Source organism: Aedes aegypti, chromosome 2, assembly GCF_002204515.2.
Source record: "Aedes aegypti strain LVP_AGWG chromosome 2, AaegL5.0 Primary Assembly, whole genome shotgun sequence".
In the NCBI taxonomy this organism is placed as follows: domain Eukaryota; kingdom Metazoa; phylum Arthropoda; class Insecta; order Diptera; family Culicidae; genus Aedes; species Aedes aegypti.
Genome location: NC_035108.1, coordinates 366683620 through 366755708, shown reverse-complemented (window position 1 = coordinate 366755708; position 72089 = coordinate 366683620). Strand labels below are relative to the sequence as shown.

At 38.0% G+C, this 72089-nt stretch overlaps 3 protein-coding genes across 4 annotated transcripts; 1 reads left to right on the top strand and 2 right to left on the bottom strand.

Moving 5' to 3' along the window:
• Positions 1-32949: 32949 nt before the first annotated feature.
• On the top strand, positions 32950-44603 carry LOC5577614. Of its 2 annotated transcripts, none has more exons than XM_021846548.1 (3): positions 32950-33287; positions 43447-44243; positions 44393-44603. In XM_021846548.1, exons 1-3 carry the CDS (start codon positions 33270-33272, stop codon positions 44532-44534), a joined length of 957 nt encoding a protein of 318 aa, XP_021702240.1. In that variant the 5' UTR covers positions 32950-33269; the 3' UTR covers positions 44535-44603. The 2 variants fall into 2 exon arrangements, with proteins under 2 accessions (XP_021702240.1, XP_001656608.2); XM_001656558.2 differs by having other exon boundaries at positions 32952-33287; positions 43447-44167.
• On the bottom strand, positions 44540-50199 carry LOC5577613 (deoxyribose-phosphate aldolase). Its single transcript, XM_001656557.2, has 4 exons — positions 49988-50199; positions 49572-49919; positions 45110-45342; positions 44540-45053 (listed from the first exon to the last, which is right to left on the bottom strand). Exons 1-4 carry the CDS (start codon positions 50013-50015, stop codon positions 44697-44699), a joined length of 966 nt encoding a protein of 321 aa, XP_001656607.2. The 5' UTR covers positions 50016-50199; the 3' UTR covers positions 44540-44696.
• Positions 50200-50325: 126 nt separating this feature from the next.
• Positions 50326-67917, bottom strand: LOC5577612 (putative ATPase N2B). Its single transcript, XM_021846547.1, has 6 exons — positions 67279-67917; positions 58965-59150; positions 58585-58826; positions 58352-58523; positions 58132-58278; positions 50326-50772 (listed from the first exon to the last, which is right to left on the bottom strand). The coding sequence occupies exons 1-6, from the start codon at positions 67669-67671 to the stop codon at positions 50530-50532; spliced, it is 1383 nt and encodes a 460-aa protein (XP_021702239.1). The 5' UTR covers positions 67672-67917; the 3' UTR covers positions 50326-50529.
• Between the last annotated feature and the right edge of the window lie 4172 nt (positions 67918-72089).

Here is a 72089-nt window from a genome sequence, read left to right as displayed (position 1 = left end):
ACTTTTTTAGTCATGGGCGTAGTCAGGATTTCCATCCTGGGGATGGCCGAGCTACCTCAAGAGATTGTTCACGATTTTCACGCAAATATAATCAATACCCGTGTCCTCTGCACCCTTTTCGCATGAAACGTTAAACTAACTACCCTACTTTTCCTCTCAGTGAGCGAAGTTGATCAGGATGGCTGAGTAACGGATCCATTTGATCCGGCTTGAAAAATTCTGTAAATTCGATTGGTATCAGTCCCATCGATTAGTAATTTTGCCCTGGCTAGTTTGACACCTCAGAACATCTTGAGTACCTTGTTATATACAACCGTTAGATTTCAAAACTCTAACGTAAAATCAATCAACACATTATCCAGGGGCCTTCCTTAGCCTAGTGGTTAAAGTCCGTGGCTGCAAAGTAAAGCCACGCTGAAGGTGTCTGGGTTCGATTCCCGAATGGTTCAAGATATTTTCGTAATGGAAATTTCCTTGACTATCCTTGGCATAGAGTGTAATTGCACTTACCACACGAGATATGAATGCGAAATTGGCGAAGAAAGCTCTTAGTTAATAATTGTGGAAGTGCTCATTGAACACTGAGCTGAGAAGCAGGCTCTGTCCCAGTGGGCCTGTTCACAAATTTCATAACGCTGAAGGGAGTGGGTGGGTATCCACAAAATGTTACAGCTCATACAAAATTTTCAAAATATTCATACAAAAAGTATTACGAGGGGGTGGGTGGGTCAAAAATGGCCATTTTGGGCGTTATGAAATTTGTGAACAAACCCAGTGAGGACGGAATGCCAAGAAGAAGATGTTCAAAATGGCAGACATGTCACAGTTTTTTTGGCAGGTTCTTCGCAATATTCATTGCCTTCAAATAATTTCATATAATATCAATTACCGTACCTTAGTTCTATCGGTTTAAGAGCGCGAGTCAGCGGCCCAGTCTTCTGCCCCTTTCTAACTACGCCCATACCTTTAGTACTTTCTTTCAGCATCGTTGACTCAAGCAACAATGGTTGAAGATCAACCAGCCACAGCCAAATCCGTTGAAGGCTCACTCACAAATCTGCAATGCTAGGGTTAATCTCTAGCGTATTCGATGGAAGCTCCTCCATCAAATCTGCTAAGAAGTGTAACGACCGGTACACACTGGATTCATAACCATTTTTTGTTTGCTCCATGAAACAGATGTGATCCCCGAAGTCGCGTGCCATAGACCCGTGCGCCCAAAGTTGCATTGTTTGTTTTCGTACACGATTAACTCGTGTTCTCCGACCTACAGCAAGGCAATACCCATCGAACCACATCGAAACCGTTTCAAAGGGTTTCGGTTAACGAATTGTTTGGGTCTTATGTAATCTTCTTCATTGGTTTGGCAATGGCAAATGAAAAGACAGTTGTTTCAGAATGTCCTCAGCTCCGAAGGTATTTGAATCGCCCGGAAAGTCATGGTTATGAATAATGCTAGTGGTACTCTTAAAACAAACCATTTTTCGGTCGATTTCTCAATTATTTTTTCGGTTATGACTGTGCTGTGGGTTGGTTGGTGTAAGTGGTTCATGTCTCAAAGCTATACTTACCTCGTAAACCGTGACAAAATCAATTATAAAACGATGCACGCTGAGCTGAGCGCTGGGCTCCCGGCATTAGGCGTTCAGTGAGACACCAACAGCGGTTTCATTCATTTTGACCCATCAAGTTATTGGCGTGCTGTTTAATAGCATGTTAACATGGCCCATGTTAAGGCACAACACGGATCATTTGCAGTGTGGCTATTTTCGCTAATTCGGCTAGTTGTAGAATGCGGTTTGGCTAGACGTGTTGAATGATTTGGATCACTGACTCAATTTACACCTGGCATGCAATAGTAGCGCGGTGTAATTGAGTCTTGTTCAGATTGTCTTGAAAGAGAGATTATGAAAATTGATCATTCAATTTGAGATTGATTTTATATGAATTCTTCGCTATACTTTTTTTCTATCTTTATTTACCAGAGCCCTTGGCTAGTTCATCTCGAGACCAACGGCATTGCTTCCCTTCCGAAGGAAGTCGCCACTTTAAGGTGAAACAGTTTGGAATCAAATTCTAAGATTGCACTAAAACTTCAAAGGCACAAATCTCGCGAAGAAAGCATCCCACAACAGTGCACTTTTTATTTTGGCTTTGTGTACTAGCAGAAAGCTTAAAATAAGAAGATCAGGAACGTTTGCCAACTACCGTCATTGGGGGTGACAATGGGTCAAAAAGGGATATGTGCGATTTATGTTTTGAATAACTATCGCAATTTAACTCCAATAAACTTCAAATTTGGTGTGTATGTACTTTGATGGTACATTAACAACTGTTCAAAAAATTAAAGACAAATATTTATTCACAGCGGCACCACAAGTGAATGAAAAATGACCCAATCTCACCCCATAGAGGGGGTGACATTGGGTCACTGTAATTGAAATAACTTGTTTTTGAGAATATGATTTCAAAACCATTCACAACTGAAAAATCTTGGCAAAAAACGATGCAAACAAGTCAAAAAGATATCTAAAATGTTTCACAAGTATGATAAACCCACTTAAAAGAAAGATTATACTGAAAATTGAAGAGCTATGAGAAAAAATATGGAAACCCAACATTAATCGTCAAGTTTACATAAATTTTCTTGGTTTTCCCCTCAAAATGTCTTCAAAGTCTCATCCCCATTGCTATAAAGCCCATTCAGTTTCCCCAAAGGTGTACTGAAACAGTGATTATTTTAAACCTTCGCAAATAGTTTAATTTCGGTGCGACATTCCACGATCAATAAATTTCAGGCAGAAGTTGACGTCATAATCCCAGTATTTCAGCGATCCAACTCATTTGTACTTCCGTGAGATATTTCTATAATATGAAAACACTGATAAATAATCAAATTTAGAAAAAAACACCCTTTTGATAAAAATTTACGATGTTGCTGCGCACGAAACACAGTTGCTGGTTTGAGAAGTTGTCAAAATGCGTTGTATTGTTATTCAATGCACGGAATACTCAACTAGACTTGTTTGATGTTTCAGAGATGCTGTATTTAGAAAGAATAAACACATCTTAATGAAAGAAGAGAACACCCGGCACCGTAAAATGTCAAAAAAGTGGACTTGGAATTTCATTTACTATCGTTCTTGCTTGACCCAATCTCACCCCCGTTTTCAATGTTTTGGACATCGTACCGAAAAAATGATTTTTTTTGTGGGAAAATCAAACAGATTCCGGAAAATACCCGTGATGTGTAATGAAAAGACCTTCAACATTCTACTAATATAACGATAGAGGCTAGAGTACATGCGTGATACTTTGTACAGGAGAAATTTAATGTTGTAAATTTTATCTAGTTTCAACATGCAAGTTTATTGATGTAGTACACAAAAACTACTATTTCTAAAAAGGTATATTGTTATGAATTATGTGTAATAATATGTTCCCTAACATATGAATTATTAATTTTAGTAATATCAGCGTTATTAGCTGAAATATTTCACAAAACATATTTTTCCGTTTTGACCCAATCTCACCCCCTAGGCCCATTGTCACCCCCATCGACGGTATTTCTCCAGTTTTGTGCCTTCGAAAACGTGAGTAGGGGGAGAAGTCGGCCATTGTGCCGGCCATCTTTGGATTCCGAGATGTTTCACCGTAACAAAAATGTTCAGTGACTATATCTCGGGGATAGGATTCGATTCCATGTCCTCAGTGTAAGAGGCGTGTGTTGTAACCACTACACCAGAACTGAACTGAAATGTTCACCATGTGTTGAAAAAACTATTTTTGCAATTCCGTTGCAAATCAATCAACTTTTCATTGAGAAGTTGATCAACATAACGGCCTACTTTTCCTACTGTAAGAAACAGTGCTGAAAAGTGCTACTTTTCAGCACTCTTTTCGGTGCTGAAAAGTAGCACTTTTCAGTACTGTTTTGGTAGGCGTCAATCGAACAACCCAGTCTCTTATGCCAATAGTGCTTATTTGCGTGGCGTGTGAGTCGAGACGAGTCGTTCTAACCTCGGGTGATGTGAGGCGACTATTGTTAATCCAATGGGAGCGAGTCGACAATTGTCCCTCATTCGACTCGTCTCGCCTCCACGCCGCGCAGAATAAGCACAATTACATCTGATTCTAGATCCGTTGTGCGATCTGATTCCGACAGAGGCTGTCCATTAATCACGTGATCAGTTTTTTAGGATTCCAGGCCACCCCCCTCGTGGTCATTTGTCCATACAAAAATTTTGAAATTTGTGTGGACCGTTATCATTTGCCAGACCCCCCCCCCCTCTCGCCATGAATGACCACGTGATTTATGGACGACCCCACACAGGCTGGCGGTTCTGATTTGGAATCGAATGTAATCAGCTACTGTTTGTGCTGTCTTACCTGATACCGATGGGAGCGTGAAAACTTGTGACATTCATGGGTAGGTAATACTGTATCACAGCCTACGTGATTGAAAAATACTGAATTGATACTACGCATGGATGTATGCCCACGTGGGTTCTCTTGAAATGTTCGTTTGTGCTTTTAGAGTTCATCCAGCTGAAACGGCATTTATCGAAATAGCAAAAAATGTTGTAGGCAACTCGTTGCAAAACTCGATTTTTTCAGAACTCGTTGTACTTATCCAACTCGGCGAGCCTCGTTGGATAAATGTACAACTCGTGCTGAAAAAATCATCATTTTGCAACTTGTTGCCTAAATAACTATTTTGGATTTTTGATTGACAGAAAACCATTGCGAAATTAATTGATTTTTCAGTTAACAAGTTCGAGTGTGTTAGTGCAGGTTTAGTACCAGTTTTGAAGTAGTATCAGTGTGAATGTAAGAATATAACCTAAAACGAAGTATTTATACTTAATATGGGCAAATGATCCACTTATCCCACTGTACCCTAGTACTGAATTCGGGTTTTCTTTTATTTATAGGTATTCCACTAAACAACTCGAAGATGAATTATCATTCGATTCTCGCCAATTTGCGTGATAACATGCAAGATGACACATTATTATAGAAGAGGTTGAATCATAAATTTTGAATTTCAGTGTTATAAATAATTTTGTCGATTCTCTCAAGCATTATGAATTATATTGTTGGTTGCTATCCCAATCTACCTCGCACAATCGACGCAACTCCTTTCACCTCAGTCTGTGACCCCTGGACATTATGCCCGCCGTAGTCTCGTTAACATCTCAATTTGTCAGCCCGTCACCGAGCAATTGCAACACTCATTTATATCAGCCCGGTGTAATTTTTCACCATCCATACGGAGCCGTTGTTTTGCGTTAATGTCCAATTATGAGCTTCAAACGATAGCTAATTGAATCGCATTAGATAATCTATAATTTTCTTTGTGGCAGCAGCATCACAGTGCAGATCTCGACGGATTCCGGAAATCTACGCTTTGCACCAATTCCAGCAAAGGTGCTGCGAATAATTGACTAACGGCGGCTAAACCGCACCAATGAGAAAATAATTTTTCGTTTTCAACATCACACCGACTCTGGGGAAGTTGAGTTGGTTCGTGCAGTGAGCTTGGAAATCTTAGACATCTTTCTTCTTTCATGGCGGTGAAATGGTTTTGGAGTTGAAGATGCGATAGACTTCTGTAACAACAAACAGCGAAAGGTTCTTTCAGTGCACATCGTACCTTCGTGCTGTGCGTACACGAATTCTCTTTGCTCTTGGAAGTTTTTGGAACTAGGGAAAGTGTACCAGTTATGGCCATAGTGGTTCCCTATTTGGCCATATGAAAAATTTGGATAACTATTACATTTTTAATCTTTTTGAACGTTTTAACATCAAGAATTTTCCTTTATTTTACTGCTAAAACACAAAAGATTTTTCAAAATGTGAAGGCATTCAAGATATCACGTATGGCGAAATAGGAAACCACTATGGCTATAACTGGTACACCTACCCTACTTAAAGCAATAGAACAATACTTTTCAGTGCTAAAATAAAAAAAGGTACTTTTCAGTGCTATTTTTTCTACTATTGATCCCTTTACGATCCTTGTTGGGACCCGTGCCTTCGATTTTTCGATTTCGAACAAAACATTACCGCATGGATGCTAAATGCATGATTTCTCTCAAGGAGGTTCTTCTTATGCTAAGGAAGTCTGTCCTGTGGAGGATGATACCAAAAACATTGTATGTGCAAATTGCGGGGGCAACCATAAGTCTTTTTTTTTAATAAGCAAGTCGAGTCTAGTACACGACACTGAAGACGGCCTTACAGTTGAGGTCGAAATACGTGTATCTGTCAAAGGATACAAACTCTAGAGGAATTAAATGGTATAGTACTAAATTCGGTTTTTTCATCTACTTTTTTTTTGTTTTTTTACAAGGGGGAAATCTGCAAAAAGATCCCCTGAGAAGGTAACTCAGGGAATGCGGGGATGACGCACCAACGACGACCCGCTAAGACCAGCCTATGCACTGTACTTGAGCTATTCTTTAAGAATTGCTCAAGTGGTGTACAGTGCATCGGCCTTGGCCTTAAACCCTTATCTTCCCGGAACCACCTTATGGTATTTCTTCGGGGAGGGGCCTGTGCATATAGCACAACGCGTGTAGCAGAAGTAGCCTAGGCAAACTGCTTCTCCTAGCGGATCTCAACAATGTTACAAGGGAACAGCCTCGGCTGGGCTAATCCTCTGCAGCTAACTCTTGGTCGGCGCGCCATAGGCTCTGCAATTCTAACATAATGTGAGTGACAGCCGTAGTTACTGCATTCCAGCACTCGTCATCCGCACACATTCTCTCTATTATATTGTCGGGGGACGTGTCCCCTCCGCATGTAGTGAGCATGCGACCTCTCACAACAATGGAACGGGGTCAATCGAACACGACATGCTCCGCTGTTTCCTCCACACCAGCACAATTGGGGCACGCAGGAGATTCTGAGTGCCAGAACCTATGCAGGTACTGTCTATAGCAACCATGTCCTGATAGGAACTGCATCAGGTGGAAGTTCACTTCCCCATGGTTTCTACCATACCATACCAATCTGACTCATTTAGTATTAGCCGATGAGTCCATCTACCCTTAATGGAGTTATCCCATTCCTGCTGCCAGCTTCTGAGCATTTCCTCTTTACACGTGTCGCGGATCAGCCCAGATAGCCGTAGCGATAAACGCGCAGCTATTCAGCAAGACCAAGCTGAGGGTCATGGGTCGTGTTGCTCGGACTTGCAGTTGTTGACCACCACCACCTCAGTATTGTGACGGGCCAGTCCTAGTTTCCTAGACTTCATCCATTCCTCAACTTTGGAAATAGAGTGCTCTGCTGTCAACTCTACTTCCTCCATCGATTCACCATAGACCACTAGGGTGATATCGTTGGTGAAGCCAACAATCTTAACACCCGTCGCAAGTGGCAGCCGCAGTACGTCATCGTACATCGCATTTCATAACAGCAGGCCCAGGGTTGAACCTTGAGGTACTCCCGAGGTAATTCGAACGCTTTTCTGCCCCTCCTCTGTGTCATACAGTAGAGTTCCACCATCAAAATAGCTTTCTAGAAGCTTCCACAACTGCACCGGTACCTTGAGGCGGTGAAACGCGTGTGCTATTACTTCCCAGCTTGCGCTGTCTTCCCATCCAGAGTGACAACCGCGCAGTAACGGATGCTCCTTTTATGCTCGATTGCCACCTCAGCTGTCTGAACGACCGACTGGATGGCGTCCAGAGTAGATTTACCTATTCTGAATCCAGACTGGTTGTTGGACAGGCCGTCCGCACTCTCCATATACGGCACTAGCCTGTTGAGAATCAACCTCTCCAATAACTTGCACGTCGTATCTAGTAGACAGATAGGTCTATACGCCGACGGGTACCCTGGTGGTTTCCCCGCCTTAGGTAGTAACACCAATTTCTGTCGCTTCCATACATCCGGGAAGATTCCTTGATCAATGCAGCGTTGCATCGTGGTTCTGAACATGTCCGGATCCGCGTTCACTGCCGCTTTTAAGGCAACATTCGGGATACCATAGGGTCCCGGTGCCTTGTTTGACGCGAATGATTTCACGACTTCTGTCAGCTCTTCGTTCGTCACTCTCGCCACTTCTTCTCCTTCATCTGCCGCATACGGCGCTGGGAGCCATGGGCTTCGCGCTCTGGCACCTTTGGTCTTAGCCATTATCACTCTGTAGGCGTCACCCCATGGACTCGAATTAGCACTCTCGCATAGACTATCAAAGCATGGCCGTTTTCGAGTCTTAATTTCCTTTTTCAGAGCCAACTTTGCTTTCTGGTATTATACTATAGCGAATCGATTGATGATCACTATGAGTGTAACTGTCATCAACGCGCCAGTTTATGGTACCTAAAAGGTTAGGACTACAAAACGTCACGTCGATAATAGATTCTGCACCATTTCTGCGGAAGGTACTCACTGTACCCACATTTGCCAGCTCTACATTTAATGCGGCCAGGGATTCCAACAATAGCTGGCCTCTTTGGTTGGTGCAGCGGCTACCCCACTCCGCTGCCCATGCATTAAAGTCGCCAGCTATCACTACTGGTTGGGTTGCCGATTGGCTAGTTCGGCTATCATCCTGTCGACCATGTTAGAACATTTCTCAATGGTCTACCTTGGGGGCGCGTAACAACTGCAATAGAACACGCTGTTGATTTTTGCTATCGTTAAGTGCCCGTTGGCTGCTCTGTCGACACGTATTAGGCACTTAGCGATTTGCTTACAATCGCTTGCCCTATGGCCTTCGGTGCCGCATTTTCTGCGCATCTTACTTTTGTCGGGACCATTGCAATGCAATGCGGGCCCTTTCCAAACTGGATGGCCTTACTGGCTACGTCGATATCACACTGCTCTTTGAGGGCAGCCGAGACCTCCGCTGCGTCGGTGACCTCATCCAGATTGTTACACTGTTGAGTCGCTTCATGAGTAAGGGATCTTACATCAATCTCGTCGCCAAGTACTACTTGTGCCAGTTGCTTATAAACTGCACCCTTTTCCTTGGCGTCCTTCTTTAAGACTAGGATCATTTCACCAATCCACCAAGTTCGCCTAAAGCTCCGCACGTCTGCGCCCAATGGCGATAACTTCTCCGTGCTTCGCATCGCCATAAGAACCTCGGCATATTTCGCTTCCTCCGTTTTGATAACGAGGGCTTCGCCTAATTCCTATGTTTCGCTGTTTTCGGTTTAGCGCTCTCCTTGGGCTCCGTTTTCAGGTTCCTCTGTTTTTTTTTTTTTTCTTATTTCCAACTCGTATCCACGGGTTGCTGTTGCCTTGCGCCCGTGGTTCCTGTGGATGCACTGCCTGGTTTGAATTATCCCGTCGGTTATCTCCTTTTTCTTGGCTTTCGTGGCCTTAGGCTTGATATTGGTCTCTCCTTTGTTGCCATGTCCTCTTAATCGCGGGGCTTGGTTCGTGCCAGATTTTCCGCTCTGGAGGACGGCCGGTAAATAGATCACTTTTCCTTATAAACCATTCGTCATTTCGCCACGTATTCACCCTCGGAAGGTCCACTCTTTCCAATCGCGTATCGAATAATATCATCAGATATATTCCCGTTGTCTGTGAAGGAAATCACTTCGGTCTGACACGACTTAGTGTCTTTTTTGCCTTCAACCTTGCCTTGGCTCAGACTGATTGTCGCAATTTCAGTAGACTTGTTAGTCTTTGCTGATATTGCTTTTGTTTTTAACAAACTCGATGATGACATCAAGTTGCTCAGCAGTTACCTGCATTTTAGGGAGGTACTCACTATTGCGATACATGGCCTCGATTAGTCTCGGGCAGTGAATCAAATTGTCATCAAAGGAAGCGAAAAACAAGCAATAAAGCAAGTCGCTCACAACCCGTTTATCCATACTTTTGCGGATAGGGATACAATCAGAAGCAAAATTGTCATGACAATCACAGGGCACAACATTGTTGCAACCTTTTCAACTCGCGATTAATCAGTTATTTTAAACACAGAACCAAATTTGTTTTATGCATGCTGTTCGATAGTATGCCAATGTTTACCAACACAGATAAAGTTTTCGAAAATTGCAATGCGAAGCCCAGAAAATCGCTTCGCACATGGTGATCGATCTTTGTCATATTCTGTTCAAGTGGTGATAAACTGATGTTGCGGAATAACATTGTTGCAACAAGAATAGGAGATGGCAATGTCTTAGTTGCTGGGTGTTGGGTGACAATTTATTCACTGGTCTCGGGCCATCGGTCACCTCACATGATGCACTGGAGCGGCCAGTGCCTGCCGTCGTCACAGTATCTAGGCTTTTGCCCACACTGTTTTCACTTAAGTTGATGTTGCTCGCCTCCTTCCTTGGCGGGAACCTTAGCCGGTTAATAATAGGACCAGAAGCCTCTCCTTCACATTCTGCTAGTTTGTTTTGGTTGATCATCTCTTATGGGTCCCCTAAGAGCCGCTATCCAACTCCGCTGGAATAGTCGCCTTTATGATCCCATGGTTATCTATGCAAGCAGGGAGGCCATGCTAGAGTTGACATAGTCCTTTATGGGGTACTATGTTAAGAGGCGGATAGGCACAGGTCAGGTAATGGTATCTGAGGCAGGTGAAATTAACTCACCTGTGAAAAATCTGAACTGTTGCGGCAAATGAAATGTAATATGTTGTTAACAAAATGTTAATAAAATCTTGAATTTGTTTTGCCAAATTAGGATGATAGGATTGTCTAACAATTCAGAACACCTAGATGTAAGAAATGAATGTAATGTTTGGAAAAATACTAATTAGGAATTACAAAAAAGTTACTTTACAAAGAAGAAAGAGAATGCTTGTTTTTCTCCGTTTACCGGCACTGAAACACACGCTTTCGAGTTGTTGTTTGTTTTTTTTACGATGGTAACATTAAATTCAAAGAACACTTATGTTCTATTTTTGTCTGGCTAATTATTTTACACTTCCGCTATTTCATAAAAAAAAAATCCAAACTAATTTAATGTAATATCTTAGCACTAATTTATTCAATTCAAAATTAAGCTCAATTCAATTCACTTCACTTAAATATTTCCTTGTAATGCAATTTCACGATAATTCTTCTAAACTTCCCGCCCACCGGCGCACATTAACGACTATCGCGACAGTTTCTTCCCGCGTTCCCAGACGAGCCCCCAAATTTGTAGCAAATAGTAATTAAATGCTTCACTTTTCTAGCACGAAAAGAAGGGATACGCGTTTCGGACGACAACTCCAGATGTCGTTAACCTTCATATACGGGGATTTAATTCAAAAAACGTGACCGAAAGATAGCTCTCACTTTCAGATACACTGTTTTCGTATGCTTCTCCTCGCGGTGTGATGTTCGGGTGGCTGTGTGGAACTGCTAGATCATATGGGGATGCTCAAGTTAGTCCTACATGTATATTACATATGTAAGACCAAAACTGTAATACTGTCACCTAGTATGGAACCCGTACCATGTCACACACGAAGAATGCATAGAATCAGTACAGAAGCAATTCCTTTTATACGCCCTTCGGAAATTGAATCGGACTGTACTGCCACTTCCGTCATATGAAGCACGCTGCATGCTCATTAGCCTGGGACACCGTTATAAGAAAAATTTAGATTCTCGCTCCAGTACACTTTTTGGATTGCATTTAGGTCCCATAACAGCTGTGAAAAATTTCAGCTCGATCGGAGAAACTATATTTCAGCGCCAGCTGTTCAAAGTTTGTATGGGATTTACTATGGGAAAACTTACTTTTGCAAAGAAAAATCGCCAGAGGTCGCCCATTGACCTCTATAAAAATTCTGAACACAGATCTCGATAGGTATTTTCTACGATGAACAACATTGCCGAAGACCGCAAAGCAATCCGATGCTTGTGAAAAAAGTTATTAAGCATAGACTATTCGGAAATTTTGCCCGATATTGTTATTATTGTTATTCCTTTACATGTTAATCAACGTCGCCTTGCCAATTGGTTTTCATTGAATAACTTTTTTCACAAGTGTCAGATTGTTTCGCGGTCTTCGGCAATATTCTTCATCGTAAAAAATACCTATCGAGGTCTGGGTTCAGTATTTTTATAGAGGTCAATGGGCGACCTCTGACGATTTTTCTTTGCAAAAGTAAGTTTTCCCATAGTAAATCCCATACAAACTTTGAACGGCTGGCGCTAAAATATAGTTTCTCCGATCGAACTGAAATTTTTTACAATTGGTATGAGACCTAAATGCAATCCAAAAAGTGGACTGGAGCGAGAATCTAAATTTTATCCCACACTAATGCTCATCAACATGGAAACACTTAAGCAACGCCGGGAATTCGCATTGATTCTTTTCATCAACAACATGATTTCGGACCTTGTAGAGTCAGTTGCACTTCTTTCTCAATTAAACTTCTTCATGCCCACTCGGCATTTAAGAACAAAAAAAAATATTTGAAGAAAAGTAATTCAGAACGAATTATGCTCAAAACGGACCACTTACACACTTAGATTAAATTACTGGGGTCGGTAAAATTTTACTGGGTTTTGGAACTACCGAAAAAGTCAGTAAAATGAAAACTGTCGCCACGCGTAATTGAAAAGCAAATTTCACCATGTTTTATTTGTTATCGATATATGATATTAAAAGAAAGCTCTCTGCAAAATTTCAGTAAAAAATCTCAGTTTTTCGATTTTTGACATTTTTTTTAGTTTACTAACTTTTTCGGTAGTTCCAAAACCCAGTTATTTTTACCGAACAGATTGAGTGTGTAACCGTATGATGCGTCAGTTTAATGTACATTGCGAGTTCATTGACATTACTATGTCCAAAGAGCAGCTTAAAAAACGACTTAAGGACAATAGAAGTGATCAATAGTATGTAAGAAACTATTGTTATTATTCTATGTAGTCTACTGACGCTTGACGAAATAAGTAAATCAATAAATAAATAAATAAATAAATAAATAAATAAATAAATAAATAAATAAATAAATAAATAAATAAATAAATAAATAAATAAATAAATAAATAAATAAATAAATAAATAAATAAATAAATAAATAAATAAATAAATAAATAAATAAATAAATAAATAAATAAATAAATAAATAAATAAATAAATAAATAAATAAATAAATAAATAAATAAATAAATAAATAAATAAATAAATAAATAAATAAATAAATAAATAAATAAATAAATAAATAAAAAATAACTAAATAAATAAATAAATAAATAAATAAATAAATAAATAAATAAATAAATAAATAAATAGCCTGTGTTGGTAGCAAAGCTCAAAGCTTTGAGCCAACCCTTTTCCAGTAGAGAAGCTAGGCAAAATACAGGACGCTTCGATGCTTACTGACTTTAAAATGGCTTGCTCAATTTTCACCACCTAATTAAAATTTCAATCTTGTCGCTCCCTTGCGACGCCTATGCGCCTATTCGTTTCCATCATTTACTTCTATAGACTCCCTTTACCTTTGAGTCGCATGACTTATATAGCCATAAAACAATAATAATTTAAATAAATAAATAAATAAATAAATAAATAAATAAAAAAATAAATAAATGAATAAATAAATAAATAAATAAATAAATAAATAAATTAATAAATAAATAAATAAATAAATAAATATATCAATAAATCAATAAATAAATAAATAAATTAATAAAAAAATAAATAAATTCATAAATAAATAAATCAATAAATAAATAAACAAAAAAAAAATAAATAAATAAATAAATACAAAATATCTTTCCTTAGACTTGATTTGCAAACCTATGAACTTTGATATGTTGCAAGCTAGGTAGGTTCCAAAGCCACCAATTTAGCGGCCACTGTTCCCAGGGATTGTTTGAACCATCTTAATTTAGGCATGATGCAAATTTATAAAGTTCGATATGTCACAAGCTAGGGTCTAGAACCGGCAATATGATGGCCACTTCCCTTGGGATTCGGATATGCGGAACAACCCATGTGTCCAAGTCTTCTTTATCAAGCATGAACTATCCTTATTTGGACTGTTACGTTAGATGATGCCCACGCGTGTATGGCATGGATGTTGTCAAGTCCCGAGCTAGCTCACCTGTAATTCTGCCACTCAGGATCGGCCCACGTGTTTGAGGAAATACTCTCGGTAACGGACTTCGATCGGTCTCAACCTGTAAATCTTTATTTCGGGTATACACATTTTAAACACCAAGCTTTCAAATTTAAATTACAATTTAACTCATCTATTTTAACTTTTGTTGGGGTTCACTTTAATGTTATTTAATAAGTTATTGTTGGCTTAGCTCACTGCTCGAGTTACCTTGACGTAAGTGCCGGAACCGATGGGTGCCGGATATGAATTAAGGTATCAAAAGAAAATAAGAAGGGATTTGTATTTTTAATTTTCACTGAAGGATACGATTTTTTGTCGACCAATTTATATATATTATCCCCCAAAATTCTACGTTACAATGCCAATAACAGAGTAGTGCAATTCTAAGAAAGTTAGGGCTTCAATTTCATAACGTCGTACAAAACACGACATAGATTAACTTTACACAATCCACTCGAGTGTTCTGCTTCATCGAGTGCACTCGATGTTGGGCCAGTATATCTCTAATTGTGATAACATTATCAATTTTCTTTCGCAAGAAAGCTCACCGGTGAGTTATACCGTAGTTCAATAGAAAACAATAACTTACAAAGTGCGATGTTGGTTTGGTGCTCGATAGTCAGCTAGCTCCCAATGGCTAGGCCAAACACATCTTACCTACCACTGACATCGTTAGCAAACAAACCGAAAGGAAAACAGCGGAAAATTTATTCCAGTGGGCAACAACCCGTTGCGCTTTTACTCTCCTTTTCCTTGCCCAGTTGTGCAATAATTTGGCGCAATAGTTGCAACTGTGCCTGCGGTGTGTTTGCGGTGATCCAATTTCTGTCAGCAGAGATTGATTGAATTTTTACAAAGACGAATAAGTCACAACACATTATGGAGTTAGTTGTTCCGATCACGGGCGAAAATTTTGTCCGCTATTAGCCACGCCATTCGATGGGTGGATTATACTGCAATTTGCATTTTCCGGTGGTGGAGCCCAGCGCCGAAGCTAATCGCAATATTTTTGAGCTACTGAACCACTTTCCACCTGAATTGACACGGAAACCTGCACCGTAATGGGGCAAAGTCCCCAGCGTCACTCCTTACAGATTGTCGCCCGTCAACCGTTTATAGGTTTGTAGGAAAACTCGAACCAAAATGGACAAAATCGCAACGGATAGGCTTACGCGATCCTAACCGAGGAAGTGCGAACAGTGAGTTTGATTATGGTGAGACTCCCGAAGAACAGGTTTGGAGGAGAGTTCGTTGAACACCAGAGTTGGCCAGTTAACGAGTAGGTACCTACCTAGATCATAGCTGCAGGAGAGATCAAGCGATTGCGCAATTGGACGACTTTAACTAGATTAAAAGCGCGCGGCCGACGCGCAATATGTTGTCCCGTAAGTGCTGATGCTGTTGCATTACTTTACCTCGCTGGCGTAATGGAGCCATAAACATGTGAGTTAGTTGGTCAGGAAAAATGGGTTATGCTTACTTTTACTTTCTAGCTTAGTGGGTTATCTGAGCGAGAAAAACTCCCAACTGCTGCCGCGGTTGCATGACGTAGCTGTGGAATCTCTTAGGTATGCCCGGACCAGTTCAGTTGCGAAGATAGCAACGTGTTTTGTGATGCTGTTGCCGATGGGCGATTACGTAGCGTAGGGTAGTGTCTGCGACTAATGGAGAAGTTCTGATTTGGACTTGTTGTATCACCAATTATTTTTGCGATTAGCTAACAAAGTGAACCTGTTTTGTGCAATCGTGGTGCAAGAGTTTTTTTTTTTTGCTATTTGATGCTGTGCTGTAATGCTAACGTATCTTATATGTCGGATAACTTCCATAGCCTAAATTGTGTATTATTTAAAACTACCAAGTGCTTCAGATTTCCAAATTACAGTAAGAATAATTTAAGTTTAAATACTATGTATCGCAATATGTTTAATTATGCATATACAATTTATTTAAAAACATGTCCAGACCTGAACCTCAGATTTGAAAAACCCACTCGGGGGAATTCTAGCTCATTCCATCGATCGTAGTGAAAACTGCATTTGATTATGCTTATTTGTTTCGAAGCACTGATCAATTGAAAATAAATGGTCTGTCCCGGGGCTTTGATGGTTAAAGGGAATATAAATATATATTTTCGGGACATCGATTCAAAATGGCCAACTTTACAATAGTACTCTGTTATCTCGTAGTACGAGGTTTTGCCTTTAGGAGTCTACTTGTAAGAAATTTATTATTATTATTTCAAGAAATTATACTTCTTCCGTATACTAAGCATATCATTGATTTATTTTATTATTTTAAAAATGTGCGCAAGTTCCTCCAAGAATTCCTTGTAATTAGGGTATATGATTCTGCATGAGACCATTTCATTCATTTCTAAGTAGAAAAACATTACAATATACTGCAGTCTAGGAAATTTTCATATTTTTAAAACCGTTTGTTTTGTTTTGGTAATTAGGTGAGTATAATAGTTCAAGTTCATCCAAAAACTTTCTGGAATAAAGAATTTAAATTTACTACAATCTTCATATGGTTTTTAATATGGAACATACCCCGACGGGTGTTAAGATTGTTGGCTTCGCCGACGATATCACCCTAGTGGTCTATGGTGAATCGATGGAGGAAGTAGAGTTGACAGCAGCGCACTCTATTTCCCTGGTTGAGGAATGGATGAAGTCTAGGAAACTAGGACTGGCCCGTCACAAGACTGAGGTGGTGGTGGTCAACAACCGCAAGTCCGAGCAACGGGCGCTTATCTCGGTAGGTGATTGCACCATAGAGTCCAAGCGATCCCTTAGGCATCTTGGGGTAATGATCGATGACAAGCTGAGCTTCGCTAGCCACGTTGAATATGCCTGTAAAAGGGCATCTACGGCTATAGCGACGCTTTCGAGGATGATGTCTAACAGCTCTGCTGTAATTGCCAGCAAACGCAAGCTGCTGGCAAGCGTGGCGCTATCCATACTAAGGTATGGAGGACCAATCTGGTCAAAAGCGCTTAGAACGAACAGAAACCTAAAGCGGTTGGAAAGCACGTACAGGATAATGTGCTTAAGAGTAGCAAGTGCATACCGGACGGTAGAGGCCGTGTGCATCATAGCCGGGATGACGCCCATCGGGCTCATCATCAAGGAAGATGTTCAATGCTTCAACCAAAGGGGTACCAGAGGAGTCCGCGACACGTGTAAAGAGGAAACGGTCAGAAGCTGGCAGCAGGAATGGGATAACTCCACTAAGGGTAGATGGACCCATCGACTAATACCAAATGTGTCAGATTGGTATGGTAGAAGCCATGGGGAAGTGAACTTCCACCTGACGCAGAGAGAATGTGTGCGGATGCCGAGTGCTGGAATGCAGTAACTACGGCTGTCACTCACATTATGTTAGAATTGCAGCGTCTATGGCGCGCCGACCAAGAGTTGGCTGCAGAGGATTAGCCCTGCCGAGGCTGGTCCCTTGTAACATTGTTTAAGTCGGCTAGGAGAAGCAGTTTGCCTAGGCTACTTCTGCTACACGTGTTGTGCTATATGCACTGGTCCCTTCCCGAAGAAATACCATAAGGTGGTTCCGGGGAGATGAGGGTCTGAGTCCAAGGGTCATGTCGATGCACTGTTCACCACTTGAGCAATTCTAAATGAATTGCTCATGCACAGTGCATAGGCTGGTTTTAGCGGGTCGTCGTTGGTGCGTCATCCCCGCATTCCCTGAGTTATCTTCTCAGGGGATCTGTTTGCAGATTTCCCCCTTGTAAAAAACAAAAAAAAAAAAAAAAAATGGAACATACCCCTTATAATTTAAACAAGCAAACAGGGCAATGCATAAATAAGCAACGATGTTCTTGATCCTCCAATGACTCAATAGAATACAGGCCTTTAGATCTACAAGCCTAATCAATTGTATATTGAAAGCTTTTAATTATAGCATGAAATACAGACGCTTCAGGTTTGGTAGAAGCAAGCCCCCCTTCCCTGTCAGCAAACGACCAATGCTCCCACAGAGGCTGGTTATCCGATCTTCCCTAAGGTTGCTCGTACCCCTGCCAGTACCGCGATGAGCTAGGGATAGGACTTGCTGAGCAGGAGGCTAAGGACCACACAAAAGGGTACCGTGCTGCATCAATACCCGGACACCTAAGCAATTACAAACGATTGAACCCTATTTATAATATGATTTATTGCGGTCCCATTAATATTTTATTGTTTTACATACAAAGTCATACAATATCATTATGGAAGTAATTAATCTTCCTTTAAAAAATACTATTTTATTATGAGAATCGTCAAAATAATGAGACACGTCCTGTTTTTAAATCCGGACATCTGAAGGGGATCTTGTCTTTAAATCTGGACACTCTTGAATCGGAATCCGGACAAGTCTAAATTCTCATGAATTATTCACGGGCATTTCACGAAAATCATACTCCAGTTCAATTCCATAGCACACAAACCCGTTAACGCCCAAGGTATCTCACAATTAGAATTCAGCTCCGTTTTTGTTACTCATACTCACTCCGATTTATGAGAATAAAATTAAACCTTATTTCACCAAAAAATTTCAAGTCTATGGTGGGGATCCAAAAAAATTCTTGAAAGTGTGTCGTCCATATCTAGCTGTTCTATAAGTTTCTTTTCGAGGTTAATCAAATGTATTTTCATGCAGTTCGACCCATTACAATGTAAAAAAGTTGGAAAAAAAACTGCTGGTGAGGGGTAATTCATAAATTACGTCACGTCACGTTACAATGAAACGTGACTACCCATATAAAAATTGGAATCCATACAAAAAGTGTGATACAGAGGAAAATATATTAGGATGAATATGGCAAAACTTTGCGTGACGTAATTTATGGACGTACCCTGATAAATAAATTGAAACATAAAGAATCAAAATTTCAGAGGCGAAAGGTGCATGCCAGAACTAAATCATTTAGTGACTTCAATTCAATTTTCTGCTCTACCACGTAAGTAAGATACAGACATACATACATTTCCATACATGTACATGTACAATAATGCACACTTAAGCCATTTATACCAAAAACAAAATAAAATCTTACATCAAATATTTTGATTTAGAAAAAAACCTACAGATGTTTCAGAATTGTCTTCAAAAAGATTATATAAAACTTGCCAGCTGATAATGGAAACATAACTATCAAAATATTTTTCTGATTCAAGTTATCAGTATACAATGTGACTCTGATCTGACAATGATCGTAATTTATATTTGGCAATATCAGAATTTCGTTAGTGTAGAAAAAAGGTTAATAAAAAGTATCATGAAACATATATTCCATTTTATTTTTCTCAATCCGAAATTCTAATTTACATTATAGCAAAAGTATAAAAAGGTGATGTACATACAATAATGCAGAAGATAATGTAGCTGCAAATAAACTCTACTGTTACCTCAAGAAATTGTAGATCTCTGTGAACAATAGATACGGTTTGAAAATGTATTTTTTTATATTTGTAAAAATGCTTGAATTCCCAATAGTGATTGAAAGGCACTCTTTGTGACCAAATGAAGTATTGTCATTGTGCTGTCCATATATGAGAAATGAAACAAAGATGATATAGCCATCACACTAGCATAGATTTTTTTTACAATGAGTGAAAAGTTCGTTAGTCTGTTAGATCTTAAATTCATTATTGTAAACAAGAAACTTATTAACCTGCAAGGGATCCTTCATAAATCAAGTGGCAGGTAATATTTATATATTTTTCATCCCCCTTCCCCTTATGGTCAACTCATCATTTTTTTCATTTATTTGAACCATAACCTTTCAATATACCCCCCCTAAAATGAACACGCAATTTATGGATAGCTCCACAGTATGGTCAAGGGGTTGTTCATAAACCACGATATTTATGGAGATATAGCTGGCGGATTGTAGTATCACTAAAATTGCTTCTTTTATTTATTTATGAAATATTCCATCATTTGCGATACAATAAAAATGGGGAGGGTATTAAAAAGAATGTCAAGTTTAAAACATAATATGGCACATGAATTCTGCTGTCCTGAAAATAAAACACTGTGTCGGGTTATTGATTAGATTATATATTTTAATAAAAATTGCAAAATGTTTAAGTGTATTTTAAAAATGACCTGGGGCAGACACGAACATTCTTAAAACGCCATTCAAGCCCGGGGTGTCGCGTCTCTGTGCATTCAGATTGACTTTTTTTGTCGAACTATGTTATACAGTACACATTTTCATAATCATTCTAGGTCATTGAGAAATCCTGCCTTTTTTAAATTAATCATCGTCAAACAAGTTAGGCAAAATTTCCTTCTCTTAATCGTATAATGAGTTAATACAATCAACAATGTGAAACAATTGACTTAAAAATAACGCGTTATAACTCAAGAATATACCTAAACTCTGTAGCAGATAATAAGGACTGTGACGAATTTAGTTTGTAAAGTTTGAACAATGAAAATTTTGAAACCAATACATCTGAACACTTCAGGTTTGTTTCATTTAATAAGTAATATTCTCAAAAAATACCTCAAGCGTGTAAATGAAGCTCTTTTAAGCTCTGTTTATCTGTGATATAAGAACAAAAAGTGCGTTTAAAATATTCCGCCAAATTGACAAACAATTTCAAGCACCCATATAGTTTTAGAGAAAAAAATTGTAAAATATTGTTGTAATTTTCATTGAAACTGATAATTCGAAATGATTTTAATTAACAAGAAGTGTTACAGATCTGATCTTATAACGTTTTGGAATTCTTGCAGATGTGGAGAAAAAATTACTTTGGCAATTGCTAAGATTTTAATGATCTTTATGAAATATCTGTAAATATCAGTGGATACGAGTAACTGACACTGAAGAAGCAAGTGATAGTCAAAATACGCGTATCTGTCAATGATAAGCATTTAGGAGCGGAATTAAGAGGTATACGGTACTCCATCTACTTATAAGTTTCCCCAAAGAAATGTTTGATAATAATAAATCTTGGAGCTGTTTAGTGGAATACCTATAAGTAGATGAAAAACCAAATTTAGTACTATACCATTTTATTCCACTATAATTTGTATCTTTTGACAGATACGCGTATTTTGACCTCAACTGTAAGGCCGTCTTCAGTGTTGTGTACTAGCCTCGAGTCTAGTACACGACACTGAAGACGGCCTTACAATTGAGGTCAAAATACGCGTATCTGTCAAAAGATACAAACTATAGTGGAATTAAATGGTATAGTACTAAATTCGGTTTTTCATATACTTAAAGGAATGTTTATTTTTGTTGAGTGAAACAGCATATTTTGTCAAGTTGTTATCACTTTTTTCTAACATTAAAAAAAATACAAATTCAATAAATCTCGTGAATGCTATTTATTATCCATATTTTGTTGACCTAAAAAAACAAGGGCATTTGCAGAATATATTCAAAGCTTTTCCTAATCAATCAAATATTTTAATAATCAAGAAGTCGTCACTAATTTTTTGTAAAAAGTTTAAAGTTTGAGCAATGCATTTGTGTAAGCAAAAAGATAATGTTTTGTTTCCATGAAATAGTCAAAAAGATCATAAGAAGATTTGTAGGGAAATCTCCCCAAGAACGTTTCATTAAAAAACGACAAATAAGAATTAAATGAAAAATGCTGTCAATCAATAAAATCAATGTTACAAAAAATTCTGTACGGATTCAAACGTTTATGAGTTAGATTAGAGCATTGTTTAGGAGCAACAAATCGAAATTTCTGCTAAAAACCAGCAACCCCAAATCTACTAGAGACCAGTCTTCCCAAACGAACACCGAACACGTTTGTCCAAACGGTTTCGTACTCTCCTTGTACTCTGTTTTCGTGTGCAAACCGAAATGCTCGAAACTGAACCTGAACCCAAACATATGTAAAGTGAACATCGGTGCAAACGCCGGTCCATTTGTACCTTGGTTGCAACCGCGGTTCAAATTTTGATGCAAATCTTCGGTTGCATCCGAGGTTCAGTACGATGACACAAACTGACAGACAAAAAATTCGAACCAAAGTTGCACATCGGTTCGGTTCATGGGAAGACTGTTAGAGACACATAATTTGATTCTTGAGAAACAAAAAATGTCATTTTTTACGCCGTGTAATCCTTTTCGGGACTCTATGATAATTGCTGTGATAAAAAGCTTAAATCAAATCTTTCGTTTATATTCTATGCTAATCTGGCCTGAGGTTCTGTGAAAATATTAATAACTACGGTCAACTCTCCCTTACTCGATATTCTTTATCTTGACATTGAATTAGATAACCATAGTAAAAGTTGGTTTTCACGGCTACCTCGATTGTCCCTCGGATCGCGTTTGCACTGGTTTTGTGTTCTGTAGCTCGATACCTCCTTAACTCGATGGTCCTTTCAATATCGAGTTATGGAGAATTGATTGTAATACCAAATAATCTAGCTTTAAATTCTGTCAGAAAACCGCCAAGTATTCTTTGATACGGATATTATGTTTCAAGTTGTGCGGGAATCATTCCAAAAGTTGTGAGGAATCCTACTTTTTCAACTAGGTTAGGGGTCGTCCATTAATGACGTAGCATTTCAGAGGGGAGGGGGGTATTCACGAATTTGTGACGATGTGTGACGAGGGGGGAGGGAGAGGTCCCAACTAGTGGACGTTGCATTTTGAATAATTTTGGTAACAAAGAGTAACGCTGAAAAAAATGACAAACAGTTTTTTTATCAAACTTCTTTGATTTGATTTAAAACATTAATATGATTAGAATTTGTTTTTCTGAGAAATTTTGCAGGAGGTGTCAATTCATCGGTTTATTTTGATACATCAATGCTCTTGATGGAACAGACTGGATGATAATGATGACATCAAAATCGAGTTCTATCGAAATTGTCCTGTCATTCAGTTTTCTAAATCTCACGGTAAATCAGCGAAAGGGCATTTTTATTATTTAATTTTTTGTTTGAATATTTCAGTGTGGGGAACGATGAAAAAGTTAAGTTTAAATAATCTTATTTAAAGATAATTGCATAAAAATCGCTGATTTTTGGAACATTTCAATTGTAATTTTTATTAACTATCTGGTCACTGTTTGCTGAATAGATTTGAATTTAGAGAATAACGACGAAGATCTATTCCAAATTAAGGTATTTCGTTGATCATATTCACTGAAAACTATTTCTTAACCACGAAAAATTAAATAAAAACAATCCTCTAATGCAACAAAATTTCAATTCATACATTATACAATATTTTCAACCCTTACTCGTTGCTGTTAGCTGTTATCATTCCGAACAAGATTTCAAACTTTTTATTCGACATGTTTTGCAATAGGCAAATTTAATGCGCCACCATCATAGAGGTCACTAGGGAAGAAGGAAAATGTTTGTTTTCGTCCAAAATTCGATTTTTAAACCCAAAAATTAGGTCATAACCAATTATTTTCCATTGGCATAGTCATTTCAACCCTTCATTCTTGCGATACGCGTGATTCCATAACAAATTCAACCAATAATCCGGAAATTTATAACCTATGTTGTCAAACACCAATTTTATCCTACTAATCGTACATGAGCACTGACCGGATCTACACATTTCCGAAAGAAAAAAAGTATATCATGTTTTTCGATGCTCTCTGGTCGTCTACAAAATAACTATTCCGATTGATATGCTACGTATTTTCCAAAGGGGGGGGGGGTCAGCATTTGTGACTAAATGCTACGAGGGGGGAGGGGTATAAAAAAAAGTGAATAATGCATTTTTGTTTTGTGGATCTTTTAACGTAATTTAATTACTATGGAGAACTCTTTCCGATATTATTGAATGAATTTATATTGATAAGTCCGTACCTCAGTAATTTTCTATTGACAAACCATTCCACACTTTCTTAGATGCTTCAAAAATGTTTCGTTGACATCGTTCTAGTCTAGAAATAGTTTAGGTCTGACATGTTTATGAATAGTGCTAACAAACTATATAGGACGAAAATCTCGACATTCGTCATCTATAGTTTAATATCGCTGTTTGTTTATGTCTATGATGGTGTTTTTTTATGGATACTGTGACTTAAGCAAACGGCCTTACTAAATATGTATCTCGTAAAAACTTCTCGTTACCCGAGGAGGAACAAATAACTCGCAATAATCTATGCATATCATATTTAGGTATCATATCATAATTAGGTATTGTCTACATTTTGGTATTATGATGGGATTGGAAATAGTTATTTATGCAACAAGTTGCAAAATGATGATTTCTTCAGCACGAGCTGCTCGGCGAGCCTCGTTGGATAAATACGACGAGTGCTGAACAAATCGAGTTTTGCAACGAGTTGCATACAACATTTTTTGCTATTACGAAAAAACCGTTTAATCGGATTGTATCTAGGATAACAATCATATTTCAAAAGAACCCACGTGGCCACCCTACTAGAGGCATATAACAAAAATAAAATAAAATATTATCAGAATATGATTTACATATCCCATTATGATATAATTTTGTTAGACACTGTTATCCACAGAAAATATTAAAACAAAAATATATCATTATATGTTATATTTGTTTTGAAAATGTTCCTATTTGTTTATTTTTAACAGTTTTATAATAAAATTGAACACATATCTGTGCATTTCAATAAGTTATAATATTTGAAAATTTACATTTTTTTCTAGACTTACGACTGTTTGGTATTGAGCTTTTTCATCCATTTCATTTCAATCCTATTCTTTATTGTTTCAACATTTACACATAGGGGCCTTCCTTAGTCGAGTGGTTAGAGTCCGCGGCTACAAAGCAAAGCCATGCTGAAGGTGACTGGGTTCAATTCCCGGTCGGTCCAGGATCTTTTCGTAATGGAAATTTTCTTGACTTCCCTGGGCATAGAGTATAATCGTACCTGCCACACGATATACGAATGCGAAAATGGCAACTTTGGCATAGAAAGCTCTCAGTTAATAACTGTGGAAGTGCTCATAAGAACACTAAGCTGAGAAGCAGGCTCTGTCCCAGTGGGGACGTTAAAGCCAAGAAGAAGAATTTACACAAAATGTATATTTTTGTTGTTGTTAATCATATCATGTTTTTTTTTGTAAATATTAACTAACTTATGGTAAAAATGAGTTGCTTTGTTTTCATTTCGGGAGAATAAACGAAAAATCTCTTGAATTTGATATCAAAATGTTACGGTCATCATTTAATAATTACGCGGATTATCATGTCTTATTAGAATTTTCTTATAATTGATAAAAAGAATCGTAACTAAATGAGTTACCCCGTATTATACACAGTATTATAATTTTGATACATTGTATCAAAAATAATAACTGATTTTGATATGTTTTTGATAAATTTAAAACACATTCAATTATATTTTTTATACAATTCATATATTTTTTGCTATAAGTTTAGTTATTTTAACAACATCCTGCATCAAAATTGTAAATCTTTATATCATAATGTCATAAGGTGATATAATTTTGTTATGTACCCATAGTCGGGCATCCATGTGTCGTACAGGCTCAATATTTTTTTTAATCAGTTAGGCTGTGATACATACATACTATATGACTGTCACACATTTTCACGCTTTATTGATTGAAGCGTGGAGGTGATCAAGATTTAACAGATACTCGAGGAAAGGCCAGGTAAGATGCAGCATGTAAGTTTATACCAAATTGTACACTCACTATTCATGTGCTAGATCATTGTTTTCAAAACTTGACATTCGCGACCCTCCGACCTCTCGTCACCTCGCTCGTTTTATCAATAAAAATTGAACTGGTGAGACGTTGGGGGGTCGCAAAATTCATGTTTGGGAAGCTATGAACTAGATAACTCTACTACCTCATCGTACTTTTGCTAGACGACCCGATGCCGAATCAGAATCGCACACACGAATGGTATTCGGATCGTCTAATGGATGTAGGGCAAGTAGATTGTCATTGGTGAATACAAAACAATTCAAAGGATGGCTGTATAAGCCATTCAGATATTCAATTGGCGATTCTCAAAACAGTGCTGAAAAGTGTTACTTTTCAGTACCCAAAACAGTGCTGAAAAGTAGCACTTTTCAGTTCTGTTTCTTTTGTTAGGAAAAGTAATAACGGCCTACTTGCTCATTTAATTGATGAAAAGTAGGCTAATAAGCAACGGAATAGCAAAAAAAATGTTTACACAATTTCTCATCGTAATAGGCTGTTTTTCATCACGCCAATCTGTCATGAAACCAGCCCTGTCGTCCTGCTTAGTCGTGCTTAGTCGACGACTAAGAAGCTTTTCTCAGATTTTTTTTTAGAAAGTTTCACCCAAAGTCATGAAAAAATGCAGGTTATGTGATAGAGCTTTGCAAGATCAACGGCATTATTACGCCCCATAACACATCAATCGAAATTGTCATCCAGTATCAACGCTCTGGTGTAATTTTATGTAGTTCAGGTGCATATAAACGCCCTATATAATATCAATCGGAATTGTCAAGCTATATCAGCGCCCTGGAGTAATTTGAACTTGTTTCATATAGATCTGCTTCATTTTATCGCCCCCTGAAAATGTAAGCATTAACAACACCCTGAAGTATTTGACCTCATCTTATGTAGACTATGTGCGTCCTTACGCCGCCCTGTAAGACATCATCTGAATATTTCAAGCTTTATCAACGCCCTGAAGTTATTTGAACTTGCTCCATGTAAATCAGGTACAACTTAACGCCCTGTGTGACTTCAACAGAAATTGGCAAGATGTATAAACGCCCTAGACTAAGATGACCTTATTCTACGTAGATCAGGTGCGCCTTAATGCACTGTATAGACTAAACATTCCAAATTTTATCGACGCCCTGGAGTAATTTTAACTTGTCTCATTAAGTTTAGCCGCATCTTAACGCTCTGTAGGACATCATTTTAAAATAAAAAAAGGTTTTATAAACGCCCTAGAGTAATTTGACTCAATCGTTTATCGATCAGGTGCATATTAACGACCTGTAGGACATCAATTGAAAATTGCAAGCTGTATCAACGCCTTGGAGTAATTTTACGTTTTCCCATGTCGATCCGTTGCATCTTATCGCCCTGTACGACATCAATTGAAAACATATTTTTTTTTAACGTCCTGGAGTAATGTAATCTCATTTTATGAAGACCAAGTGCGTCTTTACGCCCTGTATAACATCAATTGAAAATTACAAGCTGTATTAACGCCCTTAAATGATGTATCTTGTCCCATGTAAATCAGGTGCAACGTCACGCCCTCTGGTACATCAAAACAAATTGACAAGATGTATAAACGCCCTACACTAATTTGGCATCGTCTTACGTAGATCAGGTGCACCTTAATGTCCTGAATCTAGTAAATATTCCAAACTGTATCATCGTCCTGGAGTAATTTGGCCTTGTCTTATATAGATTAACTGCATCTTTACGCCCTCTAGGTCATTATTTCAAGCAAAAAATTCAAGCTAACGCCCTGGATTAATTTGACCTTATCCTATGTCGATTAGGTGCATCTTTACGCCCTGTAAGCAATTGAAATCCAAACTGTATCAATGCCCTGGAGTAACTTTGCTTTTCCGTTGCATCTTAATGCCTTGCTTAACGCCCTGTAGGGCGTAAAATGGAAATTCCAAGCTTTATAAACGCCCTAGAGTAATTTGAATTTGTCTCATGTAGATCAGGTGCATCTTTACGTCTTATAGGATATCCATTGAAATTTTTAAGCTGTAAACCAAGCGCATTTTACGCCCTGTATGACATCCATAAGAAATCCAAGCTTCAGCAACGCCCTGGAGTAATATGACCTAATCCTATGTCATTCAGATGCATCTTAACGCCCTGTAGGTCATAAATTGTAAATTCAGAGCTGTTTCAACACCCTGAAGCAATTTGACCCCATTCCATGTAGATCAAATACATCTTAACACCCTGTAGGACATCAATTAAAAATTATAAGCTTTAGCAACGATCTGAAGTAATTTGGCGTAATTCTTCACGTAGTTCAGTAGCATCTTAACGCGTTGTATGACATCAATCGATCAAACTTTATCAACTCCCTGGAGTAATTTGACTTTCATCCACATTGATCTTCGCAAGATCTGGAGCCCATTAACACTCTGTTGAGAATCAATCGAAACTTCTTAGCTGTATCAACGTCCTGCCGTAATTTGATTGTATTCTATGTAGATCAAATATATCTTAATGCCCTATATGACATCAATAGCAATTGTTAAAATGTATCAATGCCCTGGAGTAATTTTATATATTTTTTTTATATTCTTGACGTATGACCTGTATGACATCCAGTAGTAACTTGAGCTCATCTTATGTAGACGAAGCGCATTTTTACGCCCTGTATGACATCCACAAAAAATCCAAGCTCGAGCAACACCTTGAATTAATTTGATCTTGTCAGGTGCAACTTAAGAGGGCGTATGGCATGAATCGAAAATTCCAAGTTGTAATGGAGTAATTTGACGTCATTCCACATTGATCAGAATTACATTAATTGAAAATTACAAGCTTTATGAACACCCTGCAGCAATTGAACCTTAGTCCAGATTGATGAAGTAGATCTTAACGCCCTGTAAATAAATCAATCAAATTTTTTTATCAATATCAACGCCCTGGAGTAGTTTAATCTTGTTTTACTTAGATCAGGTGCATCTTAAAGCCCTGTAAGAAATCAATTTGGTTTAGCTTAATGACATTAACTATTGTAAATCAACTGATGAGTTCTGTTTGTTCCTGTTTGTTTTTTTTAATTTTTCTACTCTAGCGTGAACGAGCGACGCATTCAAGATCAATTGTGATTAGCATATTGTGTATACCGATCAATATGCTTATTATAATGGTGAGTTCGTTCCGGTTGAAGTGTGTCGGATGAAAACATAAAATCCGTTTTTGAACATAATAGAGTGAGAGTCATAATCTAGAACATTTATGGTAAAATTTCAATCATTTCCAACTATTTCTCTTGTCAAATTTCTCATGAATCGGAGCTTTTTGGCAGGCATACTTAGTATACTTTTTTTACGACATCGACATGTTGATGCTTTCTGGGGACGATTTGTCCTTTGAAGCAAGCACCACACTAGACGACAACGGACTAGCATACAACGCCCAGTGACATAAGCGAAATACTTTCCTGATAAAAAGTTTTACCAGACTGAAGCGGGAATTGAACCCACACTTCCTGACTCAATGCGGTACAACGCTAGGTAACACAAACTGCACGACCACAAAACCCACAATTGCTTATATCAGCTAAAGCTTCATGGCAATAGACGGGTCTCACAGGGCACATCAGAGCCTGCTTCTCACTAAGCTGTTTTTATGAGCATTTCCACAGTTATTAACTGTGAGCTTCTTCGCCAAAGTTGCCATTTTTGCATTCGTATATCGTGTAGGAGGTAGAATGATATATGGTCAGGGAAATCAAGGATTTTTTTTTCTATCTTTATTAACAAGAGTTTTAGCCCTGGGCTAGTTCATCTCGAGACCAACGGCTTTACTTCCCTTTCGAAGGAAGCTATCACTATGACCTTTGCGTCATAAGTGGCTATCCCGAGGATGGGATTCGATCCCAGGTCTTCGGCGTGAGAGGCGTGTGTTCTAAACACTACACCAATTCCGTCCTCAAATCAAGGAAATTTCCATTACGTAAAGATCCTCGACCGACCGGGATTCGAACCCAGACACCTTCAACTTGGATTTGCTTTGTAGCAGCGATCTCTAACCACTCGGCTAAGGAAGGCCCCCTTGGTATTTCGATCTTACAATTTTTTGACATTTGTATGCTCACAGTGCAATCTATAAACTTGGAATAATCTGCTTTTTCTTATATCCTAAAACTATGTTGTAGGTATGTTGCAGTATTTTATATTCCATCACAAAACATAGGGGTTTTGTAATTAAAACCACTTTCGAGAATTCCCTAGGTAGCTTTCTCATGTATCAGCAAAAGTTCACTTTTTACAGGTACATCAACTTAATGCTTGAAACATTAGGCGAAATTTACTTTACTCTCAATCTGAATTTGATATTTAGTCATATAAAAAATGCAGAATATTCTTAGATTTATGATTGCACTGTGAGCGTACAAACAAATTATTATTATAATTATAATTATTTATGATCAAAGTTCAAAGCTTATCAAAAAAATGGTTGAAATTAATGTGCCATGTGAGACCCTTGTATCCAAAAAAACAAAACCCTTGTGTAAAATAAATACAATATTATGTTTTTGACTAAAGCTTTAATATACGGGCAGAATTATACCAGGAACATTAACGGTCATTGCTTGATCAACTGTTGCATCAATTTGCTTAAATTTTCCACATGATCCATATCATCGCTAACCAAGCAAGAAATATATGCAAGTTTTCCAGCTTGTATGGCAATTTATTCGCTTAATTTGCCTCAAAACTCAAACTTCATGTGTATAACAATACTTATTATCAATGTTCATAATACTTCCGTTGCTAAAATGTTATTTTTTGTTGGTTTAGAAAAGTATTGTATTTTGCCATATAAGAGAAACGAAGAATTTCGTATGGAGACTGCAAGCATGTTCAAAAAATCGATTTGACCTCAATCGTGCAATTTCATTCAAATTATATCTGAAATGAAGGTTAAAGTCCTATTTTTTATGCTTAGTAGATTAGATCATAATAATTTTTGATAAATCATTGTTTAAATTTTATGTAAACATCAATGAAACCAGTGTTTTATACAACTTTGGCGACCTGTAGCTAAAAATTGTGACGTGCTAGAACATTTCTGAGAACGGCATCAGATTCAGCAACCCCAAATTTACTAGAGACACATAATTCGATTCTTGAGACATGCAAAAATGTAATTTTTGTTACGCTGTGTAATTTCAACATTTATGCTTTAAAAAGGTCGGAGGTCAAATCCCGTTAAGAAAACAAGCACTCATCATATTTTACTCATTCTTATAAATGATGATATCATGAAAACTTCAATGATCAACGTAATGATGCTTGCATTGAAAAAATATTTAGAAATGTGAAACGCACAATTATATTAACCATATTTAATTTGTCATTTAGTAAAACGCCAAGTGTTGGGAGAATTTTTCGTACAAATAGATTCTTCAATTTCAGAAAAAGTCTCAAAATTAAAAATGATGTTCTTTTCAACAAATTATAGCAGCGACAATAATATCAGTTCACACCTTGGAAAAGATTAAAAGTTAATTGAAATTTTGGTTCAATAAATAGCGATTGACAATTGTTCCTTTCTAATTAAGAGATAAAAACTTGGCTATGTCCTTGTGCTTGTAGAAACGTTACACCGCAGGAGAAAAAGATCGTGTAGGCTTTTTTATTTTTCTTTGGGATGAATCTGAACAATTTAATAATATCTTACATATAGTTTGTAATAAACAAACCTAGCTGTATGACAATTAAAATTTATATTTAAAATCATTCTTGGCAGTGCCAAATTTTAAATTGAATGCGAACCGAAGGAGTAATGAGCATTTTCTTATTAAGAATGTTAACACAGTAGACAGTGAACTCCCGAAACGGTGCTTCTCCTGCCCTTTGTTGAGTTCCATGTTATTTATTGAACCTCTTACCTGAGGAATTATTCGATAATTTATAATAAATTCCATTAAATAATAAACTAAAACATCGCATCTGAATTTCAGCACCTTCTATATAACATTAACACATGCAAAGAAGTCGTAAAAGTTGTGGGAAATATAAAGACAAAATTCATATTGGTTTCCGTTTGTTTGGAATGATTTTTATTTATTGGAATATTTGCAATATATCTTTTGAGAAGTAATCATTAACCCGGGAGCAAAAGCGCCCTATAGGCTATATCAACGCCCCTTCTCAAAAAAGGACGACTAAGAAGCTCAAATTTTACGACGACAGGGCTGCATGAAACGGCCTACTTTCCTGCACTGAAGTATGCAGTGCGGGAATAGTCGTTACCTAACTGAAACCAGTGCTGTAATGATTCATTACGCAACGCTTTCTCATTACACAACTGTTTTGAGTTGCGTAATGAATCATAACAACAATTTCTCAGAAATTGTAAAATAATGGTGAATGCATTCCGATATAATTTCTGATACCCTCAAGTGGTCTTCTATGAAATTGCAAAAAATGTTGTACGTGACTCGTTGCAGAACTCGATTTTTACAGCACTTGTCGTAATTATCCTACTCGGCAAGCCTCGTAGGATAAAATTACAACTCGTGCTGTAAAAATCGTCATTCTGCACCTTGTTCCGTAAACTACTATTACACAATTAAAAATACTTCATTTCAGTATTCGATAGCTATTGAGGACTGCTGGAACTACTATTGAAAAAATCACTTTTATATGATACAATACCTGATCTAATTACTAGGTTGGTGTTTGTAGAATATGCAAGAGATGCAGAGCTCATTCATACCTCATCCAGGTTGTAAGTATTGGAAATTATCTGGTATGGAATACCTTAGTTTGGTATTCAGTAACACTTTGCTTCTGCTCGGGTACTCGGGTACTTTCCCACTTTGGCGCCCCTGAAGCCTGGCACCCTTGTCAGGTATCAACCTGGCCAACCGCACGCTACGGCACTGCATTTACCCCTTCAGTTTTAATAGGAAAAAGAAAGTAAAACATATCGCACTCATTTAAACAATTATATGAATTAAATAATTAAATTTGGTTCAATTAGTTGAATACCCAGATATGTAAAAGACAGTGATATGCAATTTTTGGGAACTGCAGACAGTTTTTGACAAGATTTCGTATTGATCCGAATGCTCTCCACGATCAATCGTGATCGTTCGTCTTTTATCGGAAGCGTGAACCATATCAGTCAACTGACTCCACGCGGGTAGGGTTTTCCGCCGAAGTGTGCACGTGTTGAACCGCCCCCGGGGGTGGCCATTTAATCTATATAAGTAAGGTAGAACGGTTGATCGGCGTGATTATTTACATGTCTCCGGTGAAAAGTGATGGACGTCAATCGGTGGTGAACAGATCAGCAGCAACCATTCAAGCAAGAGCCTGAAAACGTGCGCTGGATCGAAGATCACGTGCGCTCACGAGTTCAGCGTTCGGGTGCTGGCGCTGGGAGAGAGAGCAGAAGGAGAAGGAGAACCAAAAGCGCTCGAGGAGTTGGAGTGGCGCTAGTTTATTGACTTTGTGGTGCTTGAGTTGAGGAAAATTCAGTTGTGCTTTTGTTGTGAAGGAAAACAGTAACGAAAATCCCGAATCGGAGCGCGCAGTCGGTGCAGTTTTTCAAGATGAAGCTTATACTTTTGGTAATTTGAAATGTTTGGTTGTCTAAGGGTGTTGGAGAAGTTATCCAGCTGAGTTGGTGAATTGCACTTTTGAGGAGCGTCGAACGAACGATGAGTTTGATCGAATTATTGCGCGTGAAATTGGACGTAAGCGGTTATGTGATAGCCAATGGGCCAATGTTTACGATCGTTTACGATCATCGTCATCATCGAAATGGTTTCGTTTTCGTGGATTGTGCGAGGAGAACATTGTGCAATGGAAGTGCGGCGTGCATGGGTTTAATTGGTCCAATGAGAGTGAAGTTTCAATTCGCCGAGATGAAAAAATGAACTTGTAGGAATTTGTGTCACACCGGCCAGCACGTGTGGTGCTTTGGAGCAATTTGGCATCTTTTCGGGGAATTTCTCAATGAAACTTTTAACAGAAGTTGTTTATTGAAACGCAAAAAGTGATGTAATAATGAGCTTTAAATATCCGAGAATGCAATGACTCCAATTTTCCCTTGTTTTATGTTTTTTTCTGCTCAAAAAAGTGAAAGAGACTGCATGCAGTATGCTATAATTGAGAATATAATAAAACAAATCATTTAAAATGCGCGATTGTGAGAAAATTGTAAATGAATTATGTACTTGACAACAACATTTGTCAAGTACCACCTTGAAGGTGAAACCGAAATGATTGACAAATACTATTTTTTTTAATGAAAATAATAATGAAAAATAATGATATTGTATAAGGTACCGGTTGTACCCTCTAAGGAAGTGATTTTAGGTTTTGCCACAATTTTTTTATTTGTTGCACAGCATAAACAAAACCATGATCATGCCAAAACGTAAAATAAAACTTCTTCCATGAGATAAAAATGCTTATATCATCATGTATAGTCCAAAATACGTTGTAAACATTCAATTGTGTAGTACTATTTTTCATTATTTTGGATATATATTGCACCCTCAAAGTATATATTTTGGACCCCAGCATTCAAATTCGATTGGAGATCATGCCTAAGATACTTTATGTTTAATGTGCTTCTGCAAAGACTTATCAATCGATTAACATGGGAAAACCGAAGAAATTCTACCCTTTTAGCTCAGAAATTTGAAAAATAAGATGTTCACATTCGGAACATATTTGACGGCCAAAATTTTTGTATGTTAATTGAATTTAAATAATTTCCGTCAAAATAAAGCCATTTTTCATGGTTGATGTAAGTGTACAACAGTCCCGTCTATCCAAATGACATGCAAGCTGGGTGAATTTCTGAAATCTATGATAATAAATCTTCGAGCTGTTCAGTGGAATATCTCTAAGTAAATGAAAACCCTAATTTAATATTGTACCATTTAATTCCACTAGAGTTTGTAACCTTTGACAGATACACATGTTTCGACCTCAACTATAAGGCCGTCTTCAGTATCTTGTAGTAGGTTGAAATACGCGTATCTGTCAAAGGATAGAAACTCTAGTTGAATTAAATGGTGTTTTGGCCAGGATGTCTTTCCCTACGTTGTGCGATTTTAATGATGAATGGACAACGACTCAAACGCACTGTCTTTCCATACTGCTAATTTATTACCACCGAGGGGCAGCGTGCTCGCTCGGTGTTAAACGATAGATATGGTACAAGCAAAGGGATACAAATTTACAACTGATGTGATGCTGTGTTGAGTGTGGCTTATATATCACAGAGGTAGTACGGATTGAATGCTACCGTGCGTACAATGGCACAAAGCAATGTTACGCTTACGGTATGTCACCACGATGCCTAATTCCCAGCCTCCTGACACCACCCATACGCCCATACGACTCTGCGCACTCAATAAATTCTTTATAATAGTTGAAGTATTAAGCATTACAAGCATTTAAACTCTGAATTATTCTTCATTTTCTTGCTTTATACGGCTTTAGGTCCCCAGTGGAGCTTGGAATGTCTCTAAAATAGTAGTTTACTAAGTAAATCGAATTTTATCTATAATTTAATCCATGATAATTACTGTTACTGAATGCAATTATGTGCAACTCTCAAAATAATCGAAATCATCATATGATTTCCAAAACATGTAATCAACTTTGTTTTCTAAAAACTTAACCAACATACAAAAAGGGTACAAACTACGTATTTTTTGCTTTCACCCTTGGCGTGTAAAGGAAAATTAGCTTTGCCTGTTTATGTATTTTCACTAGAAAATATAAAAACCAATTTCTTTTTGGTTCGGTTTGGATCCGGGTTTGGTATTAAATAATTGTCTCGGATTCGGGTCGGATCCGAGTTCCTGGTTTGTTATATGTGAAACCCGAACATTCCTACTAAATACGAAGAATAGTTTAAGCGAAAGGGTATATCCATTCTTAATGTATTTTTCATCACTCAATCGAGAAGAATCGCCGCTCTGTATAAGCGTGACGTAATTAATGAACGTTTCGTTTTGCAGATCACTAACAGTACTTTATTGGCGTTTCTATATAACAAATACTATTAAACCTCGATGTTCACTCGACATTGACTCATGAAACTATACAAAAAATCAAAATTATTTTATTGCAAGGTTGGGGAGCATTCAAAAATTTCGTCCATCGTTCAGGGGAGGAGGAGTATACGAAAATGTGAAATGTAAAAATCACGACAGGGGATTGAGGGAACGGAGTGTAGAAATCCTTAAAATATAATGGACGTCATTTTTTAATCTTCCCTTACAATTCTGTGGTCTAAATTGCTATTTTAGCTGACTACGCCCATTCTTGAAACTACCATGGTATTTCAGACCAATTTATTGCGGGGAAATTTAAAAATTTGGATCCCTTCGCGGAAATAACGCGCAGTGAGCAATCCCCGCATAGAACACATGAACCACAGTAAGCATTTCATTGAAATTGCAGACCGTTCCTAAACAAGTAAACATTTGGAAGGCTGAAGTGTCATCTCGTGAACTGATAAATGCAAATTCAAATCTATTTTCTGGTATCGAGCTTTGTTTCATTTGCAATAATTGAATTTGGCAATGGTGGTTAGTTGGGCAAGCTTTATGAATTCAGGATATCAAAATCCATTGAAAATTGATCACAAGTGTTTCTTCAGTTATGCGGAAATTCGAATGTTATCAAATGTGTGAGAGCGTTGAGTAATTGCTCGGAATTGTTTCTGGGGAAGGATTGGGAAGAGTGTATGACTTAGTGCTATTTATTCAGTTTGTTCGTTGAGTAATTTGTAACATAGATATTGTCAAGGCATTTAATACAGTTGACAGGAACCGCTCAGAGACCAAACGTAAATTCAAATAGCAGAGGTGACTACGATGATTTTGATGGGAAATTTTCTGATAAATCGACCTGGATTTTCCAGGAATCAAAATTTATCTTGCAACGCGTAATACTATGTTTACGGTACATCCCACTCCATTACTGCTAAATTTGACAGAAATAATTTACAACAAACTGATTTCGACTACAGACATGATAAAATCAAACGTATTTCTGGTCTGCTGAAAATTGCCGGTGCGAGCGCTTAAGTTAACCCCCTAAAATAGTAGTTTTTACCGCACAATTTTTTTGCGTGTACTATGATGGTCCTCTCAAACAATTTTCCAAAGCATTTCTATTCCATATCTCGATGGTGCCGACAAGTCGATTGTTCCCTTCAATATCAACCTCTGGAGGGTTGATTGTATGTTGAAAATAACGTTTTATAATTGCTGCGCATAGTAAGGAACATAGTTGAAAAATGGTTCCTTACTATGCGCACTCAAGAAGAATAAGAAAATGAAGAGAAAATAAGTTGCACTTTACCAGTGATGATTGCTCGATAAATAAACCAGTGCCTACATACTGAAAATCTGAAATATCTTCTCTTTAATTTGCTTCAAATGACTTAAGCGAGAGGTACTCTCTTAGCATTTTTGCTAACGGACAGTCAATTTGGACGTTTTTCAATATTTTTAAAACTATGTTATTTTTTATTTTAAATTACTTAAAAGTAATAATCGTAATTTTTTCTAGAAAATTCTTCGCTTAATTATTTATTACCGGGTACCTCCGTTGGTTTGACCACATTTAATCTGAACACTTTTAAATCTGTACCCCGCTAATTTGCACATCGTTCAGATTAAAAAAGGTTCAAACGTCATTCAGCTCATGGAATGGAGTGAAGTGAGAAGGAACGCTGTGAAACGGAACGCAGAATCAAAACAAAACAGTGAAAAAGTTAACCAGAAACACGTTTCTAGGGTTACTAGATGTTCAAATTAAAAATGAACCCCGATGGTTTGCATGAGGTACCGTTCAAATTGGCGGGGGTGCACGGTACTATTGTAGCAATATGAGGAAAAAAAATTAAACGAAAATTCAAGTATTTTACCCGATTTTTGTGGATTTTGGTAAAAGTGCGCAGAGTTAGGGGCCCTCACGGTATCATGTCTTGCTAGCTCATGCGGAACATTTTTGAAACTCTATAACCGATTGGTCATTTTGGCATTTGTTCATTTTGAAAACAGGTGACCATTTTAGGTTCATTTTCAGAACCTCGGTTTTAGTTAAAAGAGGTCGGTTTTTATAATTTGAAAATAGCCATTATATGATTATGCGATTTGAAAAAATTGAAATTTAAAAGTTCTGAACGTTAAAGGGCCATTTTGGGTTTTGTTGAGTATCCCAGGAGTTTGGTTCCAGAATTTCAATTATTATTTTTTAATAAAATATAAATTGGCCCATAAACGGAACACATAACTTTAAGAAAATTTTCATCACGAGAAGTATAAAATCCAAATGGTACATGGAGATGTAACTATCGGATTTGTGAGTGTTTTGGGTATATTCGATCGTTATACTGAAACACAGTAACAAAGTTCCAATAATTTATTTTTGAAATTATGATTCTTTTGGGAATCCTGAATAAAAAAACGATGAGAAACCTATAATGTTTCTGATGAGTCTTAGAATACTCAGAATACTCACACAATTCTCATCAGTATCCTCTCAGAATTCTCATTGGAATCCTCGCAGGATTCACGTAAGATTCTTCTCAGAATTTTCATCAGGATCTAGGATCGTGATTCTTATCAGAATTATCGCATAATCGCAGGATTCACAAAATATTTTTTGCAGGATTCACATCAATGTCCTCGCAGGATCAATTCTCATAAACCAATCTTCTCATTAAAGTTCTTTCAGGATTCTTTTCTGAATTTTCCCTGGGTTCTCATCAAAATTCACATCAGAATCCTCTCAGAACCCTTTCAAAATTCTCATCGGAAGCCTCTTAAGATTCACATAAGATTCTTCTTAGGACTCGCATCAGAATTCTTTTAGGATCTTTTAAGGATTTCCTTTAAAATCCAGCAACTTCTCAGAATTCACATCGGACTCGTCTCAAGTTCTTCATTCGAATTGTTTAACCATAATCTTTGGATTGGATGGAAAAATTCGAGGATTCTCATCAGATTATTTTCTGGATTTTAATCATAATCCTGTCAAGATTCTCAACCGATTACTCTCAGGATGCTCATCAAAACCCGTGCAGAAACTCATCAGAATCCTCTCAGGATTCTCACTGGAATCAGAATCCTTTTTGGGTGCTTGTCAGAATCCTCGGTATCAGATATCTTACCAGGATTCTTAAGAGAATCGTTTCAAAATTCTCATCAGAATCATCCTGATCAGCATCGACGCCGAATTCTCATCAGCCAACCTTCCAGGATTCGCATCAGAATCCTTCGAATTAAAATCAAAATCTTTCCGAGACTCTACTCGAAAACATTCTTGGATTCTTACCGAAATCTTTCCATTATTCCTTTCTAGGATTCTCATCAGAAACAATTCAAAGATCTCAACAGGGATCAGGATTTTCATCACAATTCTTTCTTTAAGAGATGCTTCCAGGATTCTCACTATAATATTTACAGGATTCTCATCAGAATCCTACCAGGATTTCCAGTATTGTCACCAGAAACTGTTTTTATCGGAAACCTTCCCATAAAATCATGGGATTTTATTTGAAACCTTTCAGGGTACTTATCTAAAATATTTAGGGATTTCATTGCATGCCTACATTATGAGCATGATATTTCTCAGAATCCGTTTAGAATTCTAATCAGCTCCTTTCAAAATTATCATTATAATCCTTTCAAGATTAGTACTAACATCTTTGTTGGATTCCAGTACCCTCCCAGTAAAATGGGAATTTCAAAAATAAATCATTGATCTTCTGAAACAAAAGTAGAACTTTGTTACTTAACCGCTAATAATATCTTGAAAAATCTATCAAAAATGTCATGTCTTTCGCTCCACACATCTTTCTTAAGATTCAGAAGAATTTGTCCAAGAAACTTATGAAAAAATGCTTTGGTCGGTTTTGGAAATTATCATGAAATCATTTTACAAATTTCGGAGTAATTTCTAAATAAAATTCGTTAGGGTTTTCGTAATATTTACACAACTATCACTTCAAGAACATGTCTGGAAATTATCATGTTTTTTTTTACTGAAGTTACTCTCTATCCCATGTCATTTTCTGTAGCTCTTTTTATATTACGATTTGCGTTATTTTTTATTTATTTAATTATTTACTCCTTTTTGCTCTAGGAGAAGGGAAAAGCCCATGAGAGTGTAGCTACTTGAAGCCACTTCTCCCATACGCATAAAACCTTCTCATCTTTCCAAAAACTAAGTATGATTCAATGATTTGAGCGATATCTGCAATTCCAATGAGCGTAGTTTGGAATAATCAGAATTCCTGTACAGATTTTAGTTAGAACTCTTCCAGCGATTTGTCCAGAAACAGCTTAAAAATGCCGATACTAACTTCTGCATGAATTCTGTTAGTACTTCCAAATAACTGCGGAATTTCATCTATAGTTGCTTTTTCCAGAATTACTTGATAATTTCTCCAGCAAAAAATATAAAATTTTCCTCACATTTTTTTTTGCAGAATTACTGCCGAGAATTTTTTTTTATGCATTCATCTAGATATTTGCATAACAATATTTACAATATATTCAAGGGTAAATGTTTCTGGAGGGATACTTGAAAAAGTTCTGGGATTTCTTTTAAAATTCACATTTGTGCAGTTTGTTTGTAAGTCTATTACGAGTAGTAAATATGGATAAATTATGGGTGAAATTATGAAAAAATCCACGTACTCGGCTGAGATTCGAACCCAGGACTCTTGTATGCTAGACGAGCGCCTTACCAACTAAGCTACCGAGCCACTTGTTGAAACATTAACTCATAAGGTTACAAGTTTCGAATTCAAATCTCCACACGAGCCACCAATAATATGAAATTCATTTCCATTTTTTATATTCAATTCTCAATGTTTGTGCGTCTAGGTGAAATTGAAAATTAAAAGACACCAACATGTAGGCGTGTGCTGCACCCATTCTCTTTCTCGTCGCATATGCTCTCATAGTCAGATTCGCCTCGTGCTAGCGGAGTTTGTTTTTGTTAGTTTTCGCACTGATCGGGAATCATTCGGCTGAATTTTTAGGACACTGATTACAGGAATTAAAACAAGAAACTTTCATAATTCGCTTTTCGCTCCGATACTTTCACGATTCATTATGAGGATGATATTTTGTTATACCTGTCTGTAGTAGGACTGTGTATATAGAATCTGGTAGGACTTATATGTGAAGTCGAGACTATTTTACTTGATTGTCTTTCCTTATTTAACAAAACAAATCATAGGTTATTGTAAAATTTCTTAGAAAAAGCTAAGCATTCTTGGTAAATAGTCCAACTGCAGAAATTTTCCAACAACAGTAAGTGATTCTGGTAATGAAGCTTTCAGAAATTCTACATACAATACAATAAGTGATTTGTTTACTGATGATGCCACAAAATATCAAAGGAAATTCGACTCAATATTTGTTCAGCAATTAAACAATTACTTCCAGAAATCCGTAATACAATTCTACAAACAATTTCTATAAAATGTGCTTCGAAATTGTGTGTAGGAATTCCTCAAAAATTAAAAGCAGATTACTTCAGAAATACCGTAAAACGGGGTAACTTTGATAATGCGGGTAACTTTGATAATGCGAGACCCACAACATATTAAACGAAATATCGAAGTTTCTGTTAATCAGTTAAGCATAACGAATGCCAAGGTAAAGAGTATTAGTATGACACTTCATGTCAAAGCTATATTCGTTGGAATCAAGTGCATTTGAGGGTTTATATGCAAATATTAAAAATTTATAAGATTTTAGCATTTTTGCAACACTTACAAACAATCTGTTCTACGATCACTATTTGATGAAGTCATAATGAGTTCGTCACTTATTCTTGACAGTCTAGTTATAGTAGAACACGAATTCAGTCTCAAATCTCTTAACGAAAAGCATTTTTATAAACAGGGACCATTTTTGTAATGTAAGTCAGAAATTTTCATATAGCGTTAAACGCCTAGAGGTATGTAACGCCCTATAAATGTTCCGTAATTCATTCATTTTTGTTTGATTTATACTCCATTATCAAAGATACCCCAAAACAGAAAACCAACTTTCGATTATATGAAAAATAATATATCTATTCAAAATAAATCTTTTGGCTATCTATCAAGTGCAATCGATAGCTAGGATGTCAGTACTTGTTTTAAAAATATAAATTGTAATTCTTTGAAACAGAATGCATAAATATTGAAGTTTTCTTCGAAAAAACTATCAAAGTTACCCCGTTTTACGGTACCTTAAAGAAAGACGAGCATTCTCGGCTATTGTCAGCAGCAGCACGCTCGTGCTTTGTATTACAAGCGAGCTTTGTTCAACATATACTCAGTACACTGTGTGCTCGACCTTAGATGATTCCATGAATTGTTTCTGTAGGAATGATCTTGCTGAATTATGGGTATGGCAATCGTTTGATGGTCCTACCCAGGTATTTTTGTGCGTACACGTAAAAAAAATCTGTTCCTGAAGTCGTGGATAAATCATGAATATCCATATTCATGGTCCGATATTGTATGGAAAAGAGTGCCATGAATATGGGTATTCATAATTTCATGATAAATTTTCGTGGTTTCAGGAACACATTTTTACCCGTGTCCTACCTGTCCTGCAAACTTCTCGCAACCCTGCTCAACACCATTTAGGGTAAACACAAATCAAGTGGATTCGTGTATTTAAATACTCTATTTGGGGGACGGACCTGGTGTAGTGGTTAAAACACACGCCTCTCACGCCGAGGACCTGGGATCGAATCCCATCCCCGAGATAGTCACCAAAAATTTCAGTGACGACTTCCTTCGGAAGGGAAGTAAAGCCGTTGGTCCCGAGATGAACTGAACTAGCCCAGGGCTAAAAATCTCGTTGATACAGATAAAAAAAAAAATACTCCATACATGATGTTTGGCCGTCAGTTCGGCTCATCTTTCCTAACTGGTGCATTCTACCCCTGATCCCGAATAATTTTATTATTCTTGATTTCGGTCAAAAATAGTCTTCTTCTTGGAAAATGTCATCAGGAAACGTCTGTTTCCATCACCAATTCTTTATTACCATCGTTTGGTCATATCAGCTGATGCCATGTTCCGCTGGAGAACGCATCTTTTGCAATCTTTTTCCTGACTTTACTTCACAACCGGTATAAAGCCATGTTCTCAGACTTAACGTAGAGCACTGTCATATATATGACCTCAGAGTTTTTTTTGTTTGAAAAATGGTCATTCTTTAGATTCATTTCGTCTACTCGATAAATGGTGCCATTAGCCAATGGTTTGCATAAGCCATAATTTTGCAATTTTTGTTCAGGTACCGATAAAATATTGCCATTATTATTTCTTCTTAATAGTGTTACGTGTTTGAAATCACCCGAAAGGAAATAATTAAATCATATCTGAATGTACTTACTGCCCAATCTCAACGTACTTAAACTATTCATTTCGAAACCGATATGCTGTTCTCCTTAAACGATCATTTGCCAAATTCGCGTTAGATAATGTCCAAAATTTCATAATTTTCTTCACAATGCCATTCATGCTAGCTGGCATTGCACATAGCGATGAACGAAAAGAAATTGATGATAATTGAACCAATTATCTGGATATGCTGTTTACCGCCTTGAAAAAAAATTGTGCGGTTGAAGCGATGTATCATCCAGATGATCGTGTTGAATCGAATCAGTTGAACATTTTTGTAAATTGCCTGACAACCTTCCAAATACCTAACAACCGCAATTGTCTCGTTTCAGTCGACGGTATGCTTATTCAGCATCATCGTTCAAACCAGTGCTTTACCGATGAAGGTCAGCAAACCGCAGGCCCTGGTCACAAGTCGTGAAGATCGTTCGGTAAACGTTGCTCCAGCCAGCAATGGTCCCGCCAACAAAGAACTTTCCCCACCTACGAAGCCCGGCAGCGGGTACTTCATCCGAGTGATACCCAAGGAGCAGGACGAGTTCGAACGATTGATGGATTTTTTCGCAGTTGGGGAGATCGATTCGCCCAGCGAGTTAGCCGGATCTCCCCAAAAGACGTCTTACGGCTCCTATAGTCCACGACAGGATGATCTGACGGAACCACTGCTGCCTCCACCGGTTGAACAGAACGAACCCAACTACTACAGCGTCAAGCCAAGGAAGAGTAAGAGCAAGAAGTACATCCCAACTCAGAAGCAGGTCAATATTAAAAACACGGAGAACATCGAGAAGACTGAAAATGAGCGGTCCAGGCAGAATGCCGGATTACCCAGCAGCGGAGAAATCGACGAAGTAGATTTTCTTGGGGGACTGGATCTGGAGAAGCTTCTGGCATCAGCTTGGTTGACGGAGGCCGATGCTGATGCGGAAGCTGCCAGAGGGAAGGTCACCGCCAAGGAACCGAAACCAGCTGAGCTGAACACGGGCGAGTACATGCCCAGTCCTCAGCGTCGGATGGACGAACACACCCGATGGCTGCCGAGCGAAAATGAAGGTGCCCGAGTTGATTATCAGCTGCACGGCCATAAAGGGCCGGACAGCTATGCGTTTGGATATGACACGGGTAGCGGGTAAATTGGGGGCTTGATTGTGTGTGGCACTAATGGCACGATGGAGACTTTGGTGGATGGTAGCAAGTTAGGGCGGGAGTTTGTGTGATATCTGTGTTGATTGCTCACGTTGGAAATTAGATGTTATGATTTTTGTTTTATTTTTGTAGGAAGAATCGGCAGTTTCACGTAGAGGAGCGTGACAACGACGGGAATGTGAGAGGTCGGTATGGATACTACACCAAGAACGGCAAGTTCCGGATTGTGAAATATAGTTCGTCACCTGAGAAGGGCTTTCGAGTAGAGAGCTAGGAGTGTGCAATTTTTAGTTATTTATTGTTATTGCATTGTACAAATTTTAATAAAAGTAAAATCGTGGAAGTTGTTATATACTGCGAAGTGTACAAAGCGCTTTTGTCAAATTGTAAAATTATATTATTTCAACGTTCGCAGAATCAGCGTATGATGTAGCGATTACGCTTTAACAGCTTTTTCATGAGCGCTTTGTACGTATTTAGCAGTGAGGTTGTAATATTGCTTCTCAACGTCATCCAAAAGCCCTGATGCTCCAAAACGGAACAGTTCCGGCTGAAGCCATTCGTCACCGAGTGTTTCCTGAATCATGATCATCCAAGCTACGGCATCCTTCACAGTGCGAACGCCTCCTGCTGGTTTCAGCCCGATTTTCTTTCCTGTTAGTCTGCGGAATTCTTGTATGGCACGGATCATGACCAATCCTACCGGCAGAGTAGCGTTTACTGCTTCTTTGCCAGTAGAAGTTTTAATAAAGTCCGATCCGGCCATCATGGCGACCATGGATGCCTTGTAAACCTAAAAAACGAAAGTGATAAGTCCATTGACATTACTCAAGTAACCTAAAAACATACATTGACCATAGTTCCACACTCGCCGATGCCCAGAATCGTCTTCAGATGAGCCCGATCGCCGCAAGCATGTCTCATCTGTACAATTTCATCGTACAGTTGCTTCCATTTGTTGTTCAGCACAAGACTACGATCCACAACAATGTCGATTTCCGATGCTCCTTGGTCGATGGCATATTCGATCTCCGCCAAACGAGATTTCAGTGGGTATAGGCCCGATGGGAACCCAGTTGCAACTGTAAATGGAGATAGAGAGTGTTGAGGCTTCGGACGCCTGGCAGTTTAGATACTACTTATGATTACTCAATAGAACAGTACTTCGCAGTGCTAGAACTATTTCTTTGATCTCTCTTCGATTCTTGAGCGTTGGTAAGTAATCCTTCTAGGACATCATTTTGGAGAAATAAACCTCCAAAAGCAGTGACTTCCAACTGTAAAGGCCCAAACGCAATGATAGCGGAACGGCAACGGAATGCGGAACCGGTTCGCCAGCAAGAATCACACCATCTCGACTGAGCTGTCAATGGATGCAAGTGAGCCAACACTGAATCGACAAGCAAATTATAGTTCATGCTGGCGAACCGGTTCCGCTTTCCGTTGCCGTTCCGCTATCATTGCGTTTGGGCCTTAAAGGTCCAAACGCAATGATAGCGGAACGGCAACGAAAAACAGAACCGGTTCGCCAGCATGAACTATAACATACTTGTCGACTCAGTGTTGGTTCATTTTCTATCTTTGACATCTCAGTCGAGATGGAGTGATTCATGCTGGTGAACCGGTACCACTTTCCGTTGCCGTTCCGCAATCATTTTTCGGCCTTAATGGTTATGGTTGCTAGCATAAACACGAGGCTGGGTTGAATCTCTGAATTCAGAACTTCCTTCCAAAGAAGTGGGTTTCAAAACTATTGTTAAACGCACCAAAAAATACGAGAAGAGTGTTTCTTTGGAATGTGTGCTTCCTTCCAAAAGAGAAAAGGATAATGTTGAATACTACATTGAATTGAGTTTGATGCATTAGAAGAAAAAAAATCTAACAGCAAATTGAAGCAACCTCTAGCTAATGTTCTTTGGTTCAGATGAAGAAGCAAATAATGCCGTCAATCGTAGTAAGTATCTTCGAATATGGTGTTTTAGGCAGCAAATCTTTGAATCCTCTAGTTGAATCAATATTTCCTTCCATTTTGCCTGTTTTCGGAAACCCTTGAAGATTGCAAACTACCGTAAACCGGGGTAACATTGATCAGTTTTTGGGATATTTCTTAAACTGTTCATTTGAAAATGCAAATATGGCAAGTTTTATATTTTTAAAACAAGTACTGGCACCCACCGCTCGTGACTGTATACTCTATTTCAGTTTTGAAAATATTTATGTAAGTTTAAATAAATGTTTTAAGTGATTTTTTGATTAAGCTGATATGGGGTAATATTGATCACCCATGTAAACAACATTCGGTAATGCTGAAATTGTCGTTGCTTACTTAAATCATGGCCCCTAAAGCCGAATATGAAGACCAAACTCTTACAAGTCATATGCTTTTTGAGTTATTTCGAAAATAAAATCACTTTGAACCGCGTAATACGCCTAAAGGTAGGCAATTTCCTAAGGAAATTCTGCATTCTTAATAGTAGTTCGTTAATGTTACTAAATTGAATAAACTTTATACAGATTTGACAACGGAATCGTTTTCGGCGATGTCAACGCGATTTTCGCAAAAACCTCAATTAATATTAGCTTATGAATGTAAGAAGGAGAGGCACCATTCATGCTTTGAAAATATTCTATAAATAAATGATGAATCGAACTTTTTACGAGAAGGGTCATACTGATCAATGTTTCCTTGCTGTTCAATGTTACCCCGGATTACGGTACTCCAAATAATTGGGTTTATTCTACGAGTGGCATGAGGTGACAATTGTCGGTGTCGTCTTTTGATTTGCACAGCGAGTCACTTCCCTCGAGTCGAGAATTGTCACCTCGCTATACGACACCGACAATTGTCATCTCAAGCCACTCGTAGAATCAACCCAAATTATTCCTCGTAGAACAAATTTTTCAGAAGGAACTTCTAAAAAAGTTCTATGTGGATTTCCCGCCTTGAGGCTCGAATACATGTTTCAAATAAGCAGATCGACTAAGATTAATATTTAGTAACATTTACTTTATGTAACGCTAAACTTATGAAAAAAGATTTAACTATATCATATGTACACTCAGGCAAATTGACTATCGATAAACATAGGAACCCCTTATGAAAATTCGCCACAAGGAATCGGGTTGAAATTCATAAATTTGCCTTATGAAACCGAAATTTGAAAACAAAAATAGTTTTCGCAGTAACCTGGAATCGAACCAAGGACCTTGCGATCGATAGGCTCGTACGTACACCCCGCGCCTATCGACGCCTTGGTGTAGAGTGATGCTAAAACGATACATAAAGCGTTCGTATTGCGATAATCGTTCCATCTTTCATAAGGCAAAATGTATGAATTTCGATAGTCCAGTTCGCTGCGTGTATATAAAAAACGATAAGTAGAAGTTGATCAGCGTGGATTTCAGCTGTTTTGTGTCTGTCTGTTTTGTGCTATCGTTGTCAACCTCGCACCACAGACAAACAGACGCCACACTCTCATTATTGTCCATCGACCACCTTTTTAAAGGTAGATTCAAAAATATAGTAGGTGGCCAATCCGCCACCCACAGCGCTCGCATCGTTTTTGTTCGCGTTTGACGTTTACACACTAACGCCATCTGTTGGCCTGTCGGCCAAACACACCGATTTTAGCATTGGGCGTACATGTCCTCGTGACTATGATTTTGATCGCGATTTGTTCTAAGTGTTACGTCTGTTTGTCTGTGCTCGCACTGTGTTTTATTTACTCGATTTCATGCGCTTTTTGAATAGCGCCCATACCGTTGATTTTAGCGACATAGCTTGTTCGGAGAAGTTTCTTGGTATATTAAAGCGCAACTTTTGACGAAAAAAGTGTTGTGATCAATCCACCTAGCAGTGAGATAGAAAAACTGTTTTTTCAAAACATTTAGATAGATATATGGTGTCTTCGGCAAAGTTGTAGAATTAGCAATTTGAAACAACTTTGTCGAAGACACGATTTTTCTATCTCTTATACTTTTTGAGATATATGCCGTTATATGTGAATGACCCCTAAAAATCATATTTTTTATCATAACTTTTTCCAAGATTTTTAACATTTTTTGTGTTTTCTGCAAAGTTGTTTGTCATAGAAAAACCCGTGTTCAACATCTTCAAGAGTGGCGGCGCGAAGCTGCTCTTCCGTTGGTAGGGCCACTTCCAACTGCTGCACGTAATCTTGGGCAACTTTTGAGTCCCGTCGCCGCTTGATGTTGAGCCGTGGCGTTCGGCTTCGACGCGAAATGGTCACCGTCGAATGTTTTGAGCGCATACATACAGCAACTTGTTAATGATCCGAATTGCACCGCGGTATGTGCGAACATTGGTGATGTCGAAGAAAAATTTTCCATCTATTAGAACGTGGTCGATTTGATTATCGGGTAATCTCCAGGTGGCCTTATGGATATCTTTGCGCGGAAGAAGTACCTTCTTCCTATACCACGAAAGGAATATATATATGTTAAAATTCAAGTTATATCTGACGTGCTGTGCAGATTTCATTCAAATCGGTTTATAAACAACTGAGATCTAGCCTACCAAAGTTGACCATTTTGTATGGAAAATCGAAAAAGTTGCAAATGTTTCGTCCAATACTGTAGTTTTCGGTAAAGGCCTTATGTGTGTCCAGAAAAAGTATAAACTATCCGTGTAGCTCCTAAAGATTCATAAAATGTTTCTGAATTGAAAGTTAGGACTTTTGAACTTTCACGGAAAGTTTATTACGCATTTGTCATCTCGCTTAAGCTTTTCCATAAACTACTAAAAATATGATTATTTTGTTTGATCCCATGAATGTCACAAAACTTTTGACGAAAGTTAAACATACATTTTGTGTTCAAACCCAGTCAGCAAAACCAATAAAGAACAGACCAAATCAGAAAAATAAGATTTTTACGGTTTTGCAGCGGAATCATACATTTACCCGGCACCCGTCCAATTTTATTTCTTACTTTTGAGTCTGAACGGTGCAAGCTTATCAAAAAAGCGCAAGAAAGCGAATACACCTATTTAGCTACCGAAAACTAACTGGATCAGGATTATAGGTTGTTTGGTCCAATGGACCAACAATAAACACTTTAAAATCGTGTGTCTTGTGGCAAAATATGAGCCTAAAAAACTCCTTTCCGAAGTTAATCGAAAGTGACAATTATAGGATCTGACTCTTCAATTTAGCATAAACAAAATGATAGTGTTTCAGCTCAACAGCTTTCGAAAAGCCTTCTCAACGAAGTGAATCAGTGTCGAGAAAGGATACGTCTTCCTAGTTGAATTTGACACATCGCTTCGCTTCAAGTCACTCTTATAGCTTACCTGCAGCAATTCCGATTTCGCTCTCCCTTCCCAACGCCTTCAGTGATTCATAGGCATCGCGTACCCGACTCGGGTAGACGCACACGGCAGCCGTATGGATACTTCCAACGGCAGCCCCGGCCAGGTGCCGTTCCGGAAAAGGATGAGCCGCCCGGAAACAGAGCCGCTCAACATTGGCTCGCGTATCATCGCCACTAAGAGTGGTCAGATCAGTCAAACGCAGCGCCTTCAGCGTCCAGTGGAGCATTTGGGCTGGAGTTTGTCGCTTGATAAGCGACGACGTCAAAAGGTCAACCGATTGCTCCACGCTACGTAGATTGATGTAGACATTTTCCAGTGGAGTGGGATCTATAAAATAGTGATACATTGCTTAGAAGGTCAACTATTTTCAAATGTTTTGCACGCATGAAATTTACCGAAGGGAATTTCCTTATTTTCAACCATAATGCTAACGAGGTAGATGATTTGTACTTGTAGGAATGTACTACACTGAACTTGTTACTCTTGAACTTGAAGCAATACTGATAGTAAGTGAAAGAGAATGCGATCAGCAACTGGAATACTGATGCGATAATTGTAAATGTTTCTTTGCGTTATCAACATCAACAGCAAATGTACCTGCTGTATTGATGACGTATGTAAATGTATCAGCAGAGGTGCCAGCTTGAAATTGTGATCTAAACCGGGGGATTTGACATCAGCGATATGAGAACAAAATCCAATTGGAATCTTTTGGATGGACTGAAATAAATCGTTCCTGCTTCGTCATCTGATACTTCTTTATTCGAATAAATATATTTACATTTCCTTTTTAAATGTGCCTCAATTTGTTATTCTATTACACGTGATTTAAGTTCAGAGGTGGCCTAAGCCACCTCTTAAGCGTAACTGCCCAGCAGCAGTGGTCGTATTGTGCGCATTACACACGCACACCCTATGGACAAACACACTACGCCCCTTATCGGTGCTTTTCCCAGAGGGACCAATACTCGGCCGATTGCATCTCGGCCAGCCGGGACACGGTTCGTTCGAAGGCAAATACTTCCTCCTCTCCGGTGAAGATGTTGGAGCTGGCGTCGGTGGAGTCTTTGGTGATTTTCAAGTCGTCCATCAGCATACGATGCTCGTCCGAGGTGTGCAGGTCCTCGGGTTTCTCGTTCGAAAAGAGGATCTTGTACGGGACCTCCGATGAAACGACCAACTGGAAATTAAGAGATTGAAATGATCGAGTTATAAAGAGTTGTATAAGGGGACTACTTAAAATCATTTTGATTTCTACCACCCTATATCCTTCTGGCTGTGGCCAATGTCTTCAAAAAGATTTCGTTTGATCGTTCTGCTTGGGGCTTTCAATTAATTACGATAGACAATTCTGAGCTATTTTGCAATCTCCCTTCTTCACGGGTCATTTTTTTCAAATTTTTAATAGGTAATTGATTGATTTGACGCCAAAGAGATCTTGCAGCATAAGGGGTCATTGGGGTTGTGGAACGAAGGTGCGTCAAACCAAACAGTTTAAAACGAGTAGAAGTAGCACGGGCGATGATGTTGCAGAAAGTTACTCATCAAAATGTGGAGCGATACAATCAGAAACGAATACAGGCATCTGTTTCGGGATAAAAAGGGTTGCCTGGAAGAGTTGGAGTATGAATATATGGCTTAGTTCAGTTCTCAAGAAACACTGTTAGTTCTACAAGAAACTCAAAGGTGAGAGCAACACAACGCGTAGCTACGATGAACACTTGAATGGTGTGGAGGCGAAAGACCAAGGCAGCAGGAGGAATGGCTTCATCGGTACAGCGGATGAAGGAAACATGCCAACTCCCACAATACGTGAGGATAAGGATAAAAACAGCTGAGAAAATTGATATTCAAGCGGAACTTATTAAAATGAACCTAGACATATTGGCTGCTAGTCGTTGCCGATTGATAGCCAGGATCTGGGATCAGTGCGTTAAAATACACTCTAATAAGGTTTATGGACAAAAGGTCGAAAGACAAAAGGTCGAAAGGACAAAAGGTCGAAAGACAAAAGGTCGAAAGGACAAAAGGTCGAAAATGATTTGCATGGTGGGAAATTTTTCCTTCTTTGAAAAAAGATATTCGACCTTTTGTCCCTTCTTTTTTGTTCTTCGACCTTTTGTCCTTTCGGCCTTTTGTCTTTCGACCTTCTGTCCTTTCGACCTTTTGTCTTTCGACCTTTTGTCATAGATTCCTCTAATAAAGATTAAAAAAAAAAAAAAAAAAACCCGATCAGTGCGAAAACGAACAAAAACAAACTCCGCTAGCAAGAAGCCAATCTGACTTCGAGTGCGAATGCGACGAGAAAGAGAGTGGGTGCAACACACGCACACATTCAGTTTCACCCACTGTTGGTGTCATTTCAAAATTCAGTTTCACCTAGAGGCACTGAAATTGAAAATTGAATATAAAAAATTACAAATGAATTTTATATTACTGGTGTAAGAAAACGGCAATGTGATGCCTCCAGTTGATGAATCATGCTTCTTCTTCTTTCTGGCGTTACATCCCAACTGGGACAGAGCCTGCTTCTCAGATTAGTGTTCTTATGAGCACTTCCACAGTTATTAACTGAGAGCTTTCTTTGCCGATTGACCATTTTTGCATGTGTATATCGTGTGGCAGGTACGAAGATACTTCTATGCCCTGGGAATCGAGAAAATTTCCTTTACGAAAAGATCCTCGACCAATGGGATTCGAACCCACAACCCTCAGCATGGTCATGCTGAATAGCTGCGCGTTTACCGCTACGGCTATCTGGGCCCCTTTGATTTGATGAATCATGATTGTCTGTTAATAAAAAAAATACAACTTTTGCAATTTGCGGATGTTTTGTGGGGTATTCTAACGGAAATGATTTTTTTCACTAGTGAAATTGAATTTGAATGTCAGTAGTGGATGAGAATTAGTGTAGCAAAAGTAATTGAAAAACTGAATGCACGTTCTACCAGATTCGTGCATGTATTGTCAAACAAACATTCACACAAAGAAGAATTCAACGATGACGGAGCCTACTGAGGATCGGCGTTGTTGACTGTATATTGAAATATGCAGACACTGTCTGGGATACAAACCAGCTACCAGAGGAGTGAAAAATGGAGTAATATGCCATGTTGTGCACACCAAATTTTATTTCCCTAATGCTTCCGAGAAAACGACGTTTCCAATAGATGCTGCCACTTCGGATACAGGACATCAGCACCAAGAGCTAGTTGGTCCAGATCAAATGTTTCAGATAATGCAAAGCGAACTGTCGTCTTCGACTGATGTGGATTCTGGACATCAGTTTAGTGATCCCGAGATGAACTAGCCTAGGGCTAAAAATCTCGTTAATAAAGATAAAAAAAAAGTTTAGTGATTCCCATCCAAGTGCAGCTCTTTCGTCGAACATCAGCGTTTCTCCACCAACCAGCTATAAAAAAATGCGTTTTTACTATCAGAATATTCGGGGTTTGCGCACAAAAATCGATGATTTTTTCCTGGCTGTGGCAGATTTGCATTATGATATCATCGTGCTTACAGAGACGTGGCTCGACGATAAGATCTATCCCGCGCAACTTTTTGGAGATTGTTATACCGTATTTAGAAACGATCATAGCACGCTGAATAGCAGAAAATGTAAAGGTGGCGGGGTACTTATATCCTCTGGTTTGAACTGTATTCTTGACCCTACTCCTGTCGATAGCTCTCTCGAACAATTATGGGAAGTGCTGAGTTTTCTTGAGCAGAAAATAAGCGTTGGCGTCATTTATCTGCCTCCTGATCGCAAGAACGACATGCCAAGTATATCCAGACATGCTGAGTCAATCCAGCTAATTCAATCGAATTTCGGAATACAGGATCACACTTTCTTATTCGGTGACTATAATCAATCAGCGCTTGTTTGGAACTATTCAACAACACAATCGTTTGAAAATCAATCCATTAGAATCACACATTTCGACTCATTGATGGATTCAGTCTAGGCGGTTTAAATCAAATCAATGGAATTGTTAATCAAAACGGGCGCATTCTTGATTTAGCCCTGGTCACTGAATCTATATTAAACCAATGTGAATTATTAGAGACCGTTGAACCTTTAGTTCCTCTTGATGCTGACCATCCTGCGTTTACCGTGGAAGTAAAAATTTCTTCTCGTTTGATTTTTGAAGATATGTCAAACGAATGTGGTTTACATTTTAGAAAGGCCGATTTCATCGGTCGACTCTACTGAAATATTAGGACGGTTGAACATCTATGCTCCTGAAAGATTTCAATGCCAGCACAACTTTCTACAGCTTGAGCCACGCCGTGCAGTATATGGCTTCCATGACCCAATCCGTTTCATATCTGCAAGATATAACGAAGTATTTCACGCATTGTTACACACGCGTGTTGTTGGTCTACTCAAATCGGCTTTTCCTCATCAAACGCTTCATTAAGCAAAATCAGATGAAGCTAGAAACCAAATAAACAAAAGGATAACAAGTTAGAATGTGAGAACTAGCACTATCATTGTTGGGAAAATGCGTTTTTGTGTTTCCGGTTCCATACCGTTTTGATTCATATTACGGACAGCTTCAAATTCCGGACACTCTCGTTTGTATGGGAAACATTTCACACGAAATGTTTCAATTTTCGCCGTCCAAAAGTTCTCAATTTCGAGGCTCGTTTTATTAGGTTTTTTCCATAAATATCATTGCAAATTTATAATGCCCAACTACCTTAGACGTCTCTTAAGTGGTTGAACGATTTCAATTGATGATTTGACTGTTCCATTAATGATTATCATGAGCTGTCCGTAATTCGAATCAAAGCGTCCGGAATATGAGGCAAAAGTGAGGGAGCGTCCGGAATAAGAATCATGAAAAGGCCACACGTTTTGATTTATTTAAAATTATTCAAGTTGCGGACGCGTATTCTTTACCCACCATCCGAAGGTTAAGGGCTTCCAACGCTCGATAACGCTAAGGAATCATACAGAATGATTTATTTTGTACGGCCCAAGCTGGGTCATACTTCACTGAGGCCTTAAGTGTCCGTGATATGAATCAAAACGGTACATCATTTTATCCGAAGAAACACTGTGTTTTTCATGAACGATTATATAATTGAATTGACGTAAACACTTGGTCACTGTCATAGAAGCCTGGTTTATACGCTAAAATATCCGACCAAACACCTGACAAACTGTATGTTATTCGGATAAGTTGGTGCATGTGTTAAAGAATGCGTAGCAAAGAATTTTGATCATATTGGCGCTTACGTCGGCTATGCGAACATGAGCAGTGTTGAGCTATCACTATACACAGCAAAAAATTCTCAAATTTACATGGCACGTAATTTTTTATGATAATCATGTAAAACGAGTTGCAACTGAACATTCAACGATAATTAATGTAAACTGTCTCGTTGCATTCGATAATGCTTGCAAATTTGAGTGAAACTGAAACATTTCATGATCTTCCATCCAACATTCGCCAATGTTGCATGCTTTCTTGCATCTTGAAAGTGAAATTGCAAACAAGAATTCTCGGTTTACATGATTCTACGCTGAATATTCTGTCAAAAATAATGCACATGGATGGATCGACGGCTTGTCATTCCATGTGCATTATTTATGATTGAATTTTCAGCGAGAAAATCATGTAAACCGTGCCGTTTTGCATGCAACATTCTTCGAGTGAAGACGTTTCGCGTTCAATATTATTTTGGTAACAATGTTGTATATGATATATGTGTTCATAGGTTTTATCATTGAATAATACATGAGACATGGCTTTGCATGATTGAGGCTAATATTACGTTACGTGTAAATCTAAGATTTTTTTGGTGTGTAATGTGCTTTCCCATAGCTAATCTTCCACCGTCTATCACCTCTAGCAAGCAAATTTGTGGTATGTTATTAAGCCGGTTTCGTAAACGGGCGATCGACAACAGACCATATGTTTACGTTGTGGCTGATTCTTCCAAAGTGCAGGGCTGGACTTGACACTTTTTTTCGACCTGATCATTAAACAGTCACTATTTGCAACAAAAAGCCACTAATACTCTTTAACACTACCCCAAATGCCATTAACCCGAATGGGTCATTACCCCAAAAGTATAGTACTTTGAGATGGATAATTGTAGAGTATTGTGTTGTGGAATTAGATTGGAGTCAATTAGATAATATTACGGAACCCAAACGGAATTATGATTTCCATATGTTATACATATTGCAATATTTCAAACAATACACAATGGTTGGGCTCCATATAATGGGGCGGCCAAAACTACCAAAAACTTTTTTGAGATTTTCATGATTTTTTCAATTTTAAAATATACTTCATGTGTTATATTATTATGATCCTTAACTGAAATTGAACTAAAATTTAAATTTCTATGACTTTTATGACGGAAAACCGGCTGAAGTCAAAAAATTGAAAAATGTAACTATAAAATAAAGCACAAAATTTATAATTTAGGAATGCAATATTTCCCCAAAGTTACCCCCTATCTGAAAGCTTATGGTTCAACACTTTTATCGAGCAAGAGGATGGAAAAAAAATATTTGGTTGAAGTTTTATTACTATTCAATATTACACTTTAGTAATTTTGATGATTTTGAACATGAAAAACAACTCTTGTCGCGTCATGTCGCCGCCATTTCGAATATTGCACATCAAAAAGCATCTTTAGATCTCACAAAAATCCTTCAAAATTTTTGCAGAAATTTGCTGATTTGCAAGTTAGAGCTATTTGAATAGTTCAATATTTTACATATATATATATACGATATTTTTCATACAAAGTTTATTTAAAATATATATTACCACTATTCATACACATTTTGATCAAACTCGATCAAATATAAACAGAATTTGTGCTTTCAGTTCAGTTTGATAACAATTTTAATTTAAAAAAAAATCTTTTTTTCAAAGTTACGTAATTTATGAATAACCCCTTCAGAAACAACAAAAACGCCAAAGAACATATTCAGATTACATATTTCATCGATTAAGGCGATAAAAATAGTTTTGGCCAAACTTCACTTTTTTCCGACCAATGTGCAATAGCCTATTTTGAAAAGAGGGGAAAATTTCTTGTGAAATGAAAAACAATGAGATTTTCACTGTCTATGATTTTTCACACTGTTTTATCAAGACTATAAGTCACTGCTACCCAATTTCCTTACTCATATTTCATTTGAAGTAACGGCAATGAATGTACACCATCTTTATCATTTGGTTAACCAATATGACTAAAATCGCTGAGCTACAGTATAAAAAAGCTGTACATGCATCGTAATAACGATGAAATCACGAGGTTCCATCACGTCCAAAAAATCGTTTTAGTATGGGAAATTCTTTAACTAAATTCTGATAACAGCTAAAGGAGAAAAGATTGCACTTCATTTTGTCTTTGACAATCGTCAAGTTTTGCCTTACATAATTTGAAAATTGAATGCTCAGATGTATAAAGAAAGAAAGATGTGAATTTGGTAATTTTTCAATTGCCTTCTACGCATGTTATGAGTCGTTGTTCTCAGTTTCACATATACTAGCACTTTCTTTCGCCCCCAAACTCAGTTTTACGCCCTCTTGGGCTTGAAAATCGCCCCCAGAGGGGTAGATTTGCCTACTTTGGGAATCACTGTCATATAGAAAAACATAGTCTGATTGGGAAATCCTGGGACTCAGTGGCATTCGTGAGTTCGATTATCACCTAGAAGACGTGAAACTTTTTCGCAAATTTCACATCAATTTGTTCATTTAATCCAATTGCAAAATATATATGTAATGTTTAGTTTCTCGGTAGTTACCAATCGATCAAGTTTTCTGCTTCAACGTTTCTCCAGATTTGTGCTCTTGAAAATTTGAGGTATGGCTTCGATTCATCTTCACCTTAAAAAAGACTTTGGACTGACCTTTCTGGCCGGGATATTATAACAAATGTTGGCAAATATCCGACAGATTTGCCGAATGAATTGCTATCGAACTTTCTATAGCAATTTAGTAAACTATCCACAGAAATCTTCAACCAACTTTCTAAATGAATCTCAGCAAAACTTGATTTTTAAATAAATCAAAATGTGTGGCCTTTTAATGATTCTTATTTCGGACGCTTCCTTACTTTTGCCCCATATTCCGGACACTTTGATTCGAATCCCGAACAGCTCATGATAATCGTAAATGGAACAGTCAAATTATCAATTGAAATCGTCGAATCACTAAAGAGGCATCTAAGGTAGTTGGGCATTATAAATTTTCAAAGATATTTATGGAAAAAGTTTACTAAAACGAGCCTCGAAATTGAGAACTTTTGAGCGGCAAAAATTGAAACATTTCGTGTGAAATGTTTCCCATACAAAGTAGATTGTCCGGAATTCGAAGCTGTCCGTAATATGAATCAAAACGGTATCGTAAGTTTTAATATGTTTGATAAACAGCAGCAGCGGAGGACAGCCCCGAAGACATCATGGACTGTTATCCCCCGATACAGTCACAGCTATGGTAGTAGGCGATAAACAAACTAACTTGAAGTGTTACGGATCACGATTTCACAGTTTGTTACTCACCCGAACTCGATTGTCATACAAGGTGTCAATCAGCGTAATGAATCGTCTAGTTTGGGATTTCAGCTTCAGATTTAACTGCGGAATATCCCTGATAAGTACGGTGTGGAAGAACTGCGATATCTGAATGTAATCCGATGCACCGAGGGGCTAAAAACAGATGAATTAAGCTCTTAAACTGCACCTTTCATGAAATAATATGAATCTCAGAATCAATACTTACCCTATCACATAGCTCATCGAATGTACTATCCAGCACCTGTCCACAGGTCTTGGCGAAGGAAATGTTGCGCCCAAAATGGGTGAACGTTTTCGGGCGAATCATGTCGTTCTCTTGCGAGCACAGGACCTTGAAGAGTTTATCCATGGCTCCATCGGCATCCATTTGAGATTTTCTGAAAGTTAGCAAATCGTATTAGAACTGTTTTACGAACAAGGTATACCACATTATCTCACACGAAATAGTGCATGCCCTCTCCTTTGAGTGTTGCCGTCCGGTAATCCACGCCACTGTCCAGCGTAACAACCCGGCAGTGATTCTTCAGCACCCCGATAAAGGGAACAAAGTTGCTGCGCTGCAGCCCATTTTTGTAGAGATCGTCGGGGGCTCGGTTGCTTGTTGCTACCACAATAACTCCACTATCGAACAAATAGGTAAACAAACGCTTCAGAATCATCGCATCCGCAATGTCTGTGACCTGCAAATGATTGGCATGCATCATCAATCGTGCGCTTCGCAACTGATAAGGTCGCGTGTCATGGGCGTGTCATGAATTGATGAAGTGCTGCCCGACAACCACAACCCTTATATTATTTGGGGGATTGGCTCTACTTACCTGGAACTCGTCGAAACATATCAGCCACGAATCTTGGGTGATTATTTCCGCGACCGGTTTGATCGGGTCGAATGGCTGCGGTTTGGTGTTGCTCACGTCACGCACCTGTCTCGATTTTATCTCGTGGATCTTCGAGTGCACGTCGGTCATGAACGAGTTGAAGTGGACGCGCCGCTTGCGGTCTATCTGTTTGACGAGTAATGAGAACAACAAGTTCGGACATTTATAATTGTGGTACAGTCAACTCTCCATAACTCGATATTGAAGGGACCATCGAGTTAGGGAGGTAGCGAGTTATAAAACACAAAACCAGTGCAAATGAGGTCCAAGGGAATATCGAGATAGCCATGAAAGCCAACTCTAACACGATATCGAGATACAAAATATCGTGTGAGAAAGAGTTGACTGTATTTCAAGAATATTCATTTTTTTTCATTCTCTACTTTCTCAACAATGAGCTCTATTGGCCAGGTTTGGCATAACGAGATCGATTATGCAATTACACATTAGTAAGAAAATCGTATGCTTCTTTATCGAACATATTTCTTTTTGGATCAGATCTAACGTTGCCTCTCTTGCACTCTACTTGCATTGAAACATGAAAGACTACGTAATGCAGTTTTCTCAGTCCAGATAGAAGTCCATTGTTTAATTCCGTTGATCGAGTTCCGTGTTAGCCGAGTTTGTTTGAAAGTATGTCGTTCAGAAGAGGGTCAGTTGTCACTTCCCAAGTTAACAAAGAGCACTCTAATTCGCCCTTCGTGCTCATATAGAGCTATTATACACCTGGAATGCCATATATTAGCCGTATGATAGCTCTATTAGACTAAAAAGGCGAAGAGATGGGTTATTGGTTGCTTGGGTTGTCAGTCCACTTCCAAACAGGCATGGTGTTGGACGAATAGAACTCGTGTCGTTTTTAAGCGGATTGACGAAGTTGTTATTTGATGCGAGTGGGGGCTGTGAATCAAACCCATGGCTAATTACAAAAGCTACCCATTTGAGCTTCGTCACGCTGTCCTCAATATAAAATTGAAGTATTTTTTCGTTATATATGCATATAATTTGCATTCAATCCCCAACCATCAAATTTTCTGTATTATTGTCATAATCTTCTGTATTAGCGAACCTAATTCTTTTTGTATAGATAACGATATTATTCTATATTTGTATTAGCTCTTGTTTTGAGTGTGCTTAAAATATTTAGGATTTTCTTGTTGGAAAAGCATGTATAAGGGCAACTTCACCGGTGGTACAAATCACTGGTTGGTTCCAGATTTTAGGACCATGTTAATAATTGAAGCTTGCACCGGTATTGCAAATGATGTTTTAAATTTATTTTGTACCAGTTTTCTGGTCTATTCTTTTGGAACAGGCTATCTACGTGGTACATTTTTGAACCAAGATTTAAGCTGTTCTAAAACAGGGTTGACACATGTTTGTTTACCAGTTCGGATGTTTCTCGCTGATACAGTCACCGTCTCTAGTTCCTACTTTTTAAACAATATTTATTCTTTTTAAGCCATTCCTCCGTCAGTTCATTCAGCAATTCCTTCGGGGAATCCTCCAGGAGTGCTTACAGAGGGATTTAGGATTCGTCCCTGGATTCCACCACGAATTTCTACGGGAATACATCTGACGATTCCTCAACGAAATTGTCCTACAGAAAACTCCAAAAGATTATAAATCCATAGGGCATTTCTAAAGAAAATCCTAAAGTAACCTCTGATGACTTGTGTTAGTTGTAAAGGATCTCTGAAAGAACTCCGGATTTTCGAAGAAGTTTTAGAAGCTTTCAGAGATAAAATCTGTCAATCTTTCATAGATAAAATCAATCGAATCTTGGGATAGTATTCCGCAGGGTTTTCTAAAGGAATTGCTCGAAAAAACATTGAACAGAAGAACTTTGTGCAGGAATGATAGGAGGAGTTATTGAAAAAAAATCTGTAGTAAAAATTTAAACAAAGTTTTGAAGTTTGCATGGGATTTTTTTAGAAACTTTCGAAGAAATAATTGGATAAACTGCAGGAGGAATACTTGATTGAAACGCTGGAGAAATTCCTAGAAACAAACAATGAATTATTCAAATAACTCATTAAGGAATTTTGGATTTCTGAGCGGAAACGTGGTTGAATTTTTAGAGAAATTCATATGAACAGGCAGAAGAATTCTTGCAGACTTTGTTGGAAAAAACAACCCTTAAGCTATTTTTTCAAAAACAAAAAAACAAACTACGAAATAAATCTTTGTTGAAAGAAATTCCCTAGAAATCTTCGGAAGATCTCCTAGAGTAAGACTGGAAAATTCGGATGAAGGATTAGTAAAAACTATCTGGAGGAAATTTTTGAATAGTCTTGGTAAAATTTAAAAATAATACCTGAGGAAAATTTCTAGAAGAATTTCTCTCTAGGAGACCCTGAAAGTATCCTAAATAAAATCACTATGATAATTCCTGAAGCTTCTACTCGAACTAGACGAAATTCTTGAAGAGCCAATCATAGTCTGTGGAGCCTGTACAATTTTGCAGCAGGATTCAATGTATGCTTGCAAAAGGAACAAACAGATTCAAAAAAAGAATATCCTCTATATTTAAACCCTTTCCAAACAATTTATTAAACAAATTCGACAAGACTAGATCAAATTGTTTGCCTTTACAACCAATTGAATTCATTTAATAACAAATAACAAACGGATGAACAGCAAAACTTCTGTTAATTTGCGTAGTTTTTTTTTCTTCGCACCTAAGCGACCTGGCTAATTACAAAAGTTTTAAGGTGAAACTGAAGATTATTAAAAAATGTTTCAAAACAAAATCATTCAGAAAATCTTGATAGTCTGCTCTAAATGTATTTTAACAAATAATGCTACAAGATAGCAGTGGGATAAAACGATGCAACTGATCGTAGTTAAATCCATTACTTCTACCGAATATTCCTCAAGAATTCTATATTAATTCTCTATGGATGTTCCAGAAACTTTTCAAGTATTTCTTCCAGGAATGCTGACGGCAATTTGTCTAAGAACAAGCGTAGATATTTAAAAAAACCATCCATTGATTGATTCCGAAATGCCATAAGGATTACTCTATTTGTTTTTTTTTTTTTTTCTAACGGTTAAAGAAGTTTCTCATAACAATTCTAACAGTTTTCTCATGATTTTCTTCACAGATATTCTCAAAGGTTCTTTACCCGAGTTTGAACTTTTTGGGGCTCGTGCTTCAATTAGCATAAGAAAACAATAAAAACCCCCATAGTGTCTTAAATTCTCCATAAGAATAAGAATGACATTGATATATTGAACAGATGATAAATAGTTGAATTTATTTTTTTCAAGTTTTCTACTGATTTTCAGTTTATTCTTAATCGCTGATAGGACAATCCTTTGACCGCCCTACCCAGGTGTTCTTGTGCGAAGCACATATCCTACTTGTCCTACCCACTCCCCGCGCCACTGCCAAAGACGATCTCCATAAATTGCTCCAGGAATTTCTGCGGAGATTTTTAGCAAGAATTCCTCCGGAATTTTCTCCAGAAATTTTTAAGGTAATTTCCAACAGAAATTCCTCCGGGGATTTCGTCCAGAAATTTTTCTGAGGATTACCTCCAAGAATTCAACCGGGGATATTATTAAGAAATTCCTGAGGCGATTTTTCTTCAGAAAAATTAATCCTGGGATTACTTCTAGGAATTCCTCTGAGGATTTTCTCCAAGAATACCTCAAGGGCTTTCCAAAAGCGATTCCTCCGGAGATTTCATCCAGAAATTCGTCCAGGAATTTCTCCGGGTATTTCATTAAGAAATACCTCAGGGGATTTTTTCGAGAAATTCCTTCAGGGATTTCTCAGAGAATTTTTCCGGAGATTACCTTCAGGAATTTTTCAGGAGATTTATTCCGGTTATTCCTTCTTGGATTTCCTTCAGAGATTTTTTCCAGGAATTCCTCCGGGAAATTTCTCCAGGAATTTTGGGGGGGGGGGGGGACTTCCATTAGAAATACCGGAATATCGTCCAGGAATTCCTCCGGAGATTTTCTCCAGGAATTCTTCCGGGGATTTAATTAAAAAAGAAATCCTGATGGGAAGCTGTCTGGGTTCGATTCCCGGCCGGTCCAGGATATTTTCTTAATGGAAATTTCCTTGATTACCCTGGGCAAACAGTATCATCGTACTTGCCATACGATATACGAAGGCAAAAATAGAAACTTTGGCAAAAAAAGCTCTAAGTTAATAACTTTGGAAGTGCTTATTGAACACTTAGCTGAGAAACAGGCTCTATCCAAGTGGGGACGTTAATGCCAAGGAGAAAAAAAGAAGATGCGCTCTTATGATACTGAACGCGAGAAATCACCAATGTCTGTAGTTCGTTTGCTGAAATCTCAACTTTTGGAAAAATTTTCTGGCTTTTCAGTCTATTTCAACAATTTAAAACAAATGTATGGTTTCTTTCTCCAACGTTTCGGTCCTTATTGTCCTTGATAAAGGTCCAATAAGGACCGAAACGTTGGAGAAAGAAACCATACAGTTGTTTTAAATTGTTAAAATAGACTGAAAAGCCAGATATTTTTTTCCAAAATCAACCTTACAGTCGATCTATCAGTGAAATCTCAACAGCTAAACGGTAATCCGGTCGATAAACGAAAGCTTATCGAAAGTACTGTTATCTGAATCCGACGGATGATTTAGAATTTTCAGAATTTTTCTTCCATCTGACATTGGATATTTGAAACTATAGATATAATACCAATATATAATGATGCTGCATACATATCGTATTTTAATGAATAAAATTGTAAAATTGAGCCATCATGTCGTGTCTTGGACGAATAACTGTCAAGATATATAGAGAAAGTATCGATCGTGATTGTTTTATATTATTTTTTATGGTTATATCGGTCATGCGACTCAAAGGTAAAGGAAGTCTGTAGAAGATTTTGATGATGATGAATTGAATTCTCTCTGAATTTTCACCACCAGTTTAAAATTCCGGACACTCTCTTCTTTGTATGGGAAACATTTAACACCAGATGTTTAATTTTTTCCGTACATAAAAGCTTGATTTCGAGGCAAAAATTGATTATTTCGATAAGAATAATCCAAATTCGACACATTTCTATTTATTTAAGGTTATTCATGTTGCGGAATCAAAATCTTCGCCGAAAATTCGAAATCTATTCGAAATCGTACAGAATGATTTATTTTAAATTGTGTTTGAAGAGTTATACTTCATTGAGGCCTTAAATGTTTGTAATATGATTCAAAACGGTATTTGATATCTTTTTTGATCATTTTAATCACTAAAGTCACTATTATTTTGCTGTCTAGCAGCTGCCAGCCTTGTTAAGCTCTCCTCTGCAAGGAATTATACCAGAATTTCATCTCGGAATATTAACAAATAATCCTGCAAAAATAGTAGAATTTATTGTTAGAGTAGTTTACTAAAATAACAATCTGTCAATACTGTAAGAATATATCCATACATATTTCAAGGAAGGTCTTTAGATAGTTCTCATGAGCACCTTAATTATATTATTGATGAATTCCAGCAATAGGGCAAATGTATCATTAGTGGTGTGGAGAACTGCTAAAACACGATGATGGAATCATAAAATATATGATATTAATGCATCAGTCGATAGATTTCAAATCCTTCTATCATTCAAATGTATAAACATCACGATTCATTTGAAATTTCCCTTCAAAAAACCTTGCACCAATAATAGCAACACTGTTCCTTTAGTGGAGGTGTGTTTTAAGAATGGATCCTTTAGTGGCGCAATCCATTAATTTTTTATGGGACCCTCCACTATGGGTACTGATTCACCACTATAGGTGCAAAGGAGCAACAATTTTAAACAAAATAATTGTTCTAAATAGTTTTACGGTTATATTCCATGAATATAATTCGATTACTTATATCATTTTTGTTGAAGGATTTGTAGTGTCTCGCCCTTTACTAAAGATGAATCGGTATGCGATAAGTGTTCGACCCCTAAAGATCAGAAACGTCATTGAGTTCGCGCGCTTACACGAGTGTTGTTGTAGTCTTGTGAGAGATAGTCGAGATTGAGATTCTTTGCGGTTAAAGTTAAGTTGTTCAACTTTGTTCTAGTTAATAAATCGTCGTTACTAGTTTCGTTAACCTTGAGTGTGTTCTTCTTTTCTTACGCAAGTCCCGGTTGTTGGGAGTTCCACGGTGAATGTTCAACAGGTTTTGTGCCCAGTATAAAGAAGAAGAAGAACTAAAGTGTTGCGGAAGTATATTCGATGTTTTAGTAGTTGCTTTTTGTGCGTTTGATTTGTGACCTGACTCAGACGAATTGTTTGCTACTGAAGATGAGTGATACCAAAATTGTTATGGAGCGCCTCAACAATACAAATTGGGCCAGTTGGAAGTTCCGGATGGAACTGTTGTTGGTGAAAGAAGGTTTATGGTCAGTGGTGAGTGAAGCTAAGCCGGAAAATGCTGCCGCATCCTGGATCACGATGGATGCATCCGCTCGAGCAACTATTGGGTTAGCGGTCGACAATAGTCAGTTGGCGCATGTGATTGGTGCTGAAACGGCAAACGAGATGTGGTCGAGACTGAAGAGTTATCATGAGCGTGGATCCCTATGCAACAAGATTCACGTGTTAAGGAAGCTGTGTTCTATGCGTTTAGACGAAGGGGGCGACATGTCGGAACATTTGAAGGAAGCAGTAGAGCTTGTGCATAAGTTGAATGGCATGGGAGAAAGACTGGCAGAGCACTGGGTTGTGGCAATAATGCTTTCAAGTTTGCCGGAAACATACAATCCTCTGATAACCGCATTGGAGGGTCGCTCGGAAGAGGATTTAAAGCTCGAGTACGTTAAAGGTAAGCTATTGGACGAATGGCGACGCAGATGTGAGCGTAATATGGAACTCGAGGATCGAAATGACAAAGCACATCGGGTGGCAATGCAGCGTCAAGATGGTGTTTGGGTTGCTGGCAGAATCACGAAGCGTGAATGTTTTTATTGTCACGAGGAGGGGCATTTCCGTCGAGATTGCCCGAAGTTGTATGCAGTGAGAAGAGGCGATGCAGATAATAGACCAAGGATGGAAGGCGGAGAATCGTCGAATTCAGGACGTGAAAGTAGCAGACGCAACGTTTGCTTCACTACAAAAATCAAAGCTTCAGAGAGTTCGAACGGATGGTTGATTGACAGCGGGAGTACAAACCATATGACTGGATCGACTGCACAGCTGAAGAACATGATGCCACATTGCGACGAAGTTGTTCTTGCTGATGGCAAGGTGCTACAAGTGAAAGCAGTCGGAACCAGTACATTTTCAGGGTTTGATGTTAATGGCAAGAGGGTTGCTGTAAAGTTAAAAGACGTTTTGTATGTACCTGGATTGGCTGTAAATGTAATTTCTGTTAGTCGAATGTTGGAAGCAGGGTATACAGTTAGCTTCAGTCCCAGAAGTTGCAAAATCTGTAAAGATGGACATGTTTTGTTGTCTGGTGAACGACGTGGCGGCTTGTTTTATGTTAAAGAGGCCTAAGTAATTATTGAACGGGAAAGATTAAAATCCACAGAAGTAGCTTGACTTGGTTCAGGAGGAGTAAATAGCATCGACACGAAGGAGGAGTGTTGAAGGATTTGTAGTGTCTCGCCCTTTACTAAAGATGAATCGGTATGCGATAAGTGTTCGACCCCTAAAGATCAGAAACGTCATTGAGTTCGCGCGCTTACACGAGTGTTGTTGTAGTCTTGTGAGAGATAATCGAGATTGAGATTCTTTGCGGTTAAAGTTAAGTTGTTCAACTTTGTTCTAGTTAATAAATCGTCGTTACTAGTTTCGTTAACCTTGAGTGTGTTCTTCTTTTCTTACGCAAGTCCCGGTTGTTGGGAGTTCCACGGTGAATGTTCAACAATTTTCACATCGTACATCACAGAAAAATATCACATTAATCATTTATTACTGCGTAACATGCCAAAACACACTAACTCCACTATTGGAGCTACCTCCACTAAGGGAGCGTTTGCCCTAGTTCTGTTTTAGTAGTTCTCATAAGTGCAATAAAAAGTTGTTGAAAAAATCATTACAAAAGCATTTTAACTCAATCGTTGAGTTTATTTATCATGTCCTCAAAATTCTTATCTGAACAAGAAAGGAAAATAAAATAATATATTATTTTTTTCAGGATATATTATCTCCTTCATATCAATGAATTAACAACCGCATTCGCAAAACACACACCTTTCTAACGTCACCACATCAGCTGCTTGCCTTGCCTCGCTAACGCTACACCCCATCCCAACCCTCTCCACCCCCACAACACAAACTCACCGAGCAGCAGTCGTAGAACATATCCATCAGCATGGTTTTTCCCCCACCAACACTACCGTAGATGTACAATCCTTTGGGAGCTTGCACCTTGGGTTCCTTTTTCCCGAAGCTGAACCATTTCCCCAGTCCACTGGTCGGCTTCGGAGGGCTATAGCCCTGAATACTGTCGTACACAATTTGCAAGGCCGCCGTCACTCGCTTCTGATGGTCATCGGGCTGAATTTCATTGCGAGCGATTTTCTCGTCCAACACATCCAGCGGTGATTGTCCTGCCGAAGCTTTGCTCTGCTGACTGTATAATCGCCTGGCCAAGGCACAAGAACACTGCCTCCAACTGCCTTTAGCGAGCACAACACCAGCAGCACCGATCGAGATTTTCGTCCAGAACAGCATCCTGGTAAATACTATTGCACAGACAACGGGAAGGAACTCGCGCTAGAATGATTTTCAACTGGGTCAAGTTTGACCATCACTATTTCATTATGTAAGGAACGAAGCGAAAGACGTAAACTGGCACTACTGGCAATAATGAGGGACAAAGATTCGCGCGAGTGTCAAGTGCTTAGGCGCTGCTCTGTTAGACGCGAATCGTTTTCCATGACGCGAGAGACGATGATGATGTTGGACAAACGTCAGAGCAAAAGCGCGTGAGGCACTTTGGCGAGGCTTGTGTTGGTGCGCAACCGAGGGGACGGTGGATGGGGTTTGTTTGTGAATTGTTATCACACCTGGATGTTAAACAATAGATTACTGGAAGTAGATAATGCCCTATCTTTAAATATATTACCTGATAAAGTCAGAGAGAAGAAGAAAAGGAAACAACCATTGGGGAGCCCCTCGATTATACCATGCTGGATTTATTTTCAGAACCCATCACCAGAGGGATGAAAAAGGCACGTGGTTTGCTTTGATTGTATGCACGTTGCTTTCATTGCCAATGCTAGCGGGTAGTGTTGGTGAGTATCGACTAGTTAGAAATATCTTGGCCCATGAAAAATGCAATAATAATATTTTAAACCCTTTCGAACTCAACATTCCATGCTTTAATCATTCAGTACTGTCGTTTATACGGCAGATATCAATTATTTACGTCATATTGATAAGTTTGATTATATATTTTGTTGCTCGAGGATTGCAACTACCACGTTCGCCTTATTTTGTTGACAGTTCAGCCAGCGACGAATAGAGACATAGTAGTCGGGTATAAACTGAGTACCACTTCTTGTACTGCATTTCATCCCTTGGTACTGAAAAAAGGTACCCAAGTTTAACAGATCACAGTTGATTTTTTACGGCATTCTAGATTTTGCTATATCACCTCATGTGCTTTAAAATTATGGGCAATAGCAGGGAACTTGAAGGTCTTTATTTCGTCCTTAGTTTAGCGGGATTCCCAAAAACGTGTTATTGTTTTGAAACGATGTTTAAAAAACTTAGTAAGCATATTCTGGTTGTCAATGATACAAGTTAGAAACCATTACGAATATTTGGAAAATTTCAAACCGACTACCGTGATGCATCAATACCCGGACACTTAAGCAGCGACAAATGTTTAAATACCATTTTCAATAAGTATTATGGGTAAACAATTAAAGTTTTATTACTCAGTGAATAACTTTACATCAGATTTTTATAAGAGTGATACATTTTACTTTAAAAATAACGATTTTATAACGAAAATTAGAAGAATGATGAAGCATATCTTGTCCTTAAATCCGGACACTTGCAGCAAGTGTTGTCTTTAAATCCGGACACTTTTGAATCGAAATCCGGACAACTGTTTCGATATTGATTTATTTGCGCAAAAATATCGAAGATTATGTTAGATATTATTTACATACCATATATCATGCATCTTGAAGTATTTATGCGACTCACAGTGTTTCAAAAACAGGAATGATGAGAGAAATTTGTATTTGAATTCCCTGCACTGCACTTCGTTAGAGTTCAACGGTAGTAATGAAAAATCACACAGTTTTTCCCCATATTTCGTTTCATTTTCATTCACGCTGCCATCTATAGTTGTTTGACTAGTTTTCCTTCACTATCACTTTTAAAATATTCGTTCACTTCAATTTAACTAGGAGTTTATAATGTAATGTCCGGATTTGATACATTTGGCCGTTATCCCGGACACCCTCTTTTCACACCCCGCAATTCACATTTACACCGTATTCCACGACTGTTATGTAATTAAATAGTAAAACTATCGTTTTATTTCTATTTGAGTTGAAATCACTTCACTAATAACGAAAATGAAACATATTTTTCACGGATAAACACTCGACGTGCGTTTGTAAACACTACTACCAAATAAAATTGCGCTGTGAAGAAATGACGTCCAGCCAGAGCAGCGCAACTTATTTTCATTTTATTAATTATTTGGCAATGTTGACTAGATTAAAACAAACAGTAAAACGATCAGAAGTATCATAAATAGCTGATGTGATTAAAAACTGGCAGAATAACATTTAATTTTTCCTTTAATTGATGAATATTGTTAGAGTGTCCGGATATTGGTACCGTCCGGATTTTGATTCATCACGGTACCTTCAACTAGTGTTGTAAGTGGATTGTTGGAATGGATGAGAGAAGCTAAAGTTTTCAGATGTTGTTTCACTCACTTTAAATGTTAGTCTCGAAGATTTTCACCGCCGTTTCACTAGGGGAACCTGGTCCAATATGGACCCTGTTCTAATTCGGACCATCAAGAATTTCTCAATATTGGCGCTACTGTGAAGATCGTGTTTACCGTTTTTCTACATATCTTCCGGCTTGGATCTAACACAATAAATTTGACGCCTTTCAGTAGTTTCATTTGATTTTTATATAAGTTTGTTGTTTTTTAGTGCTCTAGTGTACCGTCTGTTAGAATTATTTCCAAGCTTCTTTAAGCGACAATAATTCTTCAATCTTTCTGTGATATTTTGTAATGGAATGCCCAAAGCCTAAGCTTTCATCTGACCATATGGTTTTGATAAGTCTGTGCACTGTTTGTGCTCAACTAGATAGAACATCATAAAATGTGCGTTGGTCTAATCCGGACCTTTTGATATGGTTCAATATGGACCTCTTGCTTTTCAAAGTGTACTCAGGCTATTCTAAGAGCTCCACACCGTGAAAGTCTTCTCGACTTGGTAGAAAATCACAGCAGTTATAATATTGATCAATGGTGCCTTTGTTTCTGTTGTGGTCAAGGTAGATCACCAAATACTAAAGGAATCAATATATCAGCGACTTGAAAGGTATCTCCATCAATACCACAGCCAAGCTGTGTCCAAAATAGTTTGGCAATATGATATTACAAACGTTTACGAGTGCTAAGAACAATACAGCCAACTTTCCCTTACCCGATATTCTGTATTTTTGTTCACAAGCTCGATTGATTGCGCAGTCCTTTCAATATAGTGTAAAGATACTTTGACCCCTATATCGGAGTCCATACTTCTCCAACTTGATATCCTGAGATTCGATGATGTCTGTTTCAGTGCCCCATACAAGTTCACCTGTTTTACCCGATATTTTCATGTAAAGTTTCAATGTGTTGAAATTTTACTACATTCAAAGTTCGAATGTATTTTGTCAAAATGAAAAATGCTCCAAAGCTTTAAAAATATCTGTTTATTATCTCGATATCTCCCATACACTATGGTACGTTCAAAATCGAATTAGGGAGAGTTTACTGTACCTAATTTTGGAACAGCTTCACCAGTGGATTGCACTTATGATTTTTTTTTCAAATGGAATTCACATTTTACTTAAGCTAGTTCTAGTTAGAATTAAAATGTAATTTGTCACTCATTGAGTTTATTTATTTTTTGCTCGCGCTTACAGAAGAAGTTCAATAAGCTTTGATACCAAACAAATCGGAGTTATATTTGGAGTTATATATGGTAGTAATCATAGCAAAAAACAATAATATATAGGATGGTCCGAATTAGAACATGGGGGGTCCGGATAGGAACAGGGTTGGTCCAATTCGGACCTTCTGGAGAATTTTGTTCAAACATGTCCAGTCATGTCCTGGTAGGAGATATCATAAAACTCTCTGAGTAAAAAGTGTGCGCGCTGAATCAGGCTTTTGCGATAGCATCAAACTTTTGATGTAGTTCATCGTGCTGAAAAGATATGGCCAAAAAACTGTTACTAGGTCCGAATTGGACCATGTTCCCCTACTATTTTTTATGTTTTTGAATCTTTTCAAATACTTGATTTTATCAATGTTTCTTAATATCGAATCTTGTTTCAATTTATGGGCGTTTTGCAGCAAGCTTCTAACCTATTTCGATTGCACTCTTAATAACAGTTATAATTGTTCTATTAATGGATCGATTTTTTTTATTAGTATCATTCCAAACATTATAATAATTTCTTATATCTAGGTGTTCTGTGTTATTAGACAACACTATCATCCTAATTTGGTAAAACAAATCTAAGATTTTATTAACATTTTGTTAACAACTTATTACATTTCATTTGCCGTAGCAGTTCAGATTTTTTACAGGTGAGTTGATTTCACCTGCTTATAAGAGAAAAAAAATAACGTTTTTAATTTACTTAACCTTGTAGAAGTACTGGCAACACGGCATCAGTTGTTTTGGTAATTTAAGAGTAAAAACTACCCATACCACTTTACAGTGTATTTGGTTTTGTATTACCGCTCGATCTACTTCCTGTCGCATAACCAAAAGAAAACTCGAGAAGAATAAACGTGTCCTAAAAGTAGTGCGTTGTAAGTGTTTTTTCCGCAGTCCGATTCTCGATATTTCGTCCGATTCCGTTCGTTCGTGCGTGTCCGCTTGGTAAATGTC

Coding starts and splice junctions, on each gene's coding strand:
- LOC5577613 (XM_001656557.2), bottom strand. CDS start 50,015: ATGGTTGAAAATAAGGAAATTCCCTTCG. Junction 49,920..49,987: donor AAATAAGGAAATTCCCTTCG/GTAAATTTCATG, acceptor ACTATTTTATAG/ATCCCACTCCACTGGAAAAT. Junction 45,343..49,571: donor CGAAATCGGAATTGCTGCAG/GTAAGCTATAAG, acceptor CTCCATTTACAG/TTGCAACTGGGTTCCCATCG.
- LOC5577612 (XM_021846547.1), bottom strand. CDS start 67,671: ATGCTGTTCTGGACGAAAATCTCGATCGGTGCTGCTGGTGTTGTGCTC. Junction 59,151..67,278: donor TGTTCTACGACTGCTGCTCG/GTGAGTTTGTGT, acceptor CTCGTCAAACAG/ATAGACCGCAAGCGGCGCGT. Junction 58,279..58,351: donor TCGATGAGCTATGTGATAGG/GTAAGTATTGAT, acceptor ATCTGTTTTTAG/CCCCTCGGTGCATCGGATTA.
- LOC5577614 (XM_021846548.1), top strand. Junction 44,244..44,392: donor GGATATGACACGGGTAGCGG/GTAAATTGGGGG, acceptor TTATTTTTGTAG/GAAGAATCGGCAGTTTCACG.